Here is a 72089-nt window from a genome sequence, read left to right on the forward strand (position 1 = left end):
TACAGGACCTGCAGCATGCGGTCGTGCATTATGTAGGGTTTCGCAGGGAACGAATGAAGGGTAGAGCCACGGGTCGTAACACATTTGAAATGTAACGTCCACTGTTCAAAGTGCCGTAAATGAGAACAAGAGGTGACAGAGACGTGTAACCAAGGCACCCCATTCCATCACGCCGGATGATACGCCAGTATGGCGATGACGAATACATGCTTCCAATGTGCGTTCACCGCGATGTCGCCAAACACGGATGTGACCATCACGATGCTGTAAACAGAACCTGGATTCATCCGAAAAAATGACGTTTTGCCATTCGTTCACCAAGGTTCGTCGTTGAGCACACCATCGCAGGTGCTCCTGTCTGTAATACAGGATCTAGGGTAATCGCAGCCACGGTCTCCGAGCTGATAGTCAATGCTGCTGCAAACGTCGTCGAACTCTCCGTGCAGATGGTTGTTGTCTTGCAAACGTCCCCGTCTGTTGACTCAGGAATCGAGACGGGACTACACGATCCGTTACAGCCATGTGGATAAGATGCCTGTCATCTCGACTGCTAGTGATACGAGGCCGATGGGATCCAGCACGGCGTTCCGTATTACCTTCCCGAACCCACCGATTCCATATTCTGCTAACAGTCATTGGATCTCGACCGACGCGGGCAGCATTGTCGCGATACGATAAACCGCAATCGCGATAGGCTATAATCCGACATTTATCAAAGACGGAAACGTGATGGTACGCATTTCTCCTCCTTACACGAGGCATCACAACGTTTCACCAGGCAACGCCGGTCAAATGCTGTTTGTGTATGAGAAATCGGTTGGAAACTTTCCTCATGTTAGCACGTTGTAGGTGTCGCCACCGGCACCAACCTTGTGTGAATGCTCTGAAAAGCTAATCATTTGCATATCACAGCATCTTCTTCCTGTCGGTTAAATTTCGCGTCTGTAGCACGTCATCTTCGTGGTGCAGCAATTTTAATGGCCAGTAGTGTATTAGCGTCGGTCGTCTGCTGCCACAGCCCATTAACGTCCGATTATGCCGCACTGTCCTATCGGATAGGTTCTTCGTACGTCGTACATTGATTTCTGTGGTTACTTCACGCAGTATTGCTTGTCTATTAGCACCGACGACTCTACGCAAACGCCACTGCTGTCGGACGTTAAGTGAACGCCGTCGGCCAGTGCGTTATCCACGGTGAGAGCTAATGCCTGAAATTTGGCATTCTCGACACACTCTTGACATTGTGGATCACAGAATATTAAATTCCCATAATATTTCCTAATTGAATATCCCATGTGTCCAGTGGCAGCTACCATTTCGCTTTCAAAGTCTGTTAATCCCTCGTGCATCCATAGCACGTGGGAAACCTTTCCACAGGAATCACCAGAGTCCAAGTGGCAGCTTCGCCAATGGACTGCCCTTTCATACCTTGTGAAACTGATACAGCCGCCACGTGTATACATGCACATCGCTGTCCCGTAACATTAGTCAGATCCGTGTATATCAGTAAAGTGGAAGAAGTTTTCCAGTGAGTACAGATACGAAAATTATGGAAGGACCCAACAACTACATACAGTGAATAGCTTAAGCAGACAGTAAACAAGTGCTCCAACATTTTTGACAATACGTTTGTTAGAGCACTCTTGAAATGAATCCAATGACTCCACAACTGCATGACTTACCCATATTCCACAAGTCAGTACAGTCCAGTGGTACCTGCAGTACTAGCTCCAGTACACAATATTTCCAGGAGGATGATCACCATGTTGAGGAGAGCAGTGAGTTTCACGGGGAAATATAGCATTAAGAACAGTCTAGATTTACTTAACAAGTTAACAGATGCTAAGATTCCAGCAAATGGAAATTAGTCTCTTTGGATGTACACAGCTTGTTCACAAGCATTCCCTTTTCAAGACTGTGTAGATACCGTGTCTCCATCATTTTATTTACGCAACACTAATCGAGAAGAACAGCTGAGCGTATTTAGTACAGTGGAATGTTATTTAAGTTAAAATTATTTCTGCTTTCAAGGAATCTATTATAAGCAAACAGATGGTCAGGCGATGGGTTCATCCTTATTCCTCTTGCTAGCGGGAAAGTGCATCGACGAGTGGGAGACCGATTTTCTTAAGAGTGAACAATTGCCAGAACATGTTGCGCATTGGTACACATATGTCGATGATATTCCCTGTATGTGGAAAGATTGCAAAAGACAACTTATAAGGTCATGAAAAATATGAATCAACGGCACGCTAGCACAAAGACCAGTAAGCAGTTAAGCCGTCGGCATACGGGCCGTGCATCCGAACGTTGAGCTTTGAGCGTTGAGCGTGCCGAGTTTCTGCCATCATAGCGCGGAATAGCACGTTCGGGAGTCTTTCAGAACGTGCAGGGCAATATATAGCATGTCAGATATTCTGAGCGTGCGTCTCAGCGTTGACCAATCAGATGGCACGACGCCACCTGCGTCACATGCACACCATCTCCCTTCAGCACAGAGCCGCCATATTGGCATTCATTTCCAGCCTATACAGGGTGTTACAAAAAGGTACGGCCAAACTTTCAGGAAACATTCCTCACACACAAAGAAAGAAAATATGTTACATGGACATGTGTCCGAAAACGCTTACTTTCCATGTTAGGGCTCATTTTATTACTTCTCTTCAAATCACATTAATCATGGAATGGAAACACACAGCAACAGAACGTACCAGCGTGACTTCAAACACTTTGTTACAGGAAATGTTGAAAATGTCCTCCATTAGCGAGGATACATGCATCTACCCTCTGTCGCATGGAATCCCTGATGCGCTGATGCAGCCCTGGAGAATGGCGTATTGTATCACAGCCGTCCACAATACGAGCACGAAGAGTCTCTACATTTGGTACCGGGGTTGCGTAGACAAGAGCTTTCAAATGACCCCATAAATGAAAGTCAAGAGGGTTGAGGTCAGCAGAGCGTGGAGGCCATGGAATTGGTCCACCTCTACCAATCCATCGGTCACCGAATCTGTTGTTGAGAAGCGTACGAACACTTCGACTGAAATGTGCAGGAGCTCCATCGTGCATGAACCATATGTTGTGTCGTACTTGTAAAGGCACATGTTCTAGCAGCACAGGTAGAGTACCTCGTATGAAATCATGATAACGTGCTCCATTGAGCGTAGGTGGAAGAACATGGGGCCCAATCAAGACATCACCAACAACGCCTACCGAAACGTTCACAGAAAAACTGTGTTGATGACGTGATTGCACAATTGCGTGCGGATTCTCGTCAGCCCACACATGTCGATTGTGAAAATTTACAATATTATCACGTCGGAATGAAGCCTCATCCGTAAAGAGAACATTTGCACTGAAATGAGGATTGACACATTGTTGGATGAACCATTCGCCGAAGTGTACCCGTGGAGGCCAATCAGCTGCTGATAGTGCCTGCACACGCTGTACATGGTACGGAAACAACTGGTTCTCCCGTAGCACTCTCCACACAGTGACGTGGTCAACGTTACCTTGTACAGCAGCAACTTCTCTGACGCTGACATTAGGGTTATCGTCAACTGCACGAAGAATTGCCTCGTCCATTGCAGGTGTCCTAGTCGTTCTAGGTCTTCCCCAGTCGCGAGTCATAGGCTGGAATGTTCCGTGCTCCCTAAGACGCCGATCAACTGCTTCGAACGTCTTCCTGTCGGGACACCTTCGTTCTGGAATACTGTTCAAAATGGCTCTGAGCACTATGGGACTCAACATCTTAGGTCATAAGTCCCCTAGAACTTAGAACTACTTAAACCTAACTAACCTAAGGACATCACACACACCCATGCCCGAGGCAGGAATCGAACCTGCGACCGTAGCAGTCCCGCGGTTCCGGACTGCAGCGCCAGAACCGCTAGACCACCGCGGCCGGCTGGAATTCTGTCTCGATACAAACGTACCGCGCCACGGCTATTGCCCCGTGCTAATCCATACATCAAATGGGCATCTGCCAACTCCGCATTTGTAAACATTGCACTGACTGCAAAACCACGTTCGTGATGAACACTAACCAGTTGATGCTACGTACTTATCTGCTTGATGCTAGTACTGTAGAGCAATGAGTCGCATGTCAACACAAGCACCGAAGTCAACATTACGTTCCTTCAATTGGGTCAACTGACGGTGAATCGAGGAAGTACAGTACATACTGACGAAAGTAAAATGAACTCTAACATGGAAATTAAGCGTTTCCGGACACATGTCCACGTAACATCTTTTCTTTATTTGTGTGTGAGGAATGTTTCCTGAAAGTTTGGCCGTACCTTTTTGTAACACCCTGTATACGTATATATGCCGTTTCTGAGCACCAGCAAATTGAGAATCATTCGAAAACCCGTTGTTAAGTGTGTGACTCGTTGCAATAAAATAATGAGAAACATCTTATTCGTGGCAAAAATATTATTGTAACTTGCGTGTTACGGCGGTATGCAATTTGAAGGCAACGACACACTAATGATACACCAAAACGGATTGTTTTTGGTACAATTTGTTATAATTAAATTTCAGTTAGTAACACAGCTACGATCAAAGCTTTTACCACGTGTCACATCATAGGATTGGCTAATACCTGCTTGTAATCGGTTTAGCGTTACCCATTCCAAATGAAATGCGTGATATGGCGAAGGTTCGCGTCTCGCCACGTCTAGTATTTTTTTTTCCTAACATTCACGTAATAGGTTCTGATGCTTTGATATTACATTAATATAAGTATATACTATAGTGTTGTGGTGGGAGAAGAGCCAACACCGTGTTACTAGAGGAGGCGGAAATGCGCCCGTTTTCGCTCACGCAGGCTGGCGTGAGGAGGGAAGAACTATACTGACGTGAGGTCTGGAACATGACAAGGAATTAGAATTCAGAAAGCGGACGTAATTAGTTTGATACTTAACTTTAATCCATTAATCATGAACGTCGCTCTTGACGGTACATGAGTCACAATAACGCCGGCCGAAGTGGCCGTGCGGTTAAAGGCGCTGCAGTCTGGAACCGCAAGACCGCTACGGTCGCAGGTTCGAATCCTGCCTCGGGCATGGATGTTTGTGATGTCCTTAGGTTAGTTAGGTTTAACTAGTTCTAAGTTCTAGGGGACTAATGACCTCAGCAGTTGAGTCCCATAGTGCTCAGAGCCATTTGAACCATTTTTTTTGAGTCACAATATTATCTGTTCAGAAGACATAGTAACTGAATATGGCGCCTTGCTAGGTCGTAGCAAATGACGTAGCTGAAGGCTATGCTAAACTGTCGTCTCGGCAAATGAGAGCGTATGTAGTCAGTGAACCATCGCTAGCAAAGTCGGCTGTACAACTGGGCTGAGTGCTAGGGAGTCTCTCTAGACTAGACCTGCCGTGTGGCGGCGCTCGGTCTGCAATCACTGATAGTGGCGACACGCGGGTCCGACGTATACTAACGGACCGCGGCCGATTTAAAGGCTACCACCTAGCAAGTGTGGCGTCTGGCGGTGACACCACATATAGTATTTCACGTTATGTAAATACAAAATGGTTCAAATGGGTCTGAGCACTATGGGACTTAACATCTGAGGTCATCAGTTCCCTAGAACGTAGAACTGCTTAAACCTAACTAACCTAAGGACATCACACACATCCATTCCCGAGGCAGGATTCGAACCTTTGACAGTAGCTGTCGCGCAGTTCCAGACTGAAGCGCCTAGAACCGCTCGGCCACACCGGCCGGCATGTAAATACAAGTTCACCTTTTTTTGAGGAGTGGCTTTGTTCGATTGGCTTAATCTACAGGATAGCTTGCTCTTCTTGTACAACGATATTTTGCTCCTTTTTCTTTTACGTTTCGTAATTCACATGTTGCAAAGATTTTCCTATTGGGTAGGAACAGTGATCAAGTAAAAATGACCTTGGGGTTTTACTAAAATGCGAGAACGATGACATAATGCTTATTTTATGTGGAGAACTACCGCAAATATGTATTGCACTGTTTGTAATAGAACTGTTATAAGCATGTGTCCTTACTTATTGGACATGGTACTTTTCTTTTCGTCTTAGAATACGTACATGGATATTGAAGTTTTTATTTGTGTACATTACATGTACAAAAACGTGACTAGCGTATGGACAATGGAGGAAATGTGCGTTTTAATAGAGTTAACGTGGGAATTTTACGCGCACCCATTTAGTAAATTGTGTATAAAGACAAGCTAGAAATATCCCGCAGCTGCCGCTGGAGTGCATTGTGATCGCGTATACCACGTTGGGACCCACTTACCGTGCGCACAAGTCGCATCATTTCTGAGCGTTCAGCAGCACCTTGAACTCGGCACGTTCAGCGTTGACGTTCGACAGCAGGGACAGTGTGCCGGCGGCTTTAGGGTGTTCCAGCATTAAGTTCCGAGACATCAGCTTACAGATAGAAAGTAGCAACCATTAAAATTCACCGAAAAGACTCTTTTACCGACACATTAATCCCAGTCTACAAAATTACAGAATTCTACCACATGATCCATCGTCTCCTTTCTATCCTCATGTCCCGAGAACACTGTGATCTGGAACTCAATACAATAAAAATTATAGCTTCAAATAATGAATTTTATTCCAACATTATTGACAGAAATCTCAGTAAAAAAGCTGAAGAAGCAAGCCACATCCGTACTGTTCCCGATGAACAATATACAGAGGGATCCAAAAAAAATGTATCCACTGTTTAAAAGCCCATAACTGGCAAACTAATTGATGGAGTTGTCTCATCTTTGGTACTGTAATAGATAGTTCCGGCAATCGCCACACAAGTGTTGTATTGCGTTGTTTTGTTTTGTCAGATGACAGTCGCCAGATAGTCAATGTTTTGTTCTTAGTTGCACCTAGTTACTTGAGTAAACATGGCTGGCGCAAGGCGCAAGGAAGTCAGTATTGAAGTGGTATTTTAAGTACGAAAACATTAACGAGGTTCAATGGCAATGGCGAAATGAGTATCAAACAGAGCCACCGACACGTTTAACGATTCGTCGCATTCGAGAGAAATTTGAAGACAGAGGCTGTGTTAAAGATGTACGATCTGGAAGACCTATAACTGTAACAAGTCCAGCTAATTCCCGTCGTGTGTTACAACAATTCACTCGCTCACCACAGAAGTCTGTGAGACAGTGTGCCCGTGAAACTGGAGTGAGTCGCTCAAGTGTTCGGCGAATTTTGAAGACAGTAAAGTGGAAGTGCTACATCCCACGATTGCTAGACGCAGTGAACGAGGACGACCCAGATCGTAGAATGGAGTACTGCGAGTGGTTTACTAACATGGTGAGCAACGATGAAGAGTTTGCAGAGGTGATTGTGTGATCTGATGAGGTACAGTTCAAACACAATGGTACAGTAAATCACCACAATTGCATCTACTGGGCCGGCGAAAATCCGAACGTCCATGTAGACAAAGCCGTGAATTTGCCAGGAGTAAATGTGTGGTGTGGGTTGTCTTACCGGGGCTTAACTGGGCCATTGTTCTTTGATGGGGCAGTTACCGATGAGGTGTACCTTCAGATGCTTCAGACATCCATTTTAGCTGCCATCCGAGACTTGTATGGAGACGAAAGAGTTTACTTTCAACAAGATGGTGCCCCAGCCCACTACCATCGTGTTAGGGCGTATCTCGACGAAAATCTACCAGGAAGATGGATAGGCCGTAGAGGTGTGGAGTATCCACCACGTTCCCCAGGACTTTTACCTGTGGGGAACACTAAAGGACGTCGTTTATCGACAAAAGCCACGCACACTGTATGAACTTCGAGAATCCATCGTACATTCATGTGCAAATATCCAACTGAACATGTTGCAGTTCGGCGGCATCGTTTGTGTGTGGATGTTATTGCTGACCATTTCGAACACCTACAGTGATATCTTTAAGTTGGACTTTAAGCTACACTTTCATTAAAAATGAGACAACTCCGTCAATTAGTTTGCAATATATGGACTTTTAAACAGTGGATACATTTTTTGGACCCCTCTGTATATATAGAAGGAAAAAAAAATGGTGGAGTCTACCTCTCATGACGGAAACTTGAAATGGATAATCAAAATTTTTAAAGTTTTCTACGTCCCTCAGATAGTAGGTAAATGTCTGTTCAGTTCGAAAGGTAAAGAACTAGACATCATGAGAAGTGGAATTCGTAACGTCATCTCCTGGAGCTGTTAGTCCTGCTGCAGTGAACAGACTGGGGGGTCAGCCCCCTCTGGATTCAGAGAATGCACCGACGCTGGACATTATATGCATCCATTGCCTCGCACAGCTTACATGAAAATCACAAACACAAACACATAATATGTACGTACAAGTCCTACAAATAAAAGGAAAGGCTGCAAAACTCACTCAGTTAGAAATTTTAGATATTAAGAAACGTATATGTGACTGAATGAACAAACTCAGTTCATTTATTCATCCCTTCTAGACAATATTGAAACTGCTACATATCAGAAAAACCTTGTTTCCTTCATCAAAATAACAAAAAATTCCATTGCAGCACATAGATCTACTCCGATGTACGTTTAGTCTTAGTTATTGTAAATGCTGTACTTATCTGTTTCGTAATATTGTCCTAACGAATTTTGTAAAAAATATTTAATTTGTCAAAACTGTCAACAGAGACAACTTTTACAGTTTAAGGGGCTCCGGAAAGGCTCAAAATCATGAAAAGTTCAATTTTTACTTTTTTGCGTTTTCTGAATCTGCAGACTATTACCTTTTAATAGATATATAATTTATTCAATTCCGAAGACTACAACTATTTTTAAATTTTTTTTGAAATGTGTTCTACATGGGCGTGACCCACTGTGGCGCTGTTAAACTGCTGTCAAATGGTGTTATTATTAACGTCCGTGTTCATCATGTACATTTTAGTGATGTGAGATAAAGTATGTGTTGTGGCTAACCTGTGATAGTTCAATATATATCGCTGGTGTGATTGTCGATTGTTTCATGTTTATTTACTCTGTCGTTATCTCTAAAATATTCGTAATTAATTCTGTTTCTTGAGTCTCTGTTTTGTTGAAGTATAATAATGAGTAAAAGTAAAGTTATTAGAAATCCTCTGAAGGCTTTTAAGAAAAGGAGAAATGTTGGAAAGCCAAAGGTATTTAGAAATATGGGAATGAAGATAGGTTCTAACATGGTACGAGCGACGCTTGCTTTAGACAAGGAACGCCTTCGGGCTGCAGACAGGGCTGTAAAGAGTCTAGAAATACAAGCAAGGGTAAACAGGAGGAGGAACAAGAGGAAGCTGGAGGAGGAGTTTGCAGAGGATGAAGATAATCCATCCTATGGACCTGGAATGCACTAAAAAGTTAATCCAATCTTTGTCGTTCGATTCCCAAAACTTTTATTTTCTCATACTAATTACATGTTTTCTAAGGATCTTCCAAACATATTTGTTTCAAACTTTCAGTAAATGTCACACAGTACCTTCTGCATAATTTAACACAGCCTTTTTCCAAAAAACTGTATATTTTTGAATATATAAATAAAATTGCCCTGCACGTTCTGAAAGACTCCCGAACGTGCTATTCCGCGCTATGATGGCAGAAACTCGGCACGCTCAACGCTCAACGCTCAACGTTCGGATGCACGGCCCGTATGCCGACGGCTTAACTGCTTACTGATCTTTGTGCTAGCGTGCCGTTGATTCATATTTTTCATGACCTTATAAGTTGTCTTTTGCAATTGAAAAAAAATCATCTTTAATAACTGAACTAAAATTTTGTAAAATCCCTGTGTTAAGTTGTAGCCCATATTCCAATAAATAATCTGTAAAATTTTCAACTTCCTACCTCAAATACTTTGTGAGGAAAGATGTAATTTATAAGCGTTATTTTAACATTGCAAGTATAGGGCGTTCCGGAGCCCCTTAAGTCAAGAATCGATAGATTTAGATAGCTGACATGCTTGCCTTTGTTTCGTTGTCATCTTTAGGATCAGTTATGTACTAGAAAATGGACTTAAAACCCAAAACATCGGCTATCGAAACCTAGCTGAAAGAATTTTTTATTTAGTTAATCAGTTATAAATGAGTTATTTCTCTAGAGTGATCGTCTTTCATCATTTTACTAGCTTTAATCATAATTCTGCTCTAATAGTTGTAAGTTCATAACCACGTACACAGTTGTTAATGGCAGCCCCGTCTTTTCTTGTCACTGCTGAGTTCCGCCAAAGATGAGAGGAGACTCAGAGATGACATACCAACGAGTTAAAATTTCATAGAGCGGCTAACACAAGAGTCGCGGCGCTGCGAATGTTAACTCGGCCGCCATTTCCACGGCCGCCCCGGCACTGGGAGGGGAGTTGGGAGGTGGTCGGGCGCAAAGAGTTTCTGGTTTTCATTAAGTCTGGAGAAACCGACGCATCCCCATAATTTCTGTTTTTGTCCAGTAAAATTTTTATTGTATCCTTATGGTGGCATTTATTTCTTTTGATTCTCAATGCATCTGTTTGTAATGGTCACAGTTACGGTCTTCCAAGTCCAAACATAGCTCAAAGCAGTTAAAGCAGACAACGTCCTACTGATGTGTTGAATAGTAAAAAAGTAACAGATCTGTCGAAGGACGTTTTGAAACTTCAAGCCATTGGTAAAGTAACTCAATAGTCTCTGAAAACAAGGAAATTGGCTCAGGCCCATATTTTTATTCTGTTAAGACGTATAGCCACTTACGAATGTTTGTGAAATTTCCTCATCCAAGAACAGTTCATTGCAATTACTGAGAATTTCGTTATTTATAAACAGTGACCATATTTTTACAGCAACTGAATTTGAGAAAAAAGCGCATTATGTGTAACAAAAATGTTCACCTCAAGCACTATTTCATCTGCAGAATAAATTGTTTATGTGCATCTAAATCTTTTCAGTAGACAGTTTATGTTGCAAGACTACATACCAAGTTAATTTTTTGTAGGGTTAGAGAAAAAATTAGAAAAGTAGAACGTCATAGAAAACACTGTAGAAATGAAATGCTGAAGTAAACACTGTAGAAATGAAATATCAATAAAACATTGTAAAATGCAACGGCAGTGAATTACTTGTTTGTCTTGTAAGTCATTATTATTATTATCATTATTGCACTACTTGTGCTAATTACGTAAAATACATACTTTTTTCAAAGATATTATGATTGATAGTGGTCTGATTTGTTGATTAAAACACAAACAAAAGTACAAAATTTCTAGGATAATCGCTGTTTCTGTTAGCTAACCATTACAGCGTTTGGCAGATTGCTATATAATCTTCATGTGGTAACTACTGAAATTGCACAGATTTATTTCCAATTTGCGGTAGTTGTAGTGAGTAGATGAACATGTTTTGAGTCGTCTTGGAGTTTTTCGATTAACATTTTACGTATAGCTGCTATTTTAACACACAAATCGCAGATTTTTACTGTTTTCTGAGAAAAAATAAAATTATTATGAGCTATTTGCAGGTGGTTATGGGTTCATAGAGGTGTGACAAAGCACACGATGTCCTTGACCACAGAAAAAATCGCGGACGGGAAATCGATTTGCTCAAGACAGGGAGAATGTATAGCCATCCTCCGAAATTTAAACTTGTTGTGACACACCCTCAAGATAGTGTGGCCTTGCTGATGCTGCAATAAAATCTGCGACCGCCGGTACACCAAGACCAAACGAACGATCTTGGTAATGGCTTTACTCCAAAGTTTCATATCAGAAAGCATAAAATTAAAATTTAAAGTGCTGAGATTCTCAACTGGCTGTCCACCGATCGACAGTTTTAGGAGTGGAGTTTGATGTTTAATTAGGACAAAACGCGGATAATACTGTCAGCAGCACACACCATTTCCAAGTTTATTTTATCAGATTGTGTACATTTATTTTAGTTCACACACACACAAAGTGTAAAATACGCGAATGGCCCATACAATCGGTCAGATACTGTCTGCCTGAACTTCATTTTAATGCTCACAGAAAAGATGATTGCTTAAAATCTCTCAGGAAAAAAATTACAGTTTCAGCATTTAATTAATACAGTTCACACAGTTCCTATTAAGAATTCCCTCTTATCAAAACTCCATCTCCCACACAGCTCAAGTGCACGAGCACAGTCTATTAATGATAGTTGAGTTTAAAACAGCAGTAACTTCCATTTGCATTATAATGCAGCATAGGAAACTACTATACCACAGCCTTCACATAGCTTTCACTTAGCAAAATACTCAAAACGGTCATATCATAATATCCACGTAGCACTCTGTATATATTCTCACGTCCTGTTCCTGACACGGCAATACATATCATCTTATTTCCCCCACCAAATATCATCAACATTGACAAAATATAACATAGATAAAATATATCCCTAATTAGCCATAGCATTAATTTTCGAAGAGAATAATGCTTCCAGATTATCTTAGCCATACACATCAAAAACACAAACAGTTCTACACTTTGTCAGAAGACAAACATTAACAACAGAAGCGATATTTTACACAACAAAATTGGAGTATCAACAAATTATTGCATATATAGATCACTATGTACCTGTTAATAGAAAATTCTCAATTCGAAGTGCTCATCAGAAACCACTCATCAGATAAGCTGCAGCTTGTTGCCCACAAGTATGGACAGCAATGTGCTGCCTGCTGGAGGCACCTGCAGAGACATGGGGTGGACAGTGTGGAGGCTGGCAGACGGTGCACTGTCCCCTACATCATTCTAGCTGCTCTGCAGCAGAAAGTAGAAGCACCTCCTGATAATGACCAGCAAGATCTTCAGCTCCATCCGTGCGAATGGTGGTAGTATATGCTGGGATCCTCCAGAGGCATGAAGGAAGTCCTGATTGTCCATTGTGTATGGCAATGAGTGGGCATTGTGGTGCAGATCATCTCAGCACCAGTGCGGCATGAAGTGGGAGCGCTTCAGGATGGTGGCCAGGAAGACCCTGAGTTCCAGTAGTGTGGAGTGCCGTGGTGTGCAGTGGGCTCCTATAGAGGTATGCAAAACACTCCACCTCCACTGGGTCCCTGCATAGGCAGAAGACATACAGGAGGCCCTGATCAGCTGGATAGTGTACTGTCTGATAGTGGGTACATTGTCTGCCTGGTCCATTCCAGCAGCTGCACAGCAGGAAGTGGATGCACCTTCAGCCTTTGGCCAGGAAGACTTTGACCACAATCAGTGTTTGTTATTGTGGGCCACTGCAGGAGCATTAAGCATCTCAAGACTGATTAACTGGATGTTATGTAATCCAGTGGAGAATGCATTGTATGCCATGTCGTCCCAAAAGACCTGTTGTAGTAAAGGGAAACACTCCAAATTTTGGCCAGGAAGATCAGACTTCTGCAGAATGGACAGTGATGATATTAGGCTTCTCAAACACACAAACGAGACGTTCGTCAGATAGATGATCTATATGGTGATAAAGAATGTATTATCCTTCCCGCGAGCATGTAGCAGGAAACAAAGTCTCCTCTGGGTACTGGCTATGGAGACTGACGGGTCTAGCTATTTGGAGAGTGCTCTATGTGACGAGACCCGCCGGCCGGTGTGGCCGAGCGGTTCTAGGGGCTACAGTCTGGAACCGCGCGACCGCTACAGTCGCAGGTTCGAATCCTGCCTCGGGCATGGATGTGTGTGATGTCCTTAGGTTAGTTAGGTTTAAATAGTTCTAAGTTCTAGGGGACTGATGATCTCAGACGTTAAGTCCCATAGTGCTCAGAGCCATTTGAACCCTTTTTTTTTTTTTTCTTTTTTTTTTTTTTTTGATGAGACCCCGCATAGGCAAACAAGAGACCCTGATTGAATCGAATAAACACTGATCAGGCAGAACATAATGATCACCGATTTACTATTGATATAAACCCGTCGAGGCGATAGCAGCGTCTCCTCGTGAGGAATGACTACTAGGCTGACACACACATGGAGCATGGAGTATGTGTATGCTGTCCATGTGAAGAATGAGGAAGGCAAGCGATCTGTCTGTCTGCTTGGAAAGTGCCTGACTTGTCTGGTGTTCGAGGAGTGCTGCAGTCAGTGTTTCAACATGTGGTGAAAACAAGGTGAAACCACATTCAGACTTCCTGAAAATTGACGACCAACCCTCATCACATATGTCGAACATCGTAGGCTGAGAAGATTTGGAAAATAGGAAAGGCAGGACTAACATCTGACTTTAATACTGGGTAGAGAACAAGTGTCTCTAAGTCCACCTCCTAACGATGGGTCTCCACAGCTGACAACCAATGCGTGTGCCAATGTTAAACCCACAACATTGACAGCTACAAATGAAATGGACACATGACTATTGGTACTTGACATTGGCGCGGTGTTGGAGCACAGCATGGGCTTATAAATCCTGATACCTTCTTCATCATGCCAATGGGAGAGTGTGCATCAGTGTCTTCCAGGTTCAAATGGCTCTGAGCAGTATGGGACTTAACTGCTGAGGTCATCAGTCCTCTAGAACTTAGAACTACTTAAACCTAACTAATCTAAGGACATCACACACATCCATGCCCGAGGCAGGATTTGAACCTGCGACCGTAGCGGTCGCGCGGTTCCAGACTGTAGCGCATAGAACCGCTCGACCACCTTGGCCGGCCCATCTTCCAGGGGAACAGCTCGTTGATACCTATACTGTGGGACAGAGACATGCTGGCAGCGACACCATTATCCTCTGGGGAACGTTCATATAGGCATCCATGGGTTCAATGGACCTTGTGCAAGACACGACGGTGACTAAGGAGTATCATACACTGGTTGTAGTCCATGTACATCTCTTTGTGACGATCATGTTTCCTGGCAGCAGTGGCATTTTTCAACGTGATAATGCGCCATGTCAAAAGGCCAAGAGTGTGATGGAGTGGTTCGAGAAACACAGTTGTGAGCTCAAATTGACGTGCGGGAGCAACAACTCGCCCAAACATACCTGGTATGTCACTGGCGTCAGAGCTCATCGCCGGCCTCCTTGGAATTTGTGATAATTAGGTGACCGGAGTGTCCAGATGTGGTATCAACTCCCTCCAATGACCTACCAATGCCTCACTGCTTCCATGCCATGATGCAACGCCTCTGTTATCCGAGCCTACAGTTGAGATACCGGCTATTAGGCATGTGCTCGTAATATTATGGCTGATCAGTGAATATAATCTGAAGGAGAGTGCATTGCCATCCACTTCCTGCTGCTGTGTAGCAGGAACTGGCAGTGCCTCAGACCAGGCCCATCTTGTTTTTCCATTTTCTGGGCCTCTGCAGAGACACACTGGTATCCCTAATCACCTGGATAGTATATAGGCTGAGTCGAGAACAGGATGTACAGGTCCTCATAATAACTGTGTGGACGGATGCTGAAGTGCTCAGGATGAATAACAGGAAATGAATGAGCTCGAGCAGTGTGGAGGGCAATGCTATGTGGTTGCTAGAATGCGGTAGATTCTGCATATATGGTTGGTGTACAGTCTCAAAGAGAATGCACTATCCTTGAAGTAGTCCAAATGGTTGTCTAGCACCTGAGTTTTGGATAGGAAGTTCTTTAGGTTTAGCAATGTCATGAGAGCCATCCTCTGCAGAAGAATGCAGGAGTACCCTGTCAGTGGCTGTTTAGTAGGAATCACATGACATCCTGGATATGCATCACGAGGTCCAGCAGTGTGGCCTCAAAGAGAATGAGTTCCAGCAGTGTAAAGTGTGTTATTATGTTATTAGTGCCATGCAGCAGAATCTACTTGGATGAACCATGTACAGTCTTAAGGAGAATGCATTGTCTTCCAGGTCCTCCCAGTGGATGTGTAACAGGAAGCTGAATCTCCTGTGAGGACTGGCTAGGAAGACAATGTCACAAGAGCAGTTCGATGTGCCAAGTCCAGGAGGAGCACACAGGTGATTGCTTGATGTGAAGGCTGATGTAAAAGGGTGTAGCACTGTAAGTCTTCCAAGTGGCTGTTTAGCAGGAACAGAAGTGGCTCTCGCTGTTCACCATGAACATACTGAGGTCCAGGGGCACATTTTGCTCCTACAGAGTGGACACCTGCAGAGACACACAGGAAACCCTTATTATTTGGACAGTGTGCAGGCTGAAAGAGAGTGTTGTGCCCCAGGTCCTCTCGATGGCTGTGCATCAAAATGATGAATCTCCTGTGAATACTGGCTAGGAAACAATCAGCTTTATAAGTGTCATGAGAGCAATCCTATGTGCTAGCAGGAGCGGAGTTCCTGATGGTATCATGTGACGGATGATGGAAAGGATGTAGCGTTCCAAGTCCTCCCAGTGGCAGTGACCAGATAGCAGAAGGACCTCTGGTTGTTCACAACCCAATGAAGTCCGAGGATGTGTCGGGTGGTGGCGCTATAGGCGGGACTCTTGCAGAGGCACGCAGTAGACCTCGATCGGCTTGATGGTGTGTAGGGTGATGGTGAGCAAGGCGTGTTCGAGGTCCTCCCAGCGGCTGTGCGGCAGGAACCGGAGGCGTCTCAAGACGGTCGCCAGGAAGACTTTGATCTCGAGGCGCGCGTACTGGGAGCCCACGCAGTTTCGTGAGCCCAATCCGAACGGCAGGTAGCTGCAGGGGTGCTCCTCGCCACTTCGACCCTCCAGGAAGCGCGAAGGGTCGAACTTCAGCGGGTCTGGGAAGAACTGCGGCAGGCGGTGCGTGAGGAAGGGCGTCACGAATAGCATCGCGCCCTTCGGGACTGGTACCCGCCCTTTGGACAACCAGATCTCCTCCCTGACCATCCGAGGGAGCATCGGAACCACCGGGAACAGCCGCAGCGTCTCCTGTGGTATCATCCCAGGCACTGACATACAGGTTGAGTATACATGCTTCTACTTTCCTAAGGTACCAACAATACCCTACCCCAGATTCTTTAAGGAATTGAAGACCCATGTATAAAACAGCATCAGACGTCTGTTCTTTGAAAGACAGTGACTGTTAAACTTTTTATTTCCACTATTGCAATTTCGTCCTTATGCCATTATCAAGTGCAGAAAATGTCAACGACATATAAATGTGGCAGCCTGTATAAAGATCACTAAAGTTGACATGGCTTAAAGGCAAAACATCTGCACTTGATAATGGCCTAAGGCCGAAATTGCAGTTGTGGAAATATAAAGTATAACAGTCACTGGCATAAACGTGATGTCTTTCAAAAAAATTTTACATGACTGTGAATCCTAGTTATGAAAAGTTAATTAGACGTCTGTTTCTTTGAAAATCAGATGACTTGTTAAATATATGATGTTAAGCAGGTAAAACCTTTAGGGTTGAAAACACAAAACAGTAATTATGTCGGTTTCATTAGTTTCTAATTATTCACCCATAGAATAGTGGAAAAGCTGATATCATTTTTTTTAATTCTGTAGATAAGCAGAGGCCATACATTTTCTTTGTTTATTAAACCTGATCTGATTAGGGCCATCATTCCCTCTCTTACATCAGACCAGGTTGTCACACATACAGCACCTTTTGATGTCATAGTTACCTAAGAAATAACAATTTTAATGTTATAGTGTGTGAGTCAATGTCAGTAAGTAACACAATGAACTCTCGGCTGCTACTACTGCTGTTGATGCCAATGGTGGTAATAATAATAATAATCATCATAATAACAATCATGATAGTGGCACATATAAATAGAATATATAGGTGTACAAAATAGATGTTTTCTGACACACTTTCTGAGGAAAGGAAATTTAAGAAGACTGCATCACGCAGGCGCACGGGGAAATGAGCAAGATCTGGTTGGAAACAAGGATGTACAGAGGCAAAGAATGTGTACGAGGAGAATGGTAGTCATTATTGTTGCTCCAGGAGAGATGTCATTAATTGTCTTCTGGAGCTAGATATGTTACTCAGTTCTCTAATATAATCCAGGAAGGTACCCGGTAGAGGCATATCAGAATTACCTTCCTACACAAATTTTTAAATTCCGTAAGTATTTATACCAACGATATTGAGACCTATTTACATTTATTTGGAAACGTAGTTCCTCTCCTAAGCTGCGTGTCGTACAATGATAAAATTTTGTAGGTATCTTCAGTGGTATATGTGAAACTGCTTGCAACCTGGATACCGCTTTGAGTTAGCGGAAAAGAAATAATACACTGAAATGTCGTGCCTGATGCGGGAAGTAAACTGCTTGAGTAAACAACATTTAGTAAGCGGAGCTGCAAGCGAGAAAAAAATTTAGAACAGGTTTGGAATTATATTTGATGTTTGTTGAGAGTCGCTGGGTGCTCTCGTTACCAAACACTGGATAAGTGTATACTTTGTACGTCCTAGGAATAATCATGATGGACGCAAACACACACGCGACGATTGGTCAGCAGCCGTACACAGGTTGTACTGAGACACCTTTTCCTAACATAACCTTTTTTATAGAAACAGGCGATATCAAAAGATATTTTAAATCTTGTATAGGTTAAAATTATCTCAGCTGTTTCACTAAAAGATTTTCATATGATTTTGAATTGAATGTATTATATTTCAGGCTAAAACGTATAAAAAGAAATTAATTTGTTAGTACTCCATACAGACAGTTAAAATTACTCTTCTTTTAAAAGTATTTGAAATAACGAAATATCTGCCATGCTTAATATACATATTACTAATTGCAAAATCTAACCTAATTATTAAATTTATTTCTGGTATCGTTTATAAAACAACGTTATATCTTGGTGATGATTCTCCTTTTGTCAAGGAAGTTTGTAAACTCTTTTGCTTTTCAAACTCTTTCGAACGTTGTGAGTAACGCAGAGTGTAAGGAGCAGTGGGCATGCCTCTGATTGGATCGGACGTAACTTCGAGGTTGACACTAACAATGTAATTTGTGGTGTTATGGAAGTGAAGATTTTAAAGACGGTGTGATACTGAAAACTGTGACAAAAAATAAAATTCAAGAGTAAAACAGGCAAATCTTCAAAAATAATGCAGATCAACAGGAATCTTACGCCTCTCGAAGCTTTCGAAGCTTTTGAACAGACAAGAAAAATTAATGCTGATGTGTGCTTGTGTGAGATTACAAAATGTAGATATACTCTTTGAAGTAGGTCTCACGTATGTGTTAGATATCTTATTACTACGTTACGTTAAATGAAACTTTAAGATATTCTGATGCCTTAACAACCATCAGCGTTTTTCTTAAGCATACTTTAGCTTCGTAGTTTTCATTTTAAAATCGTGTACAGCCGGTACTGTTGTGGTCTGATTATCGCACTGCCAATACGCTGGCGCCGCTGCCTGTTAAAAAGGGGCTGCTCTTCTATGTTTTACAAAAGTCTACAGAAAAAATTTAGCTTTGAACTTTTCCGAGGAACTGTATTTACTAAAGTTGAGTACGCTTGCGGGATGTACAGATGAACCGGTAGCATTGAAGTCTGGGATTTCAGTACACTTCATAGATCGAGGGTTCGAATCTCACTCTGATTATTCCTCTTTCTTCGTAAAGTTTGCAGTAGCTACATCTTTTAAATGTAAAAGTTATAAAATATGTGCTAGTTAACACATGTATAATGGACATTTCTTAGTGAAATATCCGAATCTTCTTAAATTCTTGAATTAAGTCAGGTGATGCTGAGGCAATTAGATTAGGAAATGAGATACTTAAAGTAATAGATGAGCTTTGCTATTTGGCCAACAAAATAACTGAGGGTTGTACAGGTAGAGAGGATATAAAATGTAGACTGGCGATAGTAGGGAAAGCGTTGGTGAAGAAGAGAAATTTGTTAAAATCGTTAACATCGAATATAGATTTAAGTGTCAGAAAGGCTTTTCTGAATGTATGGAGTGTAGCAATGTATGGATGTGAAACACGGTCAAAAACAGTTTAGACACGAAGATGGTTCAAATGGCTCTGAGCACTATGGGACTCAACTGCTGAGGTCATTAGTCCCCTAGAACTTAGAACTAGTTAAACCTAACTAACCTAAGGACATCACAAACATCCATGCCCGAGGCAGGATTCGAACCTGCGACCGTAGCGGTCTTGCGGTTCCAGACTGCAGCGCCTTTAACCGCACGGCCACTTCGGCCGGCCTGACACGAAGAGAATAGAAGCTTTTGAAATGTAGATCTACAGAAGAATGCTGAAGATTAGATGGGTAGATCATGTAACAAATGAGGAGCTACTGAACATAATTGGGTAGAAGGGGAATTTGTGGCAGAACTTGACTAGAATAAGGGATCGGTTGGTAGGACACGTTCTGACGCGTCTAGGGATCACCAATTCAGTACCGGAGGGATGTGCGGAGTGTAAAAGCCATAGAGGGAGACCAAGAGATGAATACACTAAGCAGATTCACAAGGATGTAGGTTGCAATATTTACTCGGAGATTAAGAGTAGCATGGAGAGCTGCATCAAACCAGTGTTTGGACTGAAGACCATGACAACGGAACAACTTGTTCCTATTAGGTCTACAACTTTGCTCCCACCGTTCTTTCCTCGAAGTTCGAAGCTCTGTTGCGCAAAACTAACAAAAAATTGACGATTCAAAGTACTGGTCATCGCTGGCAACAACTTTTTCCCAGCTTTCGAGCAGCATAAGAATCCCGCGGCGGCACAACTGGGCGACTTTGGAGGAGGTCCATGACCCGATTGTATTCTGCACTTGTTCATACATGACTGGAAGTGATGGTTAGGGGGCGGTCAGAGGGAGCAAGATTTACGGCGGATGGTGTAGGACTCCCCATTTCAACGTTTGCAAGTATATCCTGATGGGTTTTGCGACATGGGTTCGCGCGTTGTCATGCTGGAAAATCACGTGATAATGTCTGTCGCTGCGTTGCGGCCGTTTGTCTTTCAGTGCTCGGCGAGGACGCATCAGCTGCTTTCGTTAACATTATCCTGTGAGTGATGCCGTCCGTTTGAGTATCTTCGAAAACCTTCTCTCTTCCACCGTCGTGCCGGTCTACGACGCCAAAATCACCGTTCTTAAAGGACTGGAACCGTTCTCTGCACGTTCTTTCACTTATAGGTGCCTCACCATAGGTCCTACCCAGCATTTAATGAGCCTCAGCTGCAGATTTCTTCATGTCGAAGCCGATAGTTAAAACTTTACACAAATAACGAGAATTGGGCTTGTAAGTCGACATATCCAATCGAGAAAAACTTTAGGATGCAATCACAAATCAACTAAAAAATGCTAACGCTTACTGTACGACACGACACAAAACCACTTGCCGCTACTGCCATCTGCTGGAAAACGCAAAAGAAGCAAAGTTGTAGACCTAATAATTACATACTTGCCGAAAAATTCCATTTCCCATTGCAAACATAAGCTGTTAACTATCGATATTTTATGAAATATTGTTGTAAAGTTTCTTTTAATTTACGGCTATGGTCACAAACTCTTTCTTAGCAGATTACCGGTTTCGGTCGATAATGACCACATTCAGATCTGTCTTATAAAAACAAAATTCTAATGTACTGCAGGCATAGTGGCATCGTCAAATGTTAAATGCAGAATCAGCACCAGCATTTAACATTTGACGATGCCTCTATGGCTGCGGTACATTAGGATTTTGTTTTTATAAAACAGATCTGATGATGGTCATTATCGACCGAAACCGGTAATCTGATAACAAAAAGTTTGTGACCATAGACGTAAATTAAAGGAAACTTATTCTATATACGGGTCACTGTTTTATTCGCGACAATGTCGAAGCTTGTGAAATTGTTATAAAGGTTTAAACTAAGAAAACATAACAAATTAAATTTTTTTGACAAAATGGAACGTGATATCCTCTTTGTTTGCACCTTATTCTTTGTTTTATACCACAGATGTGATCTCGCACTAGCAAGGATGATAAGTGTCGTGAAAAAAAAGAAAACAATAATTTTCACAGCACTGAGCACACTGTACAAGTGCTGCCTTCTTACGGTTGCCACCCTAGAGCCAAGTTATGGGCTTTGTCGCAAGAAGTGACAACACATTTAAGCTGCCAGACGTAGTGGAACTCAAGTTCGAAGCTTTGCCACACGTGACTGTCAAACAGTGGCGGGGTACAGAACGGCACGTTAAAAGAGAAGAAGAGAAAATGTGGCTCTTGGGTGGCTTCGTGGAGTCTGTTGTTGATCGAATCATTATCAACGTAGCAGAAATGTATTTCTCGTATGCGGATACGGAAGGAATTGAACGACTAATTGTAAGTACGAGGGTCTCCCAGAAAGTGATGCACCGCATACTTTTTTCTCAGCCGAAAACAATGCTACGAATGCGAAACGCTACGTACGTAAGTCCCCTCAGTGAGCAAGACAAGTTTCCGTCACTTTCGACAGACAGCGTAGCTGCAGGACAGATTCAAAATAGCGTCAGTAGGTGATGTACGTTACAAGCGACATGATGTCATTAAATTTCTCACTGCAGAGAAAGAAACGGTGGGGAATATTCACAAACGCTTGTGCAAAGTCAATGGAGCGTCTGCTGTCGACAGAAGTACAGCTACTTGCTGCGCACGGAGGGCGAAGTCATCGAAAAGCGGTTCGGCGGAGCTCCACGATTTGCAGCGGCCGGGGAGACCATCCACGGCTGTCACAACTGCCGTGTTGCAGCGAGCTGGTGTCATTCTCCATTGAAGGGTGCCACTCGTGGGAGACATATTGAGGACAATGAAGAGGTGATTCACACAGTGACCAGGACAAGGTGTTGTGGCCTTCTCCACCAGACATCACGGCGCCTAGAGTATCAGCAACCAAACAGCCTGCAGCCGCGGGTTGCCCGGTCGCAGGCACACCGAAGCACTACACAACCGACAGACAATATTGATGAAAGGCCACAACAACAACAACAACAACAACAATAACAACACAGCAAAGACACCAGCGGCCACCAGGGGCACTACCGGCCCACATAAACGTAAGGAAGAGGTCGCTGCAGATCACAGAACTATTTTCACACGTCAAACCACGTGATGGAAAGTAGTTCCGAGGTACTCCTCCGCCGAAGCGCTATAAACGCCGGCGCTCGGCCGCACATCGGCAGTTCATCGACCGCCAGCAGATGTGGATAACTGCCGTCCCGGCAGCCGGCCTTGGATCTTCTCGCTGATCTCTGGATTAGGCCTGGTATATCGGAGAACTCTCTGGCGGAGACTAGTAGGAAATTATTTCAGTTGTTTTGTATATTATTCTTGTATGTAGTTGTGATTCGAAGACGGATCACTACTTTGTGTTGGTGTTATACTTCGATAATTTGTTTGGGTTAATTGAACAGTCCAATAAATTGTTTTCGGACTTTGTTCGTTAGTTAGGATTGATACCGACAGGGCATACACGCCCATGTTTTGGATAGGAGGAAGGCCATAGAACGGGATGGAGATTACATGAAAAAATAGGGTGTGTAGCACAGCGATCGTGTGAGACCCAACTCGCGTTATTTGTTCATGAGACCCAGAAAATATTAGATACAGGCTCCCAGGTAGATGCTATTTTTCTTGACTTCCGGAAGGCGTTCGATACAGTTCCGCACTGTCGCCTGATAAACAAAGTAAGAGCCTACGGAATATCAGACCAGCTGTGTGGCTGGATTGAAGATTTTTTAGCAAACAGAACACAGCATGTTGTTATCAATGGAGAGACGTCTACAGACGTTAAGGTAACCTCTGGCGTGCCACAGGGGAGTGTTATGGGACCATTGCTTTTCACAATATATATAAATGACCTAGTAGATAGTGTCGGAAGTTCCATGCGGCTTTTCGCGGATGATGCTGTAGTATACAGAGAATTGGCAGCATTAGAAAATTGTAGCGAAATGCAGGAAGATCTGCAGCGGATAGGCACTTGGTGCAGGGAGTGGCAACTGTCCCTTAACATAGACAAATGTAATGTATTGCGAATACATAGAAAGAAGGATCCTTTATTGTATGATTATATGATAGCGGAACAAACACTGGTAGCAGTTACTTCTGTAAAATATCTGGGAGTATGCGTGCGGAACGATTTGAAGTGGAATGATCATATAAAATTAATTGTTGGTAAGGCGGGTACCAGGTTGAGATTCATTGGGAGAGTGCTTAGAAAATGTAGTCCAGCAAAAAAGGAGGTGGCTTACAAAACACTCGTTCGACCTATACTTGCGTATTGCTCATCAGTGTGGGATCCGTACCAGATCGGGTTGACGGAGGAGATAGAGAAGATCCAAAGAAGAGCGGCGCGTTTCGTCACAGGGTTATTTGGTAACCGTGATAGCGTTACGGAGATGTTTAATAAACTCAAGTGGCAGACTCTGCAAGAGAGGCGGTCTGCATCGCGGTGTAGCTTGTTCGCCAGGTTTCGAGAGGGTGCGTTTCTGGATGAGGTATCGAATATATTGCTTCCCCCTACTTATACCTCCCGAGGAGATCACGAATGTAAAATTAGAGAGATTAGAGCGCGCACGGAGGCTTTCAGACAGTCGTTCTTCCCGCGAACCATACCCGACTGGAACAGGAAAGGGAGGTAATGACAGTGGCACGTAAAGTGCCCTCCGCCACACACCGGTGGGTGGCTTGCGGAGTATGAATGTAGATGTAGATGTAGATGTAGAAGACGGCATTCTTTCGTGTATGCAATTCTCATTATGTTCATTAATGATTCGTTGGAGGAAAAAAAATGTCGTGCGTTACGTTCTAGGCACCCTCGTAATACGTTCAGTGGCTTCAATATTTAACTATAAGGTGAAATCCTATAACATATTTTAGTGTCACATATCTCGCGCAGAAAAATTAGCCTATGTTTAAGTTAACAATCTGCGTCATTCTTGGTTTTACTACAATCTTATGTTAGCTAAGAACGAGACCTTGTTATGTTTCCTGTCTGGTCCCTTAAGAAATGTGTGGAGTTTGGTACAGTCCTGCCGAATATTACTTCATTCTCTTTAAAAATTAAATGACATCCGGAGCTATATTATTTCTCTACAACGGCTTACAACTCTGCACTAGCTGGCTACCCAAGGCTGTCCAGATTAAATGCACCGGAAACGCAGTTGTTTCGTATTATCGCTCAGTCGATGTGCGCCTAACGCACAGCCTAAAACATACCATAAAAAGTACCGTTATTGTTATACTTGACTGTACTCAAGAGAGCAAAGCTATGGCTACACGTGAAACGAAATCCAATGAGATTCCAGAAAACGCGGAATAATACGTAGTGTTACGTTTGTATCATATTTATTCTTATGAACACAGTGTAGTCTGGATTTTTCACCTTGCTGTTTACAGAAAAGCTAGTTATCCACCCATTTCAATGTTAATGATGTCGTACTTCCAAAATTATGTTTTCTTGCTATGATTTACACTGAGGAGACAAGTCATGGGATAGCGATATGCTCGTATGCAGATGGCGGTAGAATCGCGAACACAAGGTATGAAAGGGCGGTGCACTGGCGGAGCTCTCATTTGTGCTCAGGCGGTCCATATAAGAATTTTTCACACGTGATTATGTCCGCACGACGTGAATGAACAGACTTCCAAATCCGAATGGTATCCAGAGCTGGAAACTTGGGACAGTAAGTTTCGGAAATCGTTAGGGAATTCAATATTCCGAGGTCCACAGTGTCAAGAGTGTGTCGAGATTACCAAATTTCGGGCATTACCTCTCACCGCGGACAACGCAGTGGCTGGCAGCCTTCACTCAACGGCCTGGAGCAGCAGTTTTTGGGTGGAGTTGTCGGTGCTGACAGACAAGCAACACTGTGTGGACGTATCCGCCAGGGCAGTCCGGTGAAATCTGGCGTTAATGGGCTCTGGCAGCAGACGACCGACGCGAGTGGCTTTTCTGACAGCACCACATCGCCTGCAGCGCCCCCTGTGGGCTCGCGACCCAATCGATTGAACCCTAGACGACAGGGAAAGTGTGGACTGGTCAGTTGAGCGCGGATTTTAGTTGATAAGAGCCGACGGTAGGGTTCGAGTGTGGTGCAGATCCCACGAAGCCACGGACCCAAGTTCTCAACATTGTACTTTGCAGGCTGGTGGCTCCCTAATGGTGTGGACCGTGTTTACACGGCATGGACTGGGTGCTCTGGTCCGTCTGAACCTACCACAGAGTGCAAATTGTTATGGTCTGCTACTTGGAGACCATTTGCAGGCATTCATGGATCTCATGTTCCCAAACAAATATGAAATTTCAATGGATAACAATGCGCTAGTCAGGACGGTGTGGACAGTCCTAGGGAATAATTTGGTCACCCAGATTCCCCGGCATGAAACCCATTGGACATTTGTGGAAAATAATCGAGAGGTCGGTTCGTGCACAAAATCCTGCAATTGTGGACGGCTAGATAGGTAGCGGGGCTCAGTATTTCTTCAGGGGAGTTCCAACGACTTGTTGAGTCCACCCCGCGTCGAGTTTCTGCACTACGAGAGGCAAAAGGAGGTGCGACACGATGTTGGCGGGTATCAGAGGACTTTCGTCACCTGAGTGTTTTTTGCAGGTGCGTTCGGTGGTGTATGTACATCTACATCTACATACAGACTCAGCAATCCACCATACGGTGCGTGGCCCCCCCAGGGGATCCACAACTCTTTTGTGGATACGTGCGTAGCGAGCACGGGACCCCGAGCTGATGTGGCCTTCCTTCCTTTCCGGGCTGCATACCTTCCCTTTCCGCATCCTTCCCCATCCCCCATCTTCGCCCCCCCCCCTCACCTCTGGCTCTTTCCTTCCTTTTCTCCCCCTCTGGGGGAATGGTTTGTGCCTACGTCCGGAGACGGACGCTTGTAAATGTACCACATTCTTCGCCTTCCTTACTTGTAAGTCTTCGTCCTTCCTTTGTCCCTCTCTTTTCCTTACCTCTTCTCTCTACCCTTTTCTCCGCTGCGGCGTTTGAGACCTCTTCTTTCCTTTCCCTTTCCCTTTCTCTTTCTTCCTCCCTGTGCGTGTCTGAAGGCCGACCCACGCACTTCCATGCGTAGCCGGTGACGGGGTAACGCGTAATTCCCCGCCCCGGGTAGACAGGTAGGACACGTACGTACCCCCTAGTAACGGCCAGGCCCAGGGAGGGGTGATTACCCGAGCTGATACCTTCCGAAAGTGCCGATTGGTCCCTCCGTCCGTTTGTCGGGAGGTGTGACCTGAGGTGTGAACAATCACCTAAGGCGGGAGTGCCCTCAGAGAGGGCCCCCACAAGGGAGGAGCGCGCCATCGGAGACGCCGGTAATCATGGGGGATTCTTCCGCAATGGTTTCCTCATCTTCCACTATGTCTGCTCACAAACGTAAGTTCACTGAGTCTCAACCACAGTCAGTTCTTCCATCGTTGCCACAGTTCCTTGTTGTTTCTCGGTCTGACGAAGGTCACGACTTCTCCACAGTCAACCCTTTCATAATTCAGAAAGGTGTCGACGCAATTGCAGGTCCTGTAAAGTCTTGTTCCAGATTACGGAATGGCACCCTGTTGTTAGAAACACACAGTGCCCTCCAGGCACAAAAATTGCTGCGTACCTGACTACTACACACTTTCCCTGTCCGGGTGGAACCGCACCGTACCTTAAATTCCTCGCGTGGAGTTGTCTATACACGCTCCCTCGATGGACTGTCTGACGAAGAAATTCAGCACTACCTGTCAGACCAGGGCGTAACGGCTGTTCATAGGGTTATGAAAAGGGTTGACACGAAGATCATTCCAACCCGCACTGTCTTTTTGACATTTGACAAAGTGCAACTCCCATCGAAAATCAAAGCAGGCTATGAGATAATTTCCGTTCGTCCTTACGTCCCAAACCCTACGCGTTGCTATCGGTGCCAGCGATTCAATCACACCAGCCAGTCCTGTTCTAATCCGGCCAAATGTGTTACGTGTGGCAGGGATGCCCATGAGGGTGCTTGTCCACCTCCATCCCCTCGCTGCATCAACTGTATGGGTGACCACGCTGCTTCCTCTAGAGATTGCCCAGTTTTTAAGGACGAAAAGCTCATCCAGGAAATAAGAGTGAAGGAAAAGGTGTCGACCTTTGCTGCTCGGAAGTTGTTCGCCAGTCGACAACCCACCGTGCCTCAGACAGGCAAATACAGCACTGTCCTTGCTTCTCCTCGGCCACCAAAGGAGGCGGCCACGCAGACTTGCGACCTCACCTTTAGTGCCACGGTCGTCCGATCGGCCAGCGCAAAGATCGCCCGTTCAACTTCACCACTTTCGCCTGCCCACTCTTTGGCTCACCCTTCGTCGGGTTCTGCTAAATCTCGAGCCCAAAAGTCAGACACCAAGTCTTCGAAGAAAGAGCATACTCGTGAAGAGTTTTTACGTACGGCAACTTCACCACCATCGGTTCCTCCTTCCTCTAAACCTCATACTTCCAAGAAGGCTACAAAGAAACCCAGTTCCTCTCCTTCTCCGCCAAGGCGTGTCCCATCCACAGCGCCACCTGGCGGAAATCGCCCTCGGCCGTCTTCTGTGTCGCCGAGGCGCACTGCTGGTGGCCGGCCAACCGGCCGATCGCTGGTGGCAGGAGCTGCTCCTGACCAACCTATGGATCAGGATCTTCTGCCTTCGGCCGAATGCCATTCCATGCTGTCGGTCGCAAGCTCTGAGCAGTCGTTGAGTTGACAGCACCCTTGGTCACATTCCTCCATTTTCTGTTCACCCTATGTCCATTATCCACTGGAATATCCGCGGCATTCGAGCCAATCGGGATGAATTGTCGATCCTCTTACGATCCTACTCGCCGGTCATCTTCTGTCTTCAGGAAACAAAGCTGCGTCCTAATGACCGCTTTGTTCTCCCTCATTTTCAGTCCGTCCGATATGACCTCCCCTCTGTGGAAGGCACTCCAGCCCATGGAGGACTCATGATTCTTCTCCATGATACTCTCCATTATCATCCAATCCCCTTAGACAGTTCCTTCCAAGCTGTCGCCGTCCGTCTTTCCCTCTCTGGATACACGTTCTCTCTTTGTACTGTATACATTCCATCGTCCACACCAATGGCACGAGCTGATCTCCTTCATCTTCTTGGTCAGCTTCCACCCCCCTATTTGCTGGTTGGGGACTTCAATGCCCACCACCCGCTTTGGGGATCTCCACATCCTTGTCCACGTGGCTCCCTATTGCTAGACGTCTTCCACCAAGCGGATCTAGTTTGCCTCAACACTGGGGTCCCCACGTTTTTGTCTGCTTCCACGACAAATTTATCTCATTTGGACCTTGCGATCGGTACTGTTCCGCTTGCTCGGCGCTTCGAATGGTTCGCCCTTGATGATACACACTCGAGTGACCACTTTCCATGTGTCCTTAGGCTGCAGCCTCAACTGCCATATATGCGCCCGCGACGCTGGAAGTTTGCCCAAGCCGATTGGACACTTTTTTCGTCTCTAGCGACATTCGATGACCGTCGCTTTCCCAGCGTCGACGATGAGGTCACACATATTACCGACGTTATTCTTACAGCTGCGGAACGTTCCATTCCACGCACCTCCGAATTGCCCCGGCGCCCCCCAGTTCCTTGGTGGAACGAGGCATGCCGTGACGCAATCCGTGAGCGGCGACGTGCTCTTCGCATTTTCCGTCACCATCCTACTTTAGCAAACTGTATCCGCTATAAGCAACTCCGTGCGCGATGCCGTCGCGTCATCCGCGATAGCAAGAAGGCAAGCTGGCAATTCTTTATTAGCTCCTTTAACACCTTCACTCCCTCCTCGGAAGTTTGGAGTCGGCTTCGACGGTTCTCAGGCGCGCCTAGTTTCTCCCCGGTCTCTGGGCTCACTGTCGCGCATGATACCTTAGTGGACCCCGTCGCAATTTCTAACTCATTGGGTCAGCACTTTGCTGAGATTTCGAGCTCTTCAAATTACCCGCCAGCGTTTCTCCCGAAGAAACGTGCAGCGGAAGTGCGACCTCTTGCTTTCTCCTCTCAAAATCGCGAAAGCTACAATACTGTTTTCTCCATGCGGGAACTCCAAGATGCCCTCTCTTCTTCTCGCTCCTCCGCCCCTGGATCGGATGGTATCCATGTCCAAATGTTGCTGCATTTATCAACCCATAGTCTGCGTTACCTCCTTCGCCTTTATAATCGAATTTGGACCGACAGTACCTTTCCCAGACGATGGCGGGAAGCTATCGTCGTTCCCATTCCGAAACCTGGAAAGGACAAACATCTCCCCTCTAGTTATCGCCCCATTTCTCTCACGAGTAGTGTCTGTAAGATTTTGGAGCGTATGGTGAATTACCGTTTAGCTTGGTGGCTGGAATCCCGCAGTCTTTTAACACCTGCCCAATGCGGATTCCGAAAGCATCGCTCTGCAGTTGACCATCTTGTTGCTCTCTCCACTTATATCATGAACAATTTTCTCCGGAAACGCCAAACAGTAGCAATATTTTTTGATCTGGAGAGAGCATACGATACCTGTTGGAGGACAGGCATCCTCCGCACACTGTTCTCTTGGGGCTTTCGAGGCCGGCTGCCCCTTTTTCTTCGCGAATTTATGGCAGAGCGAACATTTAGGGTGCGGGTGAACACTACTCTCTCCCGTACTTTCTCTCAAGAAAACGGGGTACCCCAGGGCTCCGTGCTGAGTGTTGTACTGTTTGCCATCGCTATAAATCCAATTATGGATTGTCTCCTTCCTGACGTCTCGGGCTCCCTCTTTGTGGACGATTTTGCGATCTACTACAGCTCTCAACGGACCAGCCTTCTTGAACGACGTCTTCAAGGATGTCTCGATCGCCTCCACTCTTGGAGCCTCGACATCGGCTTCCGTTTTTCTCCCAGTAAGACCGTTTGTATTAATTTTTGGCGACGTAAGGAGTTTCTTCCGCCCTCCTTACATCTAGGTCCTGTCAACCTTCCGTTTTCAGACGTCACTAAATTCTTGGGTCTTATGTTTGATAGAAAACTGTGCTGGTCCTCCCACGTTTCCTATCTTTCGGCTCGCTGTCTGCGAACGCTCAACGCCCTCCGTGTCCTGAATGGTACCTCCTGGGGAGCGGACCGAGTGGTCCTTCTTCGCCTCTATCGCGCCTTAGTGCGCTCGAAATTGGACTATGGAAGCATCGTCTACTCCTCTGCTCGGCCGTCTATTCTTCGGCGTCTCGACTCTATCCACCACCGTGGATTACGTTTAGCGTCTGGAGCTTTTTACACTAGCCCTGTGGAAAGCCTTTATGCCGAGACTGCTGAACCTCCGCTGTCCAATCGGCGAGCGGTCCTTCTGAGCCGTTATGCTAGCCATCTGTCTTCCATGCCTGCTAATCCAGCCCACGACCCTTTTTTCGACGCCTCCTTTGATGTAGGGTATGCAGGCCGCTCCTCCTCCCTACTACCCCCGGGAGTCCGCTTCCGTCAACTGCTCCATTCTCTTTCCTTCCGCTTTCCTAAAACCTTCTTGACAACTTGGGGTACAGCACCGCCTTGGCTTCGTCCCCGGATCTGTCTGCTCCGTGATCTTTGTCAATTTCCCAAGGATGGTACGCCTTCACTTGTTTATCGTCGGGCATTTGCTGCTCTATGTGCACAAATGACAGACGCCACCTTTATTTACACCGACGGCTCGAAAACATCGTTGGGTGTAGGGAGTGCCTATATTGTTGGCGACGCCCCAAGTCACTTTCGGCTTCCCGACCAGTGTTCTGTTTATACTGCGGAGCTTTTCGCTGTTCTTCAGGCTGTCCACTACATCCGCCGCCATCAGCGGATACAGTACGTAATCTGCTCAGATTCTCTCAGCTCTCTCCTCAGTCTCCAAGCTCTTTACCCTGTGCACCCTCTGGTCCACCGGATTCAGGACTGTCTGCGCTTGCTCCACCTGGGGGGCGTCTCGGTGGCGTTCCTCTGGCTCCCGGGACACGCTGGTATCTGTGGGAATGAGGCGGCCGATATAGCGGCCAAGGCTGCAGTTTCTCTTCCTCGGCCAGCTATTCAGTCGCTTCCCTTCACCGATCTACGGAGCGGTTTATGTCGCAAAGTTGCTCATTTATGGCATGCGCATTGGTCAACACTTCCCCGCAATAAATTGCGGGAAGTGAAAGCCCTTCCTTGCGCTTGGACCTCTTCCTCCCGAACGAGTCGTCGGGAGGAGGTAATTTTAGCTAGACTCCGGATAGGGCACTGTCGTTTTAGCCATCGGCATCTTTTAAGCGGCGATCCTCCCCCACTCTGTCCCCACTGCTCTCAGCTGTGGACGGTAAAACACCTTTTAATTGAATGCCCCTATTTTAATCCGTTACGCTCCCGTCTACAGCTAACGCCTGATCTATCGTCGATTTTAGCAGATGACACGCGCTCAGCCGACCGCGTTCTCCAGTTTATTAGTGACAGTGAAATGACGTCAGTCATTTGAAGTTTTATCGGGGACCATCAACCCCTCTCTGTAGTGGACTTTTAAGCCTTGTTTCTGCTTTTCGTGTCCAATTTTTTGAGTTTTGTTCCCATTTTTGCTGTTTTCCATTTTCAGTTTTTATTCTTTCCTCAGTCGCGGACCGGGCGCTAATAACCATAGCAGTTTTGCGCCCTAAAACCAAAATAAAAAAAAAAAAAAACGGTGCGTGGCGGAGGGTACCTCGTACCACAACTAGCATCGTCTCTCCTTGTTCCACTCCCAAACAGAAAGGGGGAAAAATGACTGCCTATATGCCTCTTTACGAGGCCTAATCTCTCTTATCTTATCTTTGTGGTCTTTCCGCGAAATGTAAGTTGGCGGCAGTAAGATTGTACTGCAGTCAGCCTCAAATGCTGGTTATCTAAATTTACTCAGTAGAGATTCACGAAAAGAACGCCCTTTCCTCTAGAGACTCCCACCCGAGTTCCTGAAACATTTCCGTAACACTCGCGTGATCATCAAACCTACCAGTAACAAATAAGACCGCCTCTGAATTGCTTCTATGTCCTCCCTCAATCCCACCTGATATGGATCCAAAACGCTCGAGCAGTACTCAAGAATAGGTCATATTAGTGTTTTATAAGCGGTCTCCTTTACCGATGAACCACATCTTCCCAAAATTCTACTAATGAACCGAAGACGACTATCCGCCTTCCCCACAACTGCCATTACATGCTTGTCCCACTTCATATCGCTCTGCAATGTTACGCCCAAATATTTAATCGACGTGACTGTGTCAAGCGCTACACTACTAATGGAGTATTCAAACCTTACAGGATTCTTTTTCCTATTCATCTGCATTAATTTACATATATCTATATTTAGAGCTAACTGCCATTCTTTACACCAATCACAAATCCTGTCCAAGTCGTCTTGTATCCTCCTACAGTCACTCAACGACGACACCTTCCCGTACACCACAGCACCATCAGAAAACAGTCGCACATTGCTATCCACCCTATCCAAAAGATCATTTATGTAAATAGAAAACAACAGCGGACCTACCGCACTTCCCTGGGGCACTCCAGATGATACCCTCACCTCGATGAACACTCACCATCGAGGACAACGTAAATTCTGACTGCAAACAGTGTCCTGAACAGTCAGTAGTAAGGAAGACATGAATTTAAAACGTTATTGCTGATGCACAAGTTTTACTGCACGAAGAACGCAAATGGAGTAAAAATATTTTATCATTTTCTGGAGGCCGTCAGCGAGACAAAGTTTGGAAAATGTTACTTATTACATTTAAAGTTTCTTGCAGTGACTGACTGTTCTCTTTCTCAAATACTGGCTGAAATTAATCTGGGTGATTTGCGCACCATGACTTACACTGCCTCGAGGCATGTACACGGTTTCTGACTGTAATACTTGTAACGTACAATTGTATCCCTTAATGAGCAGATTATGATAGCATTTTAATTCGGTCAATGATCATACGAAACGCTGACTTCAAGTTTTTGTTTCCCCTATAAGCTGCCAGACGTGCATCTTGCTACCGACAATGTGCGCCTTTCCATGGGTTTTGTGGTACAGATCGCCGTATTTTATGGAATTACATCAGTTTGCAATACTGACTGGCACCTAATAATTTCGTATAGTTGACTAGGTGGTTTCGGTGGTGTAGCTATTCACAAGGATCTTCGATACATGTCAGATATAATATAATTAAAATACAAAGTAGAAAACAACCCTTCATTTTCAGCCGACGGAATAAAAAGCGAACTTAAAAAGTATAACCCGTTAACGTACCTTCACATCGGTAACCAACTCCAACAAACAGTTACATACAACTGTCGTGAGTCTGGCAAAACTTGCAACTGTCGTGAGTCTGGCAAACCTTGCAACTGTTGAAGTGTTGAAAAATGTTGACAACGGTTTCAAACTCTTGTAAACACACGTTTGGCATTTTCATTTTTTGTTACAGGAAAACAGAGGAAATGGACTCTGACTGTGAAGTTGCCATTTGTTATGGTGGGAGGTGCCGCTTTTGCTCTTTCAGAGTGCATGATGAAACCATACGCAGGATGGCAAGAGAAAGGCAGCCAGGAAAGAATCCTCGATTACCGAATATCTCGCGCTAGAAGAATTGTGGAGAATTTTTTTGGAATATTGTGAGCAGTTTTCTAGCGTCTTACAACAACTATGCACTTAAGTCCTGAAATAGGGACATAGTCACTTCTGCAACTGTGTCTTTGCACAGTTTTCTAAGAGGAAACAAAGAAATTGCCATAGTTTACTCACCACCTGGCAGTTTTGATGTGGAAGATCCAGAAACAGGCAGGGTTTTGGATGGCAGTTGGAGGATGCCTCCGGAAAATGTCTTCAGAGAAAGGGAGGCAACGCAGGAAGAACGAAAAGAATATCAGAGATGAATTTGCAATGTATTTTGTATCGAGTGTTGGTAAAGTGAAAAGGCAAGAGAAATATCAGTAAATAGATATCGAGTGAAAAGACTCATGTAATTAAAAACTTCCAAAGAAAACCCTTATAGCTTTAGTTATTAACGATGTAAGCCATTAATTTTTATACTATTCTATATAAGATGTTGACAAAATGATATGACAAGAGAAATAAACAAATTACCAGTGAAAGCACAGTTGTAATCACAAAATTTACGACCAAAAGTCTTACAGCTTCAGTTACACTAGAGAATGGCATTTTACTTACGATTGTAAATATATTTCCCCTGGCTTGTTCACGCCTTCCAAATACTTCATATGCTCTTAAAATATCCATTTGGGAACGTAAATCTCAGTTGTCCCAGACCCACGTTTAGTTTTGACCGTTTTACAATGCTCGCGGTTGTACTATGTTTTCATATTTGTCAATTTCCTTTCGCACTCCCCAAACGGTACACCAATTTTATCCGGAACGTCTTTCAACAAATCTTTCCTTTTATGTCTGTCTTTATAGGCAGAATCAGAAGAATCCTACAGAGGTTCCCTCATTTCATTTTGTAACAGAAACTGAATTGTTAGATCTGTTGACGACGCGTGAGTCACCATTGTTGAAAGAAACACAGCAGACGAAGAAAGAAACACTGCAGATGACACGGTAAATGCCCATGCGCAAGTCACCCAATTCTTACCGTGTTTCCTCACTGACCATAAACTGCAAACTCAAGACAACATTTCCCTCAACTAGTTGTTCAGACTCACGACTTCAGACAACGGTTGAAGACTAAGTCAAGCTTTGAGTTGGAAACAGGTGTCAACCGAGGTTGTTGGAGTTGATTTTCAATGTGAAGGTACCTTCAGACTCACATACTGGGGTTACAGTCAGCGTTCTTCTGTACGTCACAAAGTTTTAGGAGCAGAGCGTCGTCGACCAGACATACAAGACAGTAGTAATTAACGAAACATAAAAATGGAGGATATACAATAAAATATTTAACTGCAAAATATTTACCTAAATTTCTGTACTTAAGAACTGTCAGCGTGGCGTTTTGTCATTGTTTTTTCATACTGTCACGCAGAGTTTTTCTCTTTTTATCCGGATGTTGTGTTTTTGTTTATTTACAACATGCTCCATTACACACTATCTGTCATACTACATGTATTTTGTGTGTGTGTGTGTGTGTGTGTGTGTGTGTGTGTGTGTAGTGTTAGTAGTGTTAGTAGTGTTTGTGTTGTGTGGTGGTGGTGGTGGTGGTGGTGGTGGTGGTGGGTTGAGAAGGCAGAGGGTGCAGCCCTGGTGCCGGCGGCCCACAGACTCCTCGCGAACTGCACCGAGGTGGCTGCCGAGCATAACGCCCCCACCTGACGGACGGATCACCGTCTACTGTGTTGCACGCCCCCACTTCATCACACACTGCGAAGAGGTTTGGTACTTAAACCAGGGCACTGACGCCAAGGCTGGTGATCAGCAACTTTATGCCACCACCGCTCCTCGCCTTGCCGGCCAAATACTGCCAATGAAAGTTTTTTCCACAAACCGAGATTCGAACCCGTTTATCCTGCCGGTCGAGCGCCACCACATAAGCGCGCCTTAGAGATTTTCTTCTTTATTGATGTTATTTTGTTCGTTACGTGACATTTGTTCGGGGCGGACGTCCCATGACACCCATTCGAGTTCATTGTTGATCCATTCACTCAGTTTTTTTACCACACAGGACAGCTAACCCTCCGACCGCACACTGAGCTACCGTGCCGGCTTTCCGTTCTGTTTGCTCTGGGCGGACGTCCCATGAGGCTTGTGCAAGTTCATCGTCGTTTCATTAACTTAGTTTTCTTATTACAGAGGGCGCGGCTAATCCTCTCACCGAGCGTACTGAGCTACCGTGCCGGCTAAATGTAGGAAGTAACTGGGATCGATTCCATGACATCTTCACATCTTCTTAGTCGTTGATATACTGGGAAAACTACCTTTTTTTAACCTCATTTTGTTCATTGTTGTTCGATACATTTGTTCGGCATGGACGTCCCTTCACATCCGTTCAACTTCAGCAATGATCCATTCTCTCAGTTTTTTATTACAGAGGGCAGGTAACGCTTTGACCGAACACACTGAGCTACCGTGCCGGCTTTCATTGTTCATTTCGTTTGGTCTGGGCGGACGTCACATGACATCCGTTCAAGTTGATCGTTGATTACTTTACTCAGTTTTCTTGTTACAGAAGACAATCGGCCCTCTGATCGAACACGCTGAGCTACCGTGCCGGCGAGACTTCGGCCGCAGAGGCGAACGCTTACTGCCAGAGGGAGCGAGATGTTGTCGACAGCGCGCTACTGGGAACTGAAGTGGGCATTTTACATGTGAGTACACTATGGCTGCCGTGGCCATGAGGTTGCCTCGAGGACCCCTCCCCGCTGAATGGAATTATTGCCTTGATCCTAAAATCTGATCATAGAAATCAGAGGATATCACACTATGCCAAACTTAAATCCAGAACACCCATCAGGCAGACTTCCTATCATGAATATACACGCATAAAAAGAGTTTTGCATCAACCCGTTTCTCAGGACTCCTGAAGGTAGACGTAGACTGTGGATATTGTATCACAGACATTGACTGTTCAGAGATGTCAATAAATCCGCCCAAAGATGTAAACAACCATGCATGAGCAGAGTCTACTAGACGGATGGATCCGACAGCCGATCAGTTCCAGTCATTCCACCAGGAAGGAGATACACGGCTAGTGTTCCTGTAGTTCAACCATACCTAGACGGTCAATACGGCATTTCGATCGAGTCCCCGTTGTTCAAATAGCTCTGACCACTATGGGACTTAACATCTGAGGTCATCAGTCCCCTAGAACTTAGAAATACTTAAACCTAAGTACATCACAACATCCATGCCCGAGGCAGGATTCGAACCTGCGACCGTAGCGGTCGCGCGGTTCCAGACTGAAGCGCCTAGAACCGCTCGGCCACTCCGGCCGGCAGTCCGCGTTGTTACTTTATGCCAAGGAAGTGTCCAAACGCCTCGGTGTGAACCAAAGCGATGTTCTTCGGACATGGAGGAGATACAGAGAGACAGAAACTGTCGATAACATGCCTCGCTCAGGCCACCCAACGTCTAAAACTGCAGTGGATGACTGCTACCTATGGATTATGGCTCGGAGGAACCCTGACAACATCACCACCATGTTGAATAATGCTTTTCGTGCAGTCACAGGACGTTGTGTGACGACTCAAACTGTGCGAAATAGGCTGCATGATGCGCAACTTCACTCTCTACGTCCATGGCGAGGTCCATCTTTGCGACAACGCTGCCATGCAGCGCCGTACAGATGGACCCAACAACGTGCCGAATGGACGGCTCAGGATTGGCATCACGTTCTCTTTACCAATGAGTGTCGCATATGGCTTCAACCAGACAATCGTCGGAGACATGTTTGGAGGCAACCCAATGAGGCTGAACGCCTTAGACACACTGTACAGCGAGTGCAGCAAGGTGGAGGTTCTCGGCTATTTTGGGGTAGCTTCATGTGGGACCGAAGTACGCCGCAGGTGGTCATGGAAGGCTCCGTAAAGGCTGTACGATACGTGACTGCCATCCTCCGAGCGACAGTACAACCATATCGGTAGCACATTGGCGAGGCATTCGTCTTCATGGACGACAATTGGCGCCTACATCATGCGCATCATGTGAATGACTTCCTTCAGGATAACGACATCGCTCGACTAGTGGCCAGCATGTTCTCCAGATATGAACCCTATCGAACATGCCTCGGATAGATTTAAAAGGGCTGTTTATGGATGACGTGAACTAACAACCACTCTGAGGGATCTACTCCGAATCGCCTTTGAGGAGTGGGACAATCTGGGCCAACAGTGCCTTGACGAAGTTGTGGATAGTATGCCACGACGAAGACACACGTACATAAATTCAAGAGGACGTGCTACTGGGTCTTAGAGGTACCGGTGTGTACAGCAATGTGGACTACCACCTCTGAAGGTCTCGCTGTATGCTGGTACAATATGCAATGTGTGGCTTTCATGAGCAATAAAACAAGCGGAAATGTTGTTTTCTGTACAGGTTCCGGAATTCTCGGTACAGAGGTGATGCAAAACATTTTTTGATGTGTGTATTAAAGCTTCTTCTACACTGCTCTCCGGAGAAGAACAAACTTAGAATACCATAATTTGCGTCTTGTACATCACTTAATGTTCCATGCTGAGACGATACACTGATGATCCTAAATATTATGACCACTGCCCACCGAGATTCTGAATGCTGCGTTGCAGGTAGGTGAAGCTTCAGGGAAAGCTGAAAGATGGCAGGTCCTTTCTTCGACTTTATTCACTCAATCGAACCGATAATTACATGATCTACGGTCTGTGAGACTATTAGAGGGGATTAACAGTAGCTGTAACGCTGAATTCAATGGTAGGTAGATGCATGATGTTATCTGAAGTGGAGGAAACGAATGCTTGTTCTGGTCCGACAGTAACATCTAAGGCAGATGATGCTTAATGGTGCCAGGTTAGGGAATACGGCAGGCTACCGGTATAGAGAAAGTGAAGGGAAGTTGGGGCAGCGCATGACGCACGAGGGGTGGGTATCTCTGGTCACAGCTAGCAGAAAGGCTAATGAAAGTCCACGAAGCGAAAGAAAAAAACAGTTTTTGCAACTTCTTTCGCCTAGTTACGTCAGAAGGAGAGAGTGGCAATTGTTCCCGGCCGAGATGAAGAGCTTTCCGTCGTTTCTGCAGGGATGCTCGTATTGTTTCCTGGGAAGCTTCCTGTAGGATCGGTATCAGCTACGCCAGCGGAAACTTTTGTGGAAACACTGCTGACGAAAGGACACTGGGGCGCAGAGAACGCTGTGTGTGTTTTTATATGACAGACACACAGGATAGCATAGTTTACCACAAATGCAAAACAACAGCACGGTGACTGGGACGTTGTCTGTGACACCAGAAGTCGTCACTGCCTCGAGATGTGCTGGCGTTGGAGGAGCTGTTTGTTCCCGTCTTGTGGAGAGAGGCTGTCCAGTACACAGAGTGTGCACCATTAACTTGTAGAATTTGGGAAGATGTATTATGTTCGAGTATAATGACCTTTCTGGAGACTAGAAATCTACTCTGTAGGAATCAGCATGGGTATCGAAAAAGACGGTCGTGTGAAACCAAGCTCGCGCTATTCGTCCACGAGACTCAGAGGGCCATAGACACGGGTTCCCAGATAGACGCCGTGTTTCTTGACTTCCGCAAGGCGTTCGATACAGTTCCCCACAGTCGTTTAATGAACAAAGTAAGAGCATATGGACTATCACACCAATTGTGTGATTGGCTTGAAGAGTTCCTAGATAACAGCACGCATCATGTCATTCTCAATGAAGAGAAGTGTTCCGAAGTAAGAGTGATTTCAGGTGTTGCGCAGGGGAGTGTCATAGGACAGTTGCTATTCACAATATACATAAATGACCTTGTGGATGACATCGGAAGTTCACTGAGGCTTTTTGCGGATGATGCTGTTGTGTATCGAGAGGTTATAACAATGGAAAATTGTACTGAAATGCAGGAGGGTGTGCAGCGAATTGACGCATGGTGCAGGGAATAACAATTGGATCTCAATGTAGACAAAAGGAATGTACTGGGAATACATAGAAAGATAGATCCCTTATCATTTAGCTGCAATATAGCAGGTCAGCAACTGGAAGCAGTTAGTTCCATCAATTATCTCGGAGTACGCATTAGGAGTGATTTAAAATGGAATGATCATATTAAGTTGATCGTCGGTAAAGCAGATGCCAGACTGAGATTCATTGGAAGAATCCAAAGGAAATGTAATCCGAAAACAAAGGAAGTAGGTTACAGTACGCTTGTTCGCCCACTGCTTGAATACTGCTCAGCACTGTGGGATCCGTACCAGATAGGGTTGATAGAAGAGAGAGAGAAGATCCAACGGAGAGTAGCGCGCTTCGTTACAGGATCATTTGGTAATCGCGAAAGCGTTACGGAGATGATAAACTCCAGTGGAAGACTCTGCAGGAGAGAAGCTCAGTAGCTCGGTACGGGCTTTTGTTGAAGTTTCGAGAACATACCTTCACCGAAGAGTCAAGCAGTACATTGCTCCCTCCTACGTATATCTAGCGAAGAGACCATGAGGATAAAATCAGAGAGATTAGAGCCCACACAGAAGCATACCGACAATCCTTCTTTCCACGAACGATACGAGACTGGAATAGAAGGGAGAACCGATAGAGGTACTCAGGGTACCTTCCGCCACACACCGTCAACTGGCTTGTGGAGTATTGATGTAGATTTAGATTGCCGGGTGTGGGCTTTCCGAGTCCTCAGTCGACGGTTTCAGCTTTTTGGCGCAAAGTGCACTTGGGGATTTCCGTGGACTTGCGTGCGGTGTGAGGAGCAGAGATAGTGTCGCAAAGTGTGGAGGGGTGGAGTTGAGTCTCGTTTGTGGACAGAGGATGAGATCCGGTTTTAGACCTGCAGACTGGGTGCGGAGGTGGATCACAAGGAGAGCACGGGACGGAGATGGGACGCGCTCTGGACACCTCGAGGTCTCAGCACGCGTGTGGCGAGCACTCCGCCCGCTGTAGCAGCAGCTCTGGTCCCATTCAAGTGCACTGTGGCAGTCTGTTCCACGGTTCAGTTCACAATCACCGTCATTCGTATTAGCCACAGTCAGACAGCGTTATCCATTTTTCAAAGTCGCAATTAAAGTCAAATCACCCTCCTTGGTTCAACTTTATCAACTCGCTATCTATCACAATGCTTTAGTTTGCGAACATGATGTAGTACACAGGGTGAAAAGTATTTAAACCGACAAACTCTGGGAGGTTATAGGGGACATCAAAACAAATATTTTTCCCTAATGTCATTTTTTCCTATGAGGATTATTTGAACCGGTAGAGGAATATTTCTCTGGCGGCAAATTAATTAAACAGACCCACACTTTTCCATTTTTTTATAATCAAGAGACGACACATTAACATAACCCAATTTCGATTACAGTAGAGTTTCAAACATGCCTTGATTGACACATAAACAAAGGTTACACCGTCGGATCGTGTTCTGACTGACACGGGAAAAAACTCCAGGATTTGTTCCTGCTACTGCTACTATCCGGGCAACCAGATCCTATTCTGATGCAACAGTAGTTGCGTAAACAAGGTTGCGCATCTCTCCCCACACAAAAAAGTCCAGAGGGGACATACCTGGGGGTTGAGCTGGCCATGGTACGGGTCCACCTCTGCCAATCCACGTTTCTGGGAACCGTCGGTCCAGGAATCGACGCAAACGACGACTGAAATGTGGCGGCGCCCCTTCATGCTGGAACCACATGCGTTGTCTTGTAGCGAGCGGGACGTCTTCCAGGAATTCTGGCAATGCTCTGGCGAGAAAGCTGTAATAGTGCCTACCATTCAATGGCCTAGGTAGCAGATACGGACCAGTTAAACAATCCCCAACAACACCGACCCACACATTAACGAAGAACCGGACTTGATGAGCGCTAGTAACTGTGGCATGTGGGTTATCCTCACTCCAAACATGTGAATTGTGCATGTTGAAGACTCCATCACGCCCGAACGTTGCTTCATCGGTAAACAACACAGAGGATGGAAATGTATTTCACACTGTTCCAGGTACCACTGCGAAAACTGTACTCTGAGTGGATAATCAACTGGTTTCATGTTGTGGACACGCTGTAAGTGAAATGGACGTAACACCTGCTCTCGGAGGACTGTTCTTACATTCGTCTGATTCATCCCCATGTTACGTGCAATTGCACGACTGCTCATTGAAGGATCCCGCCCCACATGCTGCAAGACAGCTTCCTCAAATTGCAGCGTTCTTACCGTGCGACGGCGTCCCTATCCAGGCAATCTGCTAAATGAGCCGGTCTCACGCAGACGTTGGTACACAGCATCAAAGGTCATGTGATGCGGGATACGGCGATTAGGATATTGTTGTTGATAAACCCGCTGTGCAGCTCGTCCGTTGTGGTGCGCTACGTAGTACTCACCAACCATATCAGTGTACTCACTCCAGGTGTATCGCTCCATTAGTAAACAGAGACAATGCACTACTACACTGGCGGACAGCAGTTGCCTGCAACTGAAGATCGTAATACGGCCCCTAACAACTGAAGATCGTAATACGGCCCCTAACAACTGAACAGCGTAATACGGCCTCCACCGATTTAAATAATTCTCTTAGGAAAAAATGACATTAGGGAAAGATATTTGTTTTGATGTCCCCTACAACCTCCCAGAGTTTGTCAATTTAAATACTTTTCACCCTGTATAATCATTGTCATATTGACCTATGTTCCACTGGACCGGTGTTTTTAGGAATAAACGTGTTGTGTTACTGAATTTTGTGTATTATTCAAGCAGACAAGATCCCTTGATCTTTAATAATTTTACTCATGTTTGCGTGGCCATCTTCCACAGCAGCTGTTAACATCTGTTGCTGTAGGTTGTCTCTCTTGAGCTGCCTGCAATCTGATTAAAAAGAATTGCACCAGAGGCGTTTCTCTCCTATTTACAAAGCATCTTCTCTGGTTGTTCTGTAAACTGAATACGTACGTGTGTATATTTTTTTATTGTTTTACGTTAAAAACTGTGATTTCTTTATAAAGTTGGTGTGCAAGCTACTTACGTAGTTTCTTTACATAAGCTGCTCCTTGTCCTCTTGCTAGCAATGAGTGGTGTTAACAGGCTTCATTCAACACCTGCCCTTGGCTGTTTTTGGCATTCTGCGCTATTCCTTGTCCTGCACTATTCAGTTGGCTTTCTTAACTGATTTTCGTTCTTCACTGCCAGAGTGTTTACGCCTATTCGTTTGTGGTGAGTGTTGCCAACCTATGAAACGAATTTGCGTGTGTGATTTATATATATATATATATATATATATATATATATATATATATGAGAGAGATAGAGAGTGAAATTGTCTCGTATGTAGGCAGAGACGTGAGAGGAGTGGTGTTTTCTTCTCTCCCCCCTTTTTTTTTTGCAAGGGGGGGGGGGGCATGATAGGGAGGAAAGACAGGAATGGAATTTCACAGTGATTACGAGAAAAACCACTCCTTTCACGTCTCTACCAGACACTTTCTGTGTCTCTGTGTCTCTCTCTCTCTCTCTCTCTCTCTCTCTCTCTCTCTCTGTCTCACACACACGCAAATTCGTTTCATAGGTTGGCAACACTCACCACAAACGAATAGGCGTGAACACTCTGGCAGTGAAGAACGAAAAACAGTTAAGAAAGCCAACTGTGAATAGTGCAGGACAAGGAATAGCGCAGAATGCCAAAAACAGCCAAGGGCAGGTGTAAAATGATGCCTGTCGACACCAATCACTGGTAGCAAGAGGAGAAGGAGCAGATTATGTAAAGAAACAACGTAAGTAGCTTGAACGCCAACTTTATAAAGAAAACACTGTTTTTAACGTAAAACAATAAAAAAAATATACACTTGTGTATTCAGTTTATAGAATAACCACAGAAGATACTTTGTAAATAGGAGAGAAACGCGTCTGGTGTAATTCGTTTTAATCAGACTGCAGTCAGCTGAAGACAGATAATCTATGGCAACAGATTTAATAATTTTATTTACCTATGTGGGAAATAAAATGAGAGTTCTTGGAGTAAAGGAAAAATACATTGTGTCGTCTTCATTTCAGCTATACGGGGCCACATTTTATAGTCATCCACGGTTAAACGCATTTTGTGTAATTTTCACAGCAGAGTCACTGAAAGGGATACTACTCGCTGACGACATTGCTACGCTGCGTGAAAGTGAAAAAGAATTACGTGATATTCTGAATAGAATCAACAGTCTAATCAGTACATAATATTGACTGAGAGTAAATTGAAGAAAGACGAAAGTAATGAGAAGTAGCAGAAATGAGAACAGCGAGAAACTTCACACCAGGATTGATGGTCACTAAGTAGATGAATTTAAGAAATTCTACTACCTTGGGAAATAACAAATGACGGGCGGAGCAAGGAGGACATCAAAAGCAGACGAGCACTGGCAAAAAGAGTCTTCCGGCCAAGAGAGGTCCACTGGTATCAAACATAGGGCTTAATTTGAGGAAGAAATTTCTGAGAATGTACGTCTGGAGCACAGTATTGTATGGCAGTGAAACGTAGGCTGGGGGAAAACCGGTACAGAAGAGCTTCGAAGAATTTGACATGTGGTGCTACAGACGAATGCTCAAGATGAGGTGCACTGACAACGTAAGGAACGAGGAGGTTCTGTGGAGAATATGTAGAAGGGACAGGATGATAGGACATCTTTTCAGTACTTGAGCGGTACTAGGGACAGCTGTAGAGAGCAAAAGCGGTAGAGGAAGACTGAGATTGGAATCAGCAAATAATTGAGGGTGTAGGTTGCAACTGCTGGTCTGAAATGAAGAGGTTGGCACAGGAGAGGAATTCGTGGCTGGCCGCAGCAAACCATTCGGAAGACTTATGACTTAAAAAAATAAATAAATAAAAAATAAAAGAAAACCCCAGACATACTGAGTGGTAGAGTTTCGTTAGAGATACCCATGCGCCTTCCCATCATAGAGACGTGTTGTAAAGTATATAAGCCGAGCAGATACAAATGGGGAATCACTCTAGCCACGGTACTCGCCACAGGCCTGGTAATTAATGAACATAAGCGACTTCGACAAACGCAAGATTGTTATGCCGTGGCAGCAGGCAACCAATACCTCAGAAATGGCGAAGCCGGGCGACCGTTCGCTTGCTACTGTCTTGAGCAACCACGAATAGTGGATGAAGGACGGTGAAATCGTGGGGAGGAGACAAGTTGTTGGACATCAGTGCCTAAAACCAGAACGTAAAGATCGCTCTCTAAAGCAAGATGGGCAACGAGGTGTGGCAGGTGTGACGGCAGAGTTCAACGCTGGCGCAAGCGCACGTTTTCCGGTGCTCTCTGTTCAGCGCGCGTTGCTGAGGACGCGGCAGACGACGCCTGTGTGCTCCCATGTTGACTCACCGACATCGCCAATTGCGACTACTGTGGACGCGGACTCGTCGAGACTGGTCTGTAGCTGATGGCACACACTGCAGCCACCAGCTATGCACACACTAACTACCGGGCGCAACCCCTGCATATGAACCTGGCACCACGACGTACCTACAGAGCGAGTTTTTGAGTACGTGCCACGAAGAGTCGCTGCTCCCTTGCATCCTAAAGGTGGACCAATACACATCTGGTCACAGTTTTAGGGCTTATCTGCGTATTTAGGTATTGCAGATTCTTCTAGGGCGCTTAGTTTGTTAATGGAGTTGCAAGACACGACAGCTACAGGCTAATAGCTCAACTTGCTGGTGCTCTCCAATACCAGCACCATCACCAACAATAAATCCGATAAAAATTTCAAAAATATTGACTACCTTCTATGGACGCTCTCGTAGTACATTTTGTGATCGCAGTCGCGAAATATGGAAGGTAGTGGGTACTCTTCATCTCAGTGGTGCTTTCCAGCACTACCACAACCGAGAACATAAAAAAATGTAGAATGAAATCCAGAACAATACAGAAACTTGAAGCCAGGAGAAGGCGGGGGAACATTCTCACGCTGCAGTTTGGAATACCGTAGCTCATACCAAACAGCTCAGCTTGTTGGTGTTCTCTAAAAGTGCCACAACCGAAGACGGCAGAAAGTCTAATACGAAGCCTCGGAATAGTGGACCACATGTGGAACCTAGGGGCCATCTTCTTCCGGCACGACTTGTGACGGCTGTCAACTACTATGTCTGCATGGGGAACTAGAGGCGAATTTCGCGTAAAATTTGTCATAGACCACTTTGAATACTATTTCTGTTCTAGTTATTGTCGTAGCGGCCTCTTATCACTTAGAGGGCCCGCACAACATACAAGCAAGGTGGGCTGCCGACCTCCCTTCAAGAGTTCATATCAAAACATCGCCAGTGAATGTAAACATCAACAGACTTTCCTCATAAACACGGTTCTACTTCGTGAAAAGCCATTTGACGGAGAGCCAACAATTGGAAGTAATGTGACCAAGTGTATCGCTCCGCAGAATCGGTGTTATAAGCATGCCAGAAGAGTCAGACCGTCAGTGTGTACCTACAGCTAGAACAGCTCTGGCCAATACCTTCACCAGCTCTAGCCAAGTAAACACTCGCCGTAGTCTTTTGTAGAAATTTGTATCTTCTTGGGCGTAACGCCACTTTGGAACTATGTAGCGTAGTATTTTGGTTGCTATTATTTCTTTTCATTGTCTTGTAACTTTTATCGAGCTTTCGCCACCATTATATTGTTTCTTGTTGTTCTTGAGTTTGGAAATTGTGCACGCCAACAAGGCGTTTTAGTTAAATAAAGCGTGTTCGATCTTCACCGTTAGTTCTTTCCTGCCGGCCGTAAGACACTAGAGTTATGGATCAGTGCCTTGGCGAAACTACTTTAAGGAGTAATTCCTAATCCTGTATTGCATGCTGTTGCCATTTTGCAACAAACCGTAAATTTATGTATAATAATTAAGGATATCACTTGTATGTCCGTAATGTTTCCATATGGCAACACACACAGTCTCGCCCCATCGAGCTAGACTTTGTTAGGCACCGTAATGTTGGTAGAAACAGTTAAATCAATAATCTTTGCTAAAGGTCGAGTGTAGTTAAACACACGCGACAGCAGCTGAAAGAGTGAAGCATTTCTGCCTCTTAGATTACACCTAGTTAGGCTTTAAGGTGTGACTAATGACCTCAGCAGTTGAGTCCCATAGTGCTCAGAGCCAGTCAGAGCTTTAAGGTGTGTAAAATGATACTTAATAATGGGAGTTTGTTTCCCTGTCTCTGTTATTGGCAGCAAATCTAAAGTAATGAATAAATCAAAATTTCAATGTTCAAGCTGTTACATAGTATTTTGTCTATCTGACCCTACCCTCAAATATTTTTTCAATAAAACTGGTTTCCTAAAGAAATCTTGCAGTAGTGGGTTAAATGGTTGCCCTAACTGAAATACTTGTTTTTAAAGCTTCTTGATGTTGCTCTCCAGCACAGCTATCACGATCAACAACAAGTCCAGTCTGAAGCCTCAAATTGTGGTCCACGTAAGGAAACATTGACGCATCCTAGCATAGCGTGCCTTGGGACTGCAGTTGTGCGACCTGGAAACTAGTGGGTGGCAGTGCACTACAGCAGTCATCTCCACCACCATCACCAACAAGTCTGACGTGTTAAAATACCAGCCCACTAATGGAACCGTGGGTCATGGCAGCTACTCATACTTTGTGTTCTTGGGGAACTAGAGCCAACACAAGCGGGAAATTTGTCATAGACCACTTTGCAGACTATTGTAAGTAGGCTGTTTAGGTTTTTTTTTATTGGTAACGCCACCTCAGTATGAAAATCACCGGCTGTGCTGTGTGCAGTCTGTGGCTGATTTGCATTGTTGTAATACTCAACCATTGTAGTGTTAGGCAGCTGGCTGTGAACAGCGCGTAACGTTGCGCAGTTGGAGGTGAGCCGCCAGCAGTGGTGGATGTGGGGAGAGAGATGGCGGAGTTTTTTAATTTGTCATGATATCAAGGTAAATACATTGTTTGTTCTCTATTAATATCTTTCATTTGCTAACTATCCCTATCAGTAGTTAGTGCCTTCCATAGTTTGAATCTTTTATTTAGCTGGCAGTAGTGGCGCTCGCTGTATTGCAGTAGCTTGAGCAGCGAAGATTTTTGTGAGGTAAGTGATTTGTGAAAGGTATAGTTTAATGTTAGTCAGGGCCATTCTCTTGTAGAGAATTTTGAAAGTCAGATTGCGTTGCGCTAAAAAAATATTGTGTGTCAGGTTAAGCACAGTCTTGAAATATTGTTGAAAGGGGACGTTTCACTATTTCTGTTCCAGTTATTGACCAGTGCCTTGGCAAAACTGCTGTAAGAACTAAAACTTAAATCGTTGTTCCAACTAGTATCTACATCTACATCTACATGATTAGTCTGCAATTCACATTTAAGTGCTTGGCAGAGGGTTCATAGAACCTCAATCATACTATCTCCGTACCATTCCACTCCCGAACAGCGCGCGGGAAAAACGAACACCTAACCCTTTTTGTTCGAGCTCTGATTTCTCTTATTTTATTTTGACGATCGTTCCTACCTATGTAGGTTGGGCTCAACAAAATATTTTCGCATTCGGAAGAGAAAGTTGGTAACTGAAATTTCGTAAATAGATCTCGCCGCGATGAAAAACGTCTTTGCTTTAATGACTTCCATCCCAACTCGCGTATTATATCTGCCACACTCTCTCCGCTATTATGTGATAATACAAAACGAGCTGCCCTTTTTAGCACCCTTTCGATGTCCTCCGTCAATCCCATCTGGTAAGGATCCCACACCGCGCAGCAATATTCTAACAGAGGACGAACGAGTGTAGTGTAAGCTGTCTCTTTAGTGGACTTGTTGCATCTTCTAAGTGTCCTGCCAATGAAACCTTTGGCTCGCCTTCCCCACAATATTATCTATGTGGCCTTTCCAACTGAAGTTGTTCGTAATTTTTACACCCAGGTACTTAGTTGAATTGACAGCCTTGAGAATTGTACTGTTTATCGAGTAATCGAATTCCAACGGATTTCTTTTGGAACTCATGTGTATCACCTCACACTTTTCGTTATTTAGCGTCAACTGCCACCTGCCACACCATACTGCAATCTTTTCTAAACCGCTTTGCAACTGATACTGGTCTTCGGATGACCTTACTAGACGGTAAATTACAGCATCATCTGCGAACAACGTAAGAGAACTGCTCAGATTGGCACTCAGGTCATTTATATAGATCAGGAACAGCAGAGGTCCCAGGACGCTTCCCTGGGGAACACCTGATATCACTTCAGTTTCATTCGATGATTTGCCGTCTATTACTACGAACTGCGACCTTCCTGACAGGAAATCACGAATCCAGTCGCACAACTGAGACGATACCCCATAGGCCCGCAGCTTGATTAGAAGTCGCTTGTGAGGAACGGTGTCAACCTTTCCGGAAATCTAGAAATACGGAATCAACTTGAGATCCCCTGTCGATAGCGGCCATTACTTCGTGAGAATAAAGAGCTAGCTGCGTTGCACAAGAACGATGTTTTCTGAAACCATGCTGATTACGTATCAATAGATCGTTCCCCTCGAGGTGATTCATAATGTTTGAATACAGTATATGCTCAAAAACCCTACTGCAAACCGACGTCAATGATATAGGTCTGTAGTTCGATGGATTACTCCTACTACCCTACGTGAAGAAGAACTTGCATCTAAGGCACCTCGATTATGCTATCCAACACTACCACCACCACCAACAGCAAATCTAAATGCCAGAATAACACGTAGGGGATATCTTGTCGTGCACTGCCCAGTGACTCCAATTGTGGGACATGGCAGGTAGTAATTAGAAGTTTAGTTCAATGGTGCTCTCCAGTACTATACCACCATCAACAATGAACCTAACGTTTTAAAACAGCGTCACAAAGGGAGCCTAGAGGGCATCCTCTCATAATATGAGTTGTGTCTGTAGCTGTGGGACATGGGAGCTAGTATGTATGAACAGGAAAGATGAAATTTTTTCATAGATCAGTTTACAGATTTTTTCTGCTCTAGTCATCGATTAGTGCCATGGGGAGACTTCTGCAGGAAGAAAATCTGAGATGTGTGTCCCAAATGGAACATGAAGAAGAGCTTCCTTATAACAACTTCATGGTGCTCTGTAGCACTACTACCACCGACATCAACAAATTCAGTGTGAAGTCTCAATTAGTCCACATATGCAACCCTGGGGACATTCTCTGATGGGACATCTTTTGGCTGTATTTGTGAGACACAGCAATTACTGGCTGACTGTTTACCTCAGTAGTGCTATACAGCACTAGTACCACCATCAACAGCAAATCAAAATAGAGGTACACATGTAGAACATTATGCGCATACTCCCATAGCGTGATGATTGTATGCATTTCTGACACATGGAAGTTAGTGGGTACCTCTCCAACTTCATGGTGATCTCCAGAGCTGCTTCGACCACCAACAAAGAATCGTCTGAAGTCCCAGAACAGTGGTCTACAGATGAAACTTGGTGGGCGTCCTCTAGTTGCACGATTTGCGACCTCACAGACCAGTGGGTGGTGGCTCACCTTGATGATGCTCTCCAGGACCCTGAGGCTGGCCAGCTCTGCGAGGCTGGGAGCACGCAGGTAGTCGCCGCCCTCGCCGAAGACGTCCTTCAGCTCCCGCCGGGCCGCGTCCTGCCACTCTGGGTGGAGCGCGAGCAGCGCCAGCGCGTAACTGATGCACACAGCCGTCGTGTCGGTGGCGGTCACCGTCATAGTCACCAGCTGAAAAAGCGGCAACACCATTCCAGACTAACACCATTCCAAAGCCAGCAGTGAACGAGGAGAGAAAAATTGTTAAAACTATTATACAAGGAATGATAGCGGTTCAGAAAGGTCTGCTTATTTTACGTTTGTAGTATAGTGCATTGAATACACGATTTAAGTTGCAAGTGAGTTGTGGACACAACAGTGTGACATCTAGCACACAGAACTGCCGACTCTGGCAACAACAGGTGCCCTGAATGACATTTTCACTCTGCAGCGGAGTGTGCGCTGGTATGAAACTTCCTGGCAGATTAAAACTGTGTGCCAGACGGAGAGTCGAACTCGGCACCTTTGCCTTTCACGGGCAAGTACTGTATCAACTGAGCTAACCAAGCACGACTCACGACGCGTCCTCAGGACGGTAGGAGACGAGGCACTGGCGGAAGTAAAGCTGTGAGGACGGGTCGTGAGTCGTGCTTTGGTAGCTCAGTCCGTAGAGCACTTGCCCGCGAAAGGCAAAGGTTCCGAGTTCGAGTCTCGGTCCAGCACACAGTTTTAATCTGCCAGGAAGGTTTCACAACAGTGGCCCTAACTGGGCTTGTTATCGAGTCGAAGTAGCCGCATGGGTCCGCCACTTGCTGTCGCCTGCCTTCCCTTTGTTCTGACAGCAAAGGGATAATGTGGTGGTGTAAAGCCCCTGATCATCACTTCATCAGTCTCTGCGCTGATATCCTGGCTGAAATTCCAAACCTCTCCAAATAGTCTTATGAACTGAGAACATCTGACACTGGTGATGTGAACCGTTCGTCGGATGGGGACATTAAGCTCACGAGGGGACTACGAACTTCCCCTTACCGATTTGATTCATACTGACAGGATGTGTAGGGCACAAATAGGACGTCAACGTGTGCAAATAGGGAGACGCAACTATCAACCGTTTTCATGAGATTCTGATTTGAAAATTTTAGGCGTCCTTATACAGGGAGTTTCACAATTTATGTTGCTCACTTCCAGACGTTGTAGATGGCCTTAGTAGATCAAGTGAGACATAGGAACCAAAGTCCAGAAATGGTTCGTTTCTATGTCACAAGGAAAACAATATATACAAATTTCACTCCTGTTTACTGTGGTGTTATAACAGCTGTTCGATATGACGACCACCAAGTTCGGTGCGCACAGTGTATCTGCGCAGTGAGTTTGCATAAACTGTGTCCAACACGCGTGGTGTAAGGTTGATCACTCCTTCCGCAGCCATGATCTGTGGAACCAGATCTTCCTTCGACTGGACAGGGATCTCGTAGACAAGACTCTTCATGTGGCCCCACGAGAACAACTCCGAAGGGGTTAAATCTGGGGACCGCGGTTGTCGAGCATGTGATCCATCTCCACTGATCCGCCTGTCCCCGTAAACTACTTTCACGTGATTTCGGACGCGAACTACAAAATGAATTGCCACGCCATCGGCCTGGGACCACAATTCGTGCTGAATGTCCAGTGGCGCATCTTCCATAAACTCCATCAGTTGTTGTAGGAATATCGGGAACCTGACACCGTTACGTGGGGAACAAGGATATACGGGCCAGTCACACGACCATCGCGGATACGAATAGCTGCCCAAACATAGGTACCGAAGGTATGCTTAAATCTTCGTGTGCAAATGGCTTTGGAGTTTTCTTCAGCCCGGATGTGGTTCTTTTGACCGTTCAAAACGCTTTCCATGTTTAAATACGCTTCGTCGGTGAACAAGATTCGCATTGGAAACTGAGGTAAATCCACGCAATGGCGTAAAAACCAAGCACAGAGATTGACAAATGGCACGAAATCCGCCGGGAGCATAGCGTGTGCTTTCTGACGGTATACGGCAGGTGTTGGTGTCCGTGCAGAACACTCCAGACAGACGAGTGAGAGACATCCAAGTCACGTGCAGTGGCTCGAGTACTCGTCGACGGGTTCTCTTCAACTTTACGAAGCACCTCCTCTTCCAGTACGACAGTGCGCCGCCATCTTGTAACACCCCAGTTTGCTCTGTCGCTTGTGAACTTTCACCCAGCAATTGTTCTTCTGTGGCAAACATGGCGTGTGATGGAGTCTCACGATTCGAGAAGTGAACCGACGCATCACCAGGGAGCATGAACACAAGGCAGATGGAAATAGAAGACATCACGTGACATCGCATCATCGTTCCATTCGTGAATGTTGGTAGTCTACCATAACAGGCAAACTGCGTAAGAAACATCTAGCGCCCGACTGAGTAGCTCTTTTCTCCTTGTAACACGAACCGTTATGGACGTGGGCTCCTGTGTAAAACGTGATCTACTGAGCCCCCACCACAACCTCCAGAAGTCCGTAACACGAATTGCGAAACATGCTGCATAACTTGTACGGTCGCTAGCCCCCCCCCCCCCCCCCAAGAGTTCGCAGCCGAGCGAGATAAACGTTAGAACGCCAACTTACAACTGTGAAATGCAACTACAGAGCTATGTAAATAGAAGGTGGAAGGGGAGGACGGAAGGGAAAGGGAAGGGGTTAGAAGCAGTACTTCTACACAACGGCAATAAGTATGCTTCTATACCAATTCGGCTGCAGAATCGTCGAATGCTAGCGACCATACACTGAAAATAAGCACCTCCATAATTTTCAAACTGTATTTCCTCGGAAACCGTTCAGTTTTGCGTTTTCCTGTTTACATTTGTTGAAGTCCAAATCGTCTCCCACACAACCTTTCACTACGAATCAAATCGATGAGGGGAAGTTCGTATGGTTCCGTTGTCAGGGGCCCTCTTATTGCTGTATGGGAGGAGTACACCACGTGTTTGTTGGTACTGAATTTCACCTTCCCAGGTCTCTCATCCAACACAAACACGACACCACACGAAGAAGGGGTGCCACGGCACGTGGAGGATAGGAAAAACCTTAAGAATCTGATGGCTTAACCTGCCAGTCAGTCGCGCATACGACTTTATTGATCGACCAGAAGTGAGTTTGGATGACAGATGTATTTGCGTCAAGTCCATATTGCTTCAATTTTATTTGAGAAATCATAATATTGGCTAGCAAATGGTGACTTGTTAGCCTCAAGGCGATGCTTGACCAGGCGTTCTCACAGGGTGGGAGATCGGGAGAACGTGCTGGGCTTGGAGAAAGTGGAACATCTTTTGTACTCAGGTCCTGACAGCAGGGCCAGTGTGTGGTCCACCGTTATCTTGTTTAACGTCAGAGATCTGAAACAAAGTGGACAGCCACAAGCCTTGTTTTTGGGTCATCAGTCTTCTGGTTGGTTCGATGAGATCCGTCACGAATTTCTCTCCTGTGCCAACCCCTCCATCTCAGCGTCGCCGTTGTGGCCGAGCGGTTCTAGGCGCTACAGTCTGGAACCGCGCGACAGCTACGGTCGCAGGTTCGAATCCTGCTTCGGGCATGGATGTGTGTGCTGTCCTTAGGTTAGTTAGGTTTAAGTAGTTCTAAGTTATAGGGGACTGGTGACCTCAGCAGTTAAGTCCCATAGTGCTCAGAGCCATTTGAACAATTTTTGTACCTTAAGCCCTCAAAAATTTGTAGCGTATATTCCAAGTCTTGTCTTGCCCTACAGCTTTTTCCCTCTACAGCTGCCTTTAGTACTATGTTAGTTATTCGTATATTCTATCATCCTGTCCTTGTTCTCTGTGTTTCTCATATATTTCTTTCCTCGCCGATTCTGCACAGAACCTCCTCATCCCATGTTGTATACAGTGCAGTCACATTAATGTGCCCACAGCCTACGTCCGACTCCGACACTGACGGACGGCGATGTGGATGGTCTATAAAGTGTGTCGGTCGGGACGCGGAAAACAGTGCAATCGTCATGCGTAAGCGAAGCGACGATCAAATGGCCATGGTCGTGGGATTTAGGATCAAGCGTGGAGGGATGGAAGCATTTCTGAAATGACTAAGTTTGTAAACTGTTCACGTGGTGGTGATTGGTTTGTGGGGCGCTCAACTGCACGGTCATCAGAGCCCGTACAAAGTCTCAGTTTGTACACAGTCCAATTTTTACACAATCAAGTTTAGCCAATGTCACGAATGATGATGAAAATTATGATCACGATAAAATGTTCAGGACAACACGAACAACCAGTCCCCGGGCAAAGAAAATCTACAACCAGGCCGGGAATCGAACCCGAGACCCCCTGATCCTGAGACAGTACTAGACCACGAGCTGGGGACAACTGTTCACGTGACGCCTTGGTTAATGTATACCGTGCATGGCGAAATGGTGCTATCCAAAACTGGGGACGAGGCAACTGTGGTGCACCACGGGCCATAGATGACAGGGGTGAGAGACGGCTGCAGAGATACGTGCAGCCGAATGGACCTTCAACCATCAAGCAACTGACTGCCCAGGGGGCTACCAACGGTGTCTCCTCAACGACTGTTCACCAGATGCTGCTGCGTATCGGCCTCCTCAACAGGTTCCTGGTTCACGCACTCGTGCTGGCTGCGTTCCCTGTCAATGAAGGCTGGAATTTGCATGACAATAGTGCAACTGGGCGTCCTCTGAGTAGTGAGAGGCACCTTTTCACATGAATGACCGTTACTCTGCTCCATCTGAGAGATGACCGTTGGCGTGTAAGACATGTGACGTCTGAAGGTGAAGAAGTGAGGAGTGTTATGGCCTGGGGCATTTTTTCCTGCCATTCCCTGGGTGACCGCGGCAATCTGGAAGGCACAAAAATATGAATTTATCCTTGCGGACGCTGTGCATCCCTACATGCAGTTCGTTTCCCCACAGCACGTTGGCATCTACCAGCAGGACAATGCAACGTGCCAGACAGCTCGCAGTGTACGTGCACGCTTCAGGCAACACGAGAATGAGTTTGCCGGTCTTCCCTGGCCACAACATTCCCTATATTTAAACCCAGTCGAGAATCTGTGGCACCTCGTGAATGGCTCCACGGCCCTGTCTGTATCTACCTGGACCTCTTTCACTGTCTTGCTGTACCACTGTGTGTGGTGTGCGTACTGTAAGACCTTCGGTACACACACCATCAGATTATTTGACTTGTCGCTCTAACGAAATAGGCGAGTGTCAGCAATATGTCTCGTGGTCTTATCGTGACGTGTTTATCTTCTGCCGTTAGCTCAGAAGATAGAAATGCCACTTGCACACTTAGAGTAGCAGATTGACGGTGACCAACATTAAACACAACTTGATTAATTTTCACACACATTTATTAAAATAATAAAAAGCATAGACATTACGTAACTTGATTCTGGATGCTATTTACAATTGACAATCTGAAGTTCCTTCGCTATTGGTACGTTAATCTTATTCTCACATATATCTCTGATCCTTGACAAAAGTGTCTATACTTTTATCTTAATGGCTATGTAAAGGAATATGGTAATCTTACTAGGCGCAGACTGAAACTTGACTATAGACTGGTGCAGACAAATGCAGACTCATACAGACTAATGCTGACTGACTAATCGGAGGTCTGTATACTCGTTATAATACCTCGCGCGTTCAGGTATCAATGCGCGAGTGTGATCCGCGAGGAGAAAAGGTTCTACGTTAGCAGCAATCTCATTGGCTGCGTTACATATTATTACACGGATCGGTGGAAGCAGAATTTGGTCCGTCTCTAAGGCAGCGCTATCTCGTAGTGCGGAGACGGACGAGCAGGCGCTGTTGTGCTTAGCGGGGCGCGCTCTAGTGGGGAAGTTGTGTACGCGCTGACTACGCGGAACTATGCACACAACACTGTGCTACAAAATCCTGGCTTTTAAAGCTTTTGACAGGTGCTCACATGAACGTGACTGGACCGTTTATATGTTAAAAATCCTCTGGTAGTTCGGTGTGATACGGATCCGATACACACATGGCAATATTCGAGGAAGGGTGGCGCGAGTGTTTTGTGACAAAGCTGTTTGTAGACTAATTGCATTTCCCTAGTGTTCTAACGTACGACGTATGCCACATTCTTCACATATGCGTCGGCCTACGTGATCACTCCATTTGATATACACTCCTGGAAATTGAAATAAGAACACCGTGAATTCATTGTCCCAGGAAGGGGAAACTTTATTGACACATTCCTGGGGTCAGATACATCACATGATCACACTGACAGAACCACAGGCACATAGACACAGGCAACAGAGCATGCACAATGTCGGCACTAGTACAGTGTATATCCACCTTTCGCAGCAATGCAGGCTGCTATTCTCCCATGGAGACGATCGTAGAGATGCTGGATGTAGTCCTGTGGAACGGCTTGCCATGCCATTTCCACCTGGCGCCTCAGTTGGACCAGCGTTCGTGCTGGACGTGCAGACCGCGTGAGACGACGCTTCATCCAGTCCCAAACATGCTCAATGGGGGACAGATCCGGAGATCTTGCTGGCCAGGGTAGTTGACTTACACCTTCTAGAGCACGTTGGGTGGCACGGGATACATGCGGACGTGCATTGTCCTGTTGGAACAGCAAGTTCCCTTGCCGGTCTAGGAATGGTAGAACGATGGGTTCGATGACGGTTTGGATGTACCGTGCACTATTCAGTGTCCCCTCGACGATCACCAGTGGTGTACGGCCAGTGTAGGAGATCGCTCCCCACTCCATGATGCCGGGTGATGGCCCTGTGTGCCTCGGTCGTATGCAGTCCTGATTGTGGCGCTCACCTGCACGGCGCCAAACACGCATACGACCATCATTGGCACCAAGGCAGAAGCGACTCTCATCGCTGAAGACGACACGTCTCCATTCGTCCCTCCATTCACGCCTATCGCGACACCACTGGAGGCGGGCTGCACGATGTTGGGGCGTGAGCGGAAGACGGCCTAACGGTGTGCGGGACCGTAGCCCAGCTTCATGGAGACGGTTGCGAATGGTCCTCGCCGATACCCCAGGAGCAACAGTGTCCCTAATTTGCTGGGAAGTGGCGGTGCGGTCCCCTACGGCACTGCGTAGGATCCTACGGTCTTGGCGTGCATCCGTGCGTCGCTGCGGTCCGGTCCCAGGTCGACGGGCACGTGCACCTTCCGCCGACCACTGGCGACAACATCGATGTACTGTGGAGACCTCACGCCCCACGTGTTGAGCAATTCGGCGGTACGTCCACCCGGCCTCCCGCATGCCCACTATACGCCCTCGCTCAAAGTCCGTCAACTGCACATACGGTTCACGTCCACGCTGTCGCGGCATGCTACCAGTGTTAAAGACTGCGATGGAGCTCCGTATGCCACGGCAAACTGGCTGACACTGACGCCGGCGGTGCTTAAATGCTGCGCAGCTAGCGCCATTCGACGGCCACCACCGCGGTTCCTGGTGTGTCCGCTGTGCCGTGCGTGTGATCATTGCTTGTACAGCCCTCTCGCAGTGTCCGGAGCAAGTATGGTGGGTCTGACACACCGGTGTCAATGTGTTCTTTTTTCCATTTCCAGGAGTGTACATACAAATTGTTGCACCTTGGCATTTGTATGAGTTGGCTGACTCCAATTGTCTCATCGATACATTTGATACGTGGCGCCATTGGCTCCAGTCTCTTCTCGGTATTCGTTTGAGATGTCAGGGTCGCGTGGCCGCGGTTTCCCTCTTTGGTCGCTTTTCGGCTGTTCAAGCGCACGACGCTATGGGGAGTGGGCTGGTCTTGGTCGGTCGGTCGGTTGGCAGTCTAGCTGGCGGTCGCTGTTCGCGCGTGCTCTGCCCCTTCCTGTCAGGTGGGCTGTGGGGCCGCGGGCTGAGACGTGCGTGCGGTCGGCGGGTGTGTGCTGCGTCTAGTCAGAGGGCGACGGTCTCGCCTGTGCTGCTGAACAATGTGAACGTGAGAAAGTGGCTTTGGAACGTATTAGCCTGCAACCGGATATGCTACAGAATCAGAGGGTGGGAATAGTTCAGCCTCTAAAAGACCTGTTGAATTTCGTGCTGTTTGCAGTTAACGGCTATCCCAGTGTTTGGACGCCCTTGCTGCGCAACTTATTGAACAGTGGTTGCCTGTATGAATGAGGTTTGCCTGTTTTGTACGCACCTGAGATGCTGGCAAGGTGTGTGCATCTCAAATGGTTCAGATGGCTCTGAGCACTATGGGACTTAACATATGTGGTCATCAGTCCCCTAGAAGTCAGAACTACTTAAACCAAACTAACCTAAGGACATCACACACATCCATGCCCGAGGCAGAATTCGAACCTGCGACCGTAGCGGTCACGCGGTTCCTGACTGAAGCGCCTAGAACCGCATGGCCACACCGGCCGGCCAGTGTGCATCTAAGTGCGTGTCTGTGCACTCCGAAATAACCACAGGTTCGATTTTCTGGCACTTCTTTCTGCCTCTTCCTATTAAGTGTAATCCACATATAGTGGCATTGTTTTGTAAAATTAAGTGGTTGATGACAATGTTTTTCTTCTTGCATGTAATTATTATTGTGTTCTGGTTTCTACACCGTATGAAGTGTTCTCATGGTGAATTTTTATGTATCGTGGTTCCTGTGCAAAGGTAGTGTTAACTGTTGTTGCAGACAATGATTGCAAGAGATTTAATTTGGCTGCAAAGAGGAATTGTATTCCTGTTTTGAAATTTATCTAATTTTTTAAGGATTGTGTTGCTCTGGATGCTGCCCAGTTGCTGTGTGCTTTTATGTTGTTCTTCCAGTGGTACAGTCAGCGGTGCGCGTCATCAGTTGTCGCTGGTCGTTTGACTGGGGGACGACGCCTCGGCGGCGGCCAGTTTGAACTGTAGCCGATAGCGCGGCCGCTGTGTTTATCAGTGGATTCCAGTTCTTCGGCGACTTTAAGTTGAGCATTTTATTATTTGTTCCTGGTGACGCCGAGGCGTCCGTCTTTCCTTCTTCACCGTTCCTTTCAGCTTTCGTTCAGGACCGGTACGAGTTGTAGTTTCCGCTCACTTGTAATGTATTATTACTTATTACTGAAATTTTGTAATACCTGAAAGATGCCTTTTATTGTACTGAGTTTTAAATATCTTATTTAGAAAGAGAAATTGTGAGTTGTTTCTATAGTTATGTCTTAATAGATATCCTGCTTCCGTGGGAGTTTTTGTCAGTAAACCATTTATTGTTTCTATTATTCATAACATTTATGAAAAGATGGCTTTAAAATTATCTCTTGCTTGGGGTTGGCTTTGCCGCCCGTAGACATGTTGTCTGTTTAGTAATGTTTCAGATTCTGGGACAATTATGTATATTGTTCTGGGGTAACAGCAATTTTCTGTAATCATGCAATTGTTAATTAAAATCTGTTGGAAATTACAAACCAGAGTTTGTGTTTGATTGACAATTATTGCCCTGTCTTTTTGAGTCGAAGTATCCCTGAGGGTGTGTCCCGCGTCTCAACATTAGTTATTTTTGTTTCATGAAGTACGCAATGTCGCATTATTGAACATTTAAAGCAAGGTGCCATTCTTTGGAACACTTTTAAATCTTTTCAAGATGTAATCGAATATTTGTGAAGCTTTTTTTAAACAGTACTTCAATTTAAATAACTGTATCAGCTGCAATATGTCTGAGGTTACAACTGTTACTGTCTGCAAGGTAATTAATATACAACATGAAGAGCAGGAGTCCCAAGACGCTACCCTGAAACGAACCTGATGTTTTTAGGTCCTGACTAACATTTTGCCCGATGACCTTACTTCGCCATAAGAGCTCCAACAAAGTAGCCGTAATATGACTGTCTGCCAACTGTTTATCCTCGGAACCTACCGAATGCTACGACTCTTCGGGGCCAAGGAAAATGCGTGTCCCTTGAGCGCTAACAGGTTTGTATCTCGGGCAGATATCAGACGAGGACGAGACTGTTGTTTCTTGTGCTGCATAGCCTACAGTGCTGCACCTCTTGAAACGACAATGGGCACAGTCTGCGTGCCCTCTACAAGAGCTGTGTGGGAACCAATGACCGCCACCCAGGGCGATGGAAGCAGAACAGAAACACCGACAACGATGGAGAGAACCAAAGGGAAGTGTTGCATCAGAAGGAACAGCAGAGAGAAGACCGAACACATTTCTTACAGAGGAATCATTTAAGTGCGGGCGTGCAATCACGGAAACCCTATTTCTGCCCCCGGTATTTCGGATACAACAGTCGCTCCGTCGTTTTAAACCCGTGCACCACGCCCCCGCGCGTGCCGCCCCACGCACACTAACGCCAGGGAGTTCGTACCAGCGTCGATGCAGCGCCGCGTCACTGCTGATTCACTGGGCTGTAAGAGCCGGGTGTACCTGAACCCTTTTGGCCCCAGACGTTCCTGCGTCATACCACAGCCTTCTTTCTTTTTTGGTAGGTGGGGGGCGCAAGTACTAGTGGCTTTGCCGACGCCACTTCAAAACAGAGAACTCTAGTGATGCACTACAGAACTTACACGAATACAGTGCATTATAGAAGTCACATATAGCATTGAAAGCAACAGTCGGCGTGGAAATTGAGCTTCCTGATTCTAGCAGATTCTGATATGCTTGTACTTACAGCGGCCATATTGAGTAGATCATTTACAATTAAAATTATTGTAACGTAAATCTGATTTGTACTACTGCTTTCACGATAATTATCGAAATGAAACAACTGGGACAGTATACAGTTGCGATACAGAATTTATTACATTTTTAGGCCCATTTTTGCTTGTTATTTCAGACTATAATTTGTCTTAGGCAATTAGCTTGGTTAATCCAAAGATCGGAATAAAGCACAGCAAACGGTTCATTGATGACAGCCGTCTGTATTAGCCGGTGTGTGTACTGCGATTGAAAATGGAGAAAATCGAGTTTCATGCTGTTATTAAACACTTCCATTTGAAGAGTTAGACTGCCGCACAGATCAGTACAGAACTGGATGAAGTTCACGCAGGCTCAGCGCCATCACTGAAGACATTTGCTTCTGGAATAACGATCTTAAACGTGATCGGACAAGCACTCCAGCCTTTCAATTGAGAGCACTACAAAGGAAATCACTGACAAAATCCATGGTGTGTTAGTGCACGAGCGACGCATAAAAATTCGTTACGCGTATCTACTGAGTGAGTGCATAATATCCTACAATGAGAATTGGCTACGTAGGTGTGTGCGAGGTGGGTGCTACGATTGCTCGCAGTCAACCGAAAGCGCAGGGGGCACAATATTTCGTCACAACGTCTGGCAACATTTAATAGCAATCCGCAAGACTTTTTACACCGATCTGCGAATGTTGATGCAACCCACATCTGTCATTACACATCAGACTCAAAATTGTAGTCAAGACGAGTGGGAAAAGATGCTGAAAGTGCACCGATGAAGGCACAGACTTTTGTTAGCTGGTAAGGTGACTTTTTGGAATTCCCAAGGAATAATACTCATAAAAAGGCGGAACCATAACTGGACACTATTGTGCTTCATTGCTGAATCGTTTCAAACTTGCGTCGGCTGAAGAAAGACCAAGGCTGGCAGGGAAAAGAGTACTCCCTCACCAGGATAAAGCACCATCCCACACATCAGCGATAACAATGGCGAACTGGATGAATGGGGCTTTGAATTGTTTCCTCCCCCCCAGGGGATCCACAACTCTTGTGGATACGTGCGTAGCGAGCATGGGACCCCGAGCTGATGTGGCCTTCCTTCCTTTCCGGGCTGCATACCTTCCCTTTCCGCATCCTTCCCCATCCCCCATCTTCGCCCCCCCCCCCTCACCTCTGGCTCTTTCTTTCCCTTTCTCCCCTTCTGGGGTTCTGGTTTGTGCCTACGTCCGGAGACGGACGCTTGTAAATATACTACATTCTTCGCCTTTCTTGCTTGTAAGTCTTCATCCTTCCTTTGTCATTCTCTTTTCCTTACCTCTTCTCTCTACCCTTTTCTCCGCTGCGGCGTTTGAGACCTCTCTTCTTTCCTTTCCCTTTCTCTTTTTTCCTCCCTGTGCGTGTCTGAAGGCCGACCCACGCACTTCCATGCGTAGCCGGTGACGGGGTAACGCGTAATTCCCCGCCCCGGGTAGACAGGTAGGACACGTACGTACCCCCTGGTAACGGCCAGGCCCAGGGAGGGGTGATTACCCTAGCTGATACCTTCCGAAAGTGCCGATTGGTCCCTCCGTCCGTTTGTCGGGAGGTGTGACCTGAGGTGTGAACAATCACCTAAGGCGGGTGTGCCCTCAGTGAGGGCCCCCACAAGGGAGGAGCGCGCCATCGGAGACGCCGGAAATCATGGGGGATTCTTCCGCAATGGTTTCCTCACCTTCCACTATGTCTGCTCACAAACGTAAGTTCACTGAGTCTCAGCCACAGACGGTTCTTCCATCGTTGCCACAGTTCCTTGTTGTTTCTCGGTCTGACGAAGGTCACGACTTCTCCATGGTCAACCCTTTCATTATTCAGAAAGGTGTCGACGCAATTGCAGGTCCTGTAAAGTCTTGTTCCAGATTACGGAATGGCACCCTGTTGTTAGAAACACACAGTGCCCTCCAGGCACAAAAATTGCTGCGTACTTCTCTGCTCCACACTTTCCCTGTCCGGGTGGAACCGCACCGTACCTTAAATTCCTCGCGTGGAGTCGTTTATACACGCTCCCTCGATGGATTGTCTGACGAAGAAATTCAGCATTACCTGTCTGACCAGGGCGTAACGGCTATTCATAGAGTTATGAAAAGGGTTGACACGAACATCATTCCAACCCGCACTGTCTTCTTGACATTTGACAAAGTTCAACTCCCATCGAAAATCAAAGCAGGCTATGAGATAATTTCCGTTCGCCCTTACGTCCCAAACCCTACGCGTTGCTATCGATGCCAGCGGTTCAATCACACCAGCCAGTCCTGTTCCAATCCGGCCAAATGTGTTACGTGTGGCAAGGATGCCCATGAGGGTGCTTGTCCACCTCCATCCCCTCGCTGCATCAACTGTATGGGTGACCACGCTGCTTCCTCTCGAGATTGCCCCGTTTTTAAGGACGAAAAACTCATCCAGGAAATAAGAGTGAAGGAAAAGGTGTCGACCTTTGCTGCTCGAAAATTATTCGCCAGTCGACAGCCCACCGTGCCTCAGACAGGAAAATACAGCACTGTCCTTGCTTCTCATCGGCCAACAAAGGAGGCGGCCACGCAGACTTGCGACCCCACCTTTAGTACCACGGTCGTCAGATCGGCCAGCGCAAAGATCGCCCGTTCAACCTCACCACTTTCGCCTGCCCACTCTATGGCTCACCCTTCGTCGGGTTCTGCTAAATCTCGAGCCCAAAAGTCAGACGCCAAGTCTTCGAAAAAAGAGCATACTCGTGAAGAGTTTTCACGTACCGCAACTTCCCAACCATCGGTTCCTCCTTCCTCTAAACATCATACTTCCAAGAAGGCTGCAAAGAAAACCAGTTCCTCTCCTTCTCCGCCAAGGCGTGTCCCATCTACAGCACCACCTGGCGGAAGTCGCCCTCGGCCGTCTTCTGTGTCGCCGAGGTGCACTGCTGGCGGCCGATCAACCGGCCGGTCGCTGGTGGCAGGAGCTGCTCGTGACCAACCTATGGATCAGGATCTTCTGCCTTCGGCTGAATGCCATTCCATGCTATCGGTCGCAAGCTCAGAGCAGTCGTTGAGTTGACAGCGACCTTGGTCACATTCCTCCATTTTCTGTTCACCCTATGTCCATTATCAACTGGAATATCCGCGGTATTCGAGCTAATCGGGATGAATTGTCGATCCTCTTACAATCCTACTCGCCGGTCATCTTCTGTCTTCAGGAAACAAAGCTGCATCCCCATGACCGCTTGGTTCTCCCTCATTTGCAGTCCGTCCGATATGATCTCCCCTCTGTTGAAGGCACTCCAGCACATGGAGGACTCATGATTCTTCTCCATTTAAACACTTCCTTCCAAGCTGTCGCCGTCCGTCTTTCCCTTTCCGGATACACGTTCTCTCTTTGTACTGTATACATTCCATCGTCCACACCAATGGCACGAGCTGATCTCCTTCATCATCTTGGTCAGCTTCCACCCCCATATTTGCTGGTTGGGGACTTCAATGCCCACCACCCGCTTTGGGGATCTCCACATCCTTGTCCACGTGGCTCACTATTGCTAGACGTCTTCCACCAAGCAGATCTAGTTTGCCTCAACACTGGGGTCCCTACATTTTTGTCTGCCTCCACGACAAATTTATCTCATTTGGACCTTGCGGTCGGTACTGTTCCGCTAGCTCGGCGCTTCGAATGGTTCGCCCTTGATGATACAAACTCGAGTGACCACTTTCCATGTGTCCTTAGACTGCAGCCTCAACAGCCATATATGCGCCCGCGACGCCGGAAGTTTGCCCAAGCCGATTGGACACTTTTTTCGTCTCTAGCGACATTCGATGACCGTCCCTTTCCCAGCGTCGACGATGAGGTCACACATATTACCGACGTTATCCTTGCAGCTGCGGAACATTCAATACCACACACCTCCGAATTGCCCCGGCGCCCCCCAGTTCCTTGCTGGAACGAGGCATGCCGTGATGCACTACGTGAGCGGCGACGTGCTCTCCGCGTTTTCCGCCACCATCCTACTTTGGCCAACTGTATCCGCTATAAGCAGCTCCGAGCGCGATGCCGTCGTGTCATCCGCAATAGCAAGAAGGCAAGCTGGAAATTCTTTATTGGCTCATTTAACACCTTCACTCCCTCCTCGGAAGTTTGGAGTCGGCTTCGACGGTTCTCAGGCGCGCCTAGTTTCTCCCCGGTCTCTGGGCTCACTGTCGCGCATGACACATTAGTGGACCCCGTCGCAATTTCTAACTCGTTGGGTCAGCACTTTGCCGAGATTTCGAGCTCTTCAAATTACCCGCCAGCGTTTCTCCCGAAGAAACGTGCAGCGGAAGTGCGACATCTTGCTTTCTCCTCTCAAAATCGCGAAAGCTACAATACTTTTTTCTCCTTGCGGGAACTCCAACATGCACTCTCTTCTTCTCGCTCCTCCGCCACAGGACCGGATGGTATCCACGTCCAAATGTTGCTGCATTTATCAACCCATAGTCTGCGTTACCTCCTTCGCCTTTATAATCGAATTTGGACCGACAGTACTTTTCCCAGACGATGGCGGGAAGCTATCGTCGTTCCTGTTCCGAAACATGGAAAGGACAAACATCTCCCCTCTAGCTATCGCCCCATTTCTCTCACGAGTAGTGTCTGTAAGGTTTTGGAGCGTATGGTGAATTACCGTTTAGCGTGGTGGCTGGAATCCCGCAGTCTTTTAACACCTGCCCAATGCGGATTCCGAAAGCATCGTTCTGCAGTTGACCATCTTGTTGCTCTCTCCACTTATATCATGAACAATTTTCTCCGGAAACGCCAAACGGTAGCAATATTTTTTGACCTGAAGAGAGCATACGATACCTGTTGGAGGACAGGCATCCTCCGCACACTGTTCTCTTGGGGCTTTCGAGGCCGGCTGCCCCTTTTTCTTCGCGAATTTATGGCAGAGCGCACATTTAGGGTGCGGGTGAACACTACCCTCTCCCGCACTTTCTCCCAAGAAAACGGGGTACCCCAGGGCTCCGTGCTGAGTGTTGTACTGTTTGCCATCGCTATAAATCCAATTATGGATTGTCTCCTTCCTGATGTCTCGGGCTCCCTCTTTGTGGATGATTTTGCGATCTACTACAGCTCTCAACGGACCAGCCTGCTTGAACGACGTCTTCAAGGATGTCTCGATCGCCTCCACTCTTGGAGCATCGAAACAGGCTTCCGTTTCTCTCCCAGTAAGACCGTTTGTGTTAATTTTTGGCGACGTAAGGGGTTTCTTCCGCCCTCCTTACATCTAGGACCTGTCAACCTTCCGTTTTCAGACGTCGCTAAATTCTTGGGTCTTATGTTTGACAGAAAACTGTGCTGGTCCTCCCACGTTTCCTATCTTTCGGCTCGCTGTCTGCGATCGCTTAACACCCTCCGTGTCCTGAATGGTACCTCCTGGGGAGCGGACCGAGTGGTCCTTCTCCGCCTCTATCGCGCCTTAGTGCGCTCGAAATTGGATTATGGAAGCATAGTCTACTCCTCTGCTCGGCCGTCTATTCTTCGGCGTCTCGACTCTATCCACCACCGTGGATTACGTTTAGTGTCTGGAGCTTTTTACACTAGCCCTGTGGAAAGCCTTTATGCTGAGAATGCTGAACCTCCGCTGTCCAATCGGCGAGCAGCCCTTCTAAGTCGTTACGATAGCCATCTATCTTCCATGCCTGCTAATCCGGCCCATGACCTTTTTTTCGACGCCTCCTTCGATGTAGGGTATGCAGGCCGCTCCTCCTCCCTACTACCCCCGGAAGTCCGCTTCCGTCAACTGCTCCATTCTCTTTCCTTCCGCTTTCCTAAAACCTTCTTGACAACTTGGGGTACAGCACCGCCTTGGCTCCGTCCCCGGATCTGCCTGCTCCGTGACCTTTGTCGATTTCCCAAGGATGGTACCCCTACACTTGTTTATCGTCGGGCATTTGCTGCTCTATGTGCACAAATGACGGACGCCACATTTATTTACACCGACGGCTCGAAAACATCGTTAGGTGTAGGGAGTGCCTATATTGTTGGCGACACCCCAAATGAATTTCGGCTTCCCGACCAGTGTTCGGTGTATACTGCGGAGCTTTACGCTGTTCTCCAGGCTGTCCACTACATCCGCCGCCATCGGCGGATACAGTACGTTATCTGCTCAGATTCTCTCAGCTCTCTCCTCAGTCTCCAAGCTCTTTACCCTGTGCACCCTCTGGTCCACCGGATTCAGGACTGTCTGCGCTTGCTCCACCTGGGGGGCGTCTCGGTGGCGTTCCTCTGGCTCCCAGGACACGCTGGTATCTGTGGGAATGAGGCGGCCGATATAGCGGCCAAGGCTGCAGTCTCTCTTCCTCGGCCAGCTATTCAGTCGCTTCCCTTTACCGATCTACGGAGCGGTTTATGTCGAAAAGTTGCTCATTTATGGCATGCGCATTGGTCAACACTTCCCCATAATAAATTGCGGGAAGTGAAAGCCCTTCCTTGCGCTTGGACCTCTTCCTCCCGAACGCGTCGTCGGGAGGAGGTAATTTTAGCTAGACTCCGGATAGGGCACTGTCTTTTTAGCCATCGACATCTTTTAAGCGGCGATCCTCCCCCACTCTGTCCCCACTGCTCTCAGCTGTGGACGGTAAAACACCTTTTAATTGAATGCCCCTATTTTAATCCGTTACGCTCCCGTCTACAGCTAACGCCTGATCTATCGTCGATTTTAGCAGATGACACGCGCTCAGCCGACCGCGTTCTCCAGTTTATTAGTGACAGTGAAATGACGTCAGTCATTTGAAGCCTTTTTTTTGGGGACAACCAACCCCTTTCTGTAGTGTATTTTTAAGCCTTCCTTCTGCTTTTAGTTTCTCCAATTTTATGACTTTGTTCCCATTGCTGCTGGTTTTCAGTTTCGGTTTTTTACTGTTTCCTAAGTCACGGGCTGGGCGCTAATGACCATAGCAGTTTTGCGCCCTAAAACAAAAAAAAAAAAAAAAAAAAAAAAAAAAAAAAAAAAAAAAAAAAGAATTGTTTCCTCACCCACCCTGTTCGCCAGATTTAGCTCCAAGTGGCTTGTTCCTGTTTCCAAACGTGAAACATTGGCCTGCTGCGAAGAAATTTTCAGCAAATCATTGAGTGGTACTTGTAGTCAACGAATATTTCACCGAGTTTGAGAAAATCTATTTTCCCATTGAGAAGAAAGAGCTGGGGGATCGAAGGACCAAGTGCATATCCCTCAAGCGAGAAGATGTGCAGAATTAATGTGAGTTGTCTACGAAATAAATATTTTTTCTTGCTCTTTTATCAGACTTATCAAACCACCTTCGTACGAAGGTTGCCCGGAAAGTAATGCACCGAATTTTTTTCTTCAACAATTCTTTATTGAACCTAATTAAAACTAAAGAATGTGTTATCCTCACTCCCTATTTCTCCACGTCATCTCCATCCCCTTCTGTGGCCTTCCTCCAGCGCGAAATAGGGGCGTGTACGCCCTGTCGATACAAATCCTTGTCCTGGTGGCGGAGCCAGTGCTTCACTGTGTGAATCACGTCGTCATCGTCCTGAGAATGTCTTCCACGAATGGATTCCTTTAACTGAGAATGACAACATCCGCTCGGAGCAATGCGTTACGTGCGACAGCCGTGGATGGCCTCCCCAACCTGTGCAGATCGTGGAGCTCCGCAAAACCGCCTCGTGATGACCACACCATCTGTGCCCAACGACTAACAGATGCTCCATAGACCTTGCATAAGCATTTGTGAATGAACCACACAGTTTCTTTCTCTGCAGTGAGAAATTCAATGACGACACGTTCCTTGTAACGCACATCGCCTACAGACGCCATCTTGAACTATCCTAAAGCTACGCTATCTGTAGGAAGTGACGGAAACTTGGTGCACTCATTCAGGAGACTTCAAATAATACATACGGAACGTTCCGCATTCGTAGCACTGTTTTCGGCCGAGAAAAAAGAAAATGCGGTGCATTACTTTCTTGGTAACCCTCGTATATTGTATAGTATGCTACCACAATGAAGATTAATTTTCTGTAAAACAATTCGTTTATATTCCAAAGTGTAGCTACCCCCTCAAAGCAATTAAGTGTTTACTTTTTCGCAATTTATTCTTGTACTCTTGCTAACAATAATAACAATAGGTATATACGGTTGAGGAAGCTGATACAGAGAGTTGGCATCGAAGGGTTTCCTGCGACATGTGGAAAGTATGGCTTTAAAGAAAAAGTCTAATCTTGACCAAGAACGAGATTGAAATGATTCATCGCCCTCCACCGAAGACAGCGGCCATTTGGAGGTGTGTCAAGTCAAGTCAAAGGCGACTTGAGACTCCAAGAGGCTGGTATTCACAAGACGCCTCGCGGGTGTGGCCTCCCACGCACCCAGGAGGGGATGGAGAAACGAAGTGAAACACGGCCAGTCGAGAGGGTAAGTTCTATGCCGTCATTTCAGTGACTGCAGAATCGAGTCGAATTTACAAAGAACTTATTAGTACGGACACTATCACAATCGAATGCTCCACAAATCTGTACACCGCACCGTTTGACTAGACGCTCAAACGGAGATACAGAGTGGAGCATTTTTCATACGCTTTCAGGTACTGATAACGCCGTCTCACACGAGTGCGCAGCGATCACTGAGCACCCAACATACCCAGCCAGGCCTGGTGATGGCACTAAACACAGACACCAGCACAGCCTGATGGCTGTTGCGGCAGTCACACAGAAATGCAACTCCAACCCTTTACACGGTTGCTGATGGTGCACACGTGTTCGGTATTATATTGACACCCGACTGTGTACTAGCACAATTTAACGAAACTTTTTGGAAGCAGCTGATAGTGTGACCACATAAATATTAGGTTAGTCAATAAGTTGGTAGAGTTTTTGGCTAAGTTTATCAACAAATACACATAACAGAGACTTTAGTCATCAATAATATATTCTCCTTCACTACAACGGTCTGCCACCACTGGGGTAACTTTTAAATTCCATGACTGTAGAAATCACGTCGCTTGCAGGCGAAGAACTCGGCGAGCCATGTTGGGAGCCATTTTCGTCCGAAAGGGTAGGTCCTTAAAGGCTGTTGGACAGGGAGCGGGAAAGGTGAAAATCTGAGGCGCAAAATCAGGTGAATAAGGTGCGCGCGGAATCACTTTCCAACTCAACCCCTGTATAATGTTTTTTGTCAGCCTAGAAGAAAATTGGCGGGTGTCAACGCGGAGTAGTACCACTTACAAGGGGAGGCCGCCAATTGTGAAATTCAGATTCGATTCATACTGCGCACAATAAAAGCTCATGGCCAGAGGTGTAATGTGGCAAAGCACCAAGATGCACTTCTCAGCCGTTGTCGAGAAAATCGACAGTTAAAAGAAACCGTTGCGGTGAAATACTCTCTACGATTAATAATTTTCTACTGCGTCGTGGTGCAGCGGTAAGCGCTCGGGTTCGTAATCCAAAGGTCGCCGGATCGAATCTTGAGCCATGCAACCCATTTTTTAGTATTTGTTTTTTGTAATTCATATATATAATTCCCGGCAATCAGTTGCAACAATTATGCATATAATAAGTTGTTGAAAGTCGTTCGTCGTGGAAAAACTGGCGACTTCGAACATCATTATGTTTTCCGCAGACAAAGTTGTATTTCACAAATGTTATTAATTGTCTTCATAATGTTAACCACGTATAGTTAACGGAAGACGTAGAAACGGTCTTCCGAAACGAATACGTATAGCGTAAGTCAAACGTTCGAATTAGAATAGAGACCCCACGAACACAAATTTGCTGCGGCAGGTATGAAATATAAACTCTGTTACTCGCTCGTTACACTTGAAGGACAGATGTTGAATGGGCCGAAACGAGCCGCCGCATAACAGCGTAGTTGCCTGCTAACTTCGAAAGAAGGTAGATGCAGTCCCTAGCGCAACTTATAACATCGTCGAAAATCAGTGCGGACGGTAGAGCTTTGGTACACCCTGTTAAAAAAACGTAAAAATGGAGGCGGTACAATTGGAGAGCGATCCGCCTTCACCAACATGCATAAGCAATTCATTAATAGTATATATATATATATATATATATATATATATATATATATATATATATATATATATATATATATATATATTACAAAAAACTAATAATAAAAAATTGCACGGCGCGAGATTCGATCCGGTGACCTTCGGATTACGAACCCGAGCGCTTACCGCTGCGCCACGACGCTGTAGAAAATTGTTAATCGTAGAGAGTATTTCATCGCAACGGTTTCTTTTAACTCGATTTTCTCGACAACGGGTGAGAAGTGCATCTTGGTGCTTTGCCACATTACACCTCTGGCCATGAGCTTTTATTATGCGCAGTATGAATCGAATCTGAATTTCACAATTGGCGGCCTCCCCTTGTTAGAGCATTCTTCCTGGTCGTCGTTCTTGAACTGCTTCTGTAAGACGTCTCAGTTGGTGACAACAGATGTCCGCAGTGGTGGTTACACCGCGGCTAAGCAATTCGTTGTACACCAGGCCGTCGCTGTTCCACCAGATGCATAACACTATCTTTAGCGGATGTGCACAAGTTATTGCATGGCGAGTTGCTGCTTTGTTTGGGGTCAAA

The 72089-nt window shown here is 46.0% G+C and overlaps 1 protein-coding gene across 1 annotated transcript; it reads right to left on the bottom strand.

The window, feature by feature from the left end:
- Positions 1–15810: 15810 nt before the first annotated feature.
- LOC126209940 (cytochrome P450 4c3-like) lies at positions 15811–51033 on the bottom strand. Its single transcript, XM_049939057.1, has 2 exons — positions 50842–51033; positions 15811–16768 (listed from the first exon to the last, which is right to left on the bottom strand). Exons 1-2 carry the CDS (start codon positions 51031–51033, stop codon positions 16340–16342), a joined length of 621 nt encoding a protein of 206 aa, XP_049795014.1. The 3' UTR covers positions 15811–16339.
- Between the last annotated feature and the right edge of the window lie 21056 nt (positions 51034–72089).

This window comes from Schistocerca nitens, chromosome 10 (genome assembly GCF_023898315.1).
Source record: "Schistocerca nitens isolate TAMUIC-IGC-003100 chromosome 10, iqSchNite1.1, whole genome shotgun sequence".
NCBI classification, from domain to species: Eukaryota; Metazoa; Arthropoda; class Insecta; order Orthoptera; family Acrididae; genus Schistocerca; species Schistocerca nitens.

What these genes read in the sequence shown, in the direction of transcription:
- LOC126209940 (XM_049939057.1), bottom strand. Translation starts at nt 51,033, where the DNA reads ATGACGGTGACCGCCACCGACACGACGGCTGTGTGCATCAGTTACGCG. An exon ending in TCCTGGAGAGCATCATCAAG is followed by an intron (nt 16,769 to 50,841) that starts GTGAGCCACCAC and finishes ATGATACCACAG; the next exon opens with GAGACGCTGCGGCTGTTCCC.